The following is a 71,272-nucleotide window of genomic DNA, read 5'->3' on the forward strand; positions in this document are numbered from 1 at the left end:
TCTTCTGTCTTTCTCTCTGACGCTCTTCTGTCTTTCTCTGTCGCTCTTCTGTCTCTCTCTCTTTCTCTCTTCTGTCGCTCTTCTGTCTTTCTCTCTGTCACTCTTCTGTCTTTCTCTGTCGCTCTTCTGTCTCTCTCTCTGTCACTCTTCTGTCACTCTTCTGTCTTTCTCTCTGTCGCTCTTCTGTCTTTCTCTCTGTCGCTCTTCTGTCTTTCTCTGTCGCTCTTCTGTCTCTCTCTCTTTCTCTCTTCTGTCACTCTTCTGTTTCTCTCTGTCACTCTTCTGTCTTTCTCTGTCGCTCTTCTGTCTTTCTCTCTGACGCTCTTCTGTCTTTCTCTGTCGCTCTTCTGTCTCTCTCTCTTTCTCTCTTCTGTCGCTCTTCTGTCTTTCTCTCTGACGCTCTTCTGTCTTTCTCTCTGTCGCTCTTCTGTCTTTCTCTCTGACGCTCTTCTGTCTTTCTCTGTCGCTCTTCTGTCTCTCTCTCTTTCTCTCTTCTGTCGCTCTTCTGTCTTTCTCTCTGTCACTCTTCTGTCTTTCTCTGTCGCTCTTCTGTCTCTCTCTCTGTCACTCTTCTGTCTTTCTCTCTGTCGCTCTTCTGTCTTTCTCTCTGTCACTCTCTCTCTTTCTCACTGTCGCTCTTCTGTCTTTCTCTCTGTCGCTCTTCTGTCTTTCTCTCTGTCGCTCTTCTGTCTTTCTCTGTCGCTCTTCTGTCTCTCTCTCTTTCTCTCTTCTGTCACTCTTCTGTTTCTCTCTGTCACTCTTCTGTCTTTCTCTGTCACTCTTCTGTCTTTCTCTCTGACGCTCTTCTGTCTTTTTCTCTGTCGCTCTTCTGTCGCTCTTCTGTCTTTCTCTGTCGCTCTTCTGTCTTTCTCTCTGTCGCTCTTCTGTCTTTCTCTCTGTCGCTCTTCTGTCTTTCTCTCTGTCACTCTTCTGTCGCTCTTCTGTCTTTCTCTGTCGCTCTTCTGTCTTTCTCTGTCGCTCTTCTGTCTTTCTCTCTGTCGCTCTTCTGTCTTTCTCTCTGTCGCTCTTATGTCTTTTTCTCTGTCACTCTTCTGTCGCTCTTCTGTCTTTCTCTCTGTCGCTCTTCTGTCTTTCTCTCTGTCGCTCTTCTGTCTTTCTCTCTGTCACTCTTCTGTCTTTCTCTCTTTCTCTCTTCTGTCACTCTTCTGTCTTTCTCTCTGTCTCTCTTCTGTCTTTCTCTGTCTCTCTTCTGTCTTTCTCTCTGTCACTCTTCTGTCTTTCTCTCTGTCACTCTTCTGTCTTTCTCTCTGTCACTCTTCTGTCTTTCTCTCTTTCTCTCTTCTGTCACTCTTCTGTCTTTCTCTCTGTCACTCTTCTGTCTTTCTCTCTTTCTCTCTTCTGTCACTCTTCTGTCTTTCTCTCTGTCTCTCTTCTGTCTTTCTCTGTCTCTCTTCTGTCTTTCTCTCTGTCGCTCTTCTGTCTTTCTCTCTGTCGCTCTTCTGTCTTTCTCTGTCGCTCTTCTGTCTTTCTCTGTCGCTCTTCTGTCTTTTTCTCTGTCGCTCTTCTGTCTTTCTCTCTGTCACTCTTCTGTCTTTCTCTCTGTCGCTCTTCTGTCTTTCTCTCTTTCTCTCTTCTGTCACTCTTCTGTCTTTCTCTCTGTCGCTCTTCTGTCTTTCTCTGTCGCTCTTCTGTCTTTCTCTCTGTCACTCTTCTGTCTTTCTCTCTGTCGCTCTTCTGTCTTTCTCTGTCGCTCTTCTGTCTTTCTCTGTCGCTCTTCTGTCTTTCTCTCTGTCGCTCTTCTGTCTTTCTCTGTCGCTCTTCTGTCTTTCTCTCTGTCGCTCTTCTGTCTTTCTCTGTCGCTCTTCTGTCTTTCTCTCTTCTGTCGCTCTTCTGTCTTTCTCTCTTTCTCTCTTCTGTCGCTCTTCTGTCTTTCTCTCTGTCACTCTTCTGTCGCTCTTCTGTCTTTTTCTCTGTCGCTCTTCTGTCTTTCTCTCTGTCACTCTTCTGTCGCTCTTCTGTCTTTCTCTCTGTCGCTCTTCTGTCTTTCTCTCTGTAAAAAATCGTACTTTTTCTTCTCAGAGAAAGTTATCTTCAGTGCCATTTCCGGCATTGTTCACAGCCAATCAGATCCTTTCTTCCACACTTAGGCTCCGCCTCCTCACACAGGTATATAACTCCCCTAAACGCACGCGTGTAGTGTGTTTTGTAAAACCATGTATGATTCTCTCGCGCTGCTGCTGCACAGGCTCGTGCTCTTCTCCCACCTGAGCGCGCTCAAAAGCGCGTGGCCGTGGCGGAGGGAGCGAGAGTGCGCGGCCCCGACACCACCACCACCGCCTGCTCCTCTTGCGGCCGCGCTCGCGCTCTCGTTGTGCCGCGGGGACGTGCTTGAGGTGCCGCGCACGCTTTTCGTGCACTTCGGTATCTATCTCGGGGATGACCGCGTGGCGCACCTCGTGCCGGACATCCTGCCGGCGCTCACCGGAGAGCGCGCGCTCACCGCGGTCACCAACGCGCGCCTCGTGCTCGGCTGCATGTACCGGAGCGCGAGCGTGCGTGTGGATTCGGTGGCAGACTTCGCGTACGGCGCCCCGGTGCGCGTGAACGCCATGGACCGCAGGATCTCCGACGCGCGCGCCATGGAGGGAGAGGAGGTCGCGCGCAGGGCCGAGAGGTGCGTAGGTCACGTGACCTACAGCCTGCTATGGAATAACTGCGAACACTTCGTCACCTCCTGTCGGTACGGTACACCTGTGAGCCTGCAGACTGACCAGGTGAGGAGATGTCACGAGAACATGAGTGTTCTAGCTCACAGGTTCCCATCCCTGGCCCTGGAGAACCCTCTGTTCTATCTAACACACCTCGAGCACGCCTCGAGCACGCCTCTAACACGCCTCGAGCACGCCTCTAACACGCCTCGAGCACGCCTCTAACACGCCTCTAACACGCCTCTAACTCGCCTCTAACACGCCTCTAACTCGCCTCTAACTCGCCTCTAACACGCCTCGAGCACGTCTCTAACACGCCTCTAACTCGCCTCTAACACGCCTCGAGCGCGCCTCTAACTCGCCTCTAACACGCCTCGAGCACGCCTCTAACTCGCCTCTAACACGCCTCGAGCACGCCTCTAACACGCCTCTAACACGCCTCTAACTCGCCTCTAACACACCTCGAGCGCGCCTCTAACTCGCCTCGAGCACGCCTCTAACACGCCTCTAACTCGCCTCGAGCACACCTCTAACTCGCCTCGAGCACGCCTCTAACACGCCTCGAGCACACCTCTAACTCGCCTCGAGCACGCCTCGAGCACGCCTCTAACTCGCCTCGAGCACACCTCTAACTCGCCTCGAGCACGCCTCTAACACGCCTCGAGCACGCCTCTAACACGCCTCTAACTCGCCTCGAGCACGCCTCTAACTCGCCTCGAGCACGCCTCTAACACGCCTCTAACTCGCCTCGAGCACGCCTCTAACTCGCCTCGAGCACGCCTCTAACACGCCTCTAACTCGCCTCGAGCACGCCTCTAACACGCCTCGAGCACACCTCTAACACGCCTCGAGCACGCCTCTAACACGCCTCTAACTCGCCTCGAGCACGCCTCTAACTCGCCTCGAGCACACCTCTAACACGCCTCTAACTCGCCTCGAGCACGCCTCTAACACGCCTCGAGCACGCCTCTAACACGCCTCTAACTCGCCTCGAGCACGCCTCGAGCACGCCTCTAACTCGCCTCGAGCACGCCTCTAACACGCCTCTAACTCGCCTCGAGCACGCCTCTAACTCGCCTCGAGCACGCCTCTAACACGCCTCTAACTCGCCTCGAGCACGCCTCGAGCACGCCTCGAACACGCCTCGAGCACGCCTCGAGCACGCCTCGAGCACGCCTCGAGCACGCCTCTAACTCGCCTCGAGCACGCCTCTAACACGCCTCTAACACGCCTCTAACTCGCCTCGAGCACGCCTCTAACTCGCCTCGAGCACGCCTCTAACACGCCTCGAGCACGCCTCTAACACGCCTCTAACTCGCCTCGAGCACGCCTCTAACACGCCTCGAGCACGCCTCGAGCACGCCTCGAGCACGCCTCGAGCACGCCTCTAACACGCCTCGAGCACGCCTCGAACACGCCTCTAACTCGCCTCGAGCACGCCTCGAGCACGCCTCTAACACGCCTCTAACTCGCCTCGAGCACGCCTCTAACACGCCTCTAACTCGCCTCGAGCACGCCTCTAACACGCCTCTAACTCGCCTCGAGCACGCCTCTAACACGCCTCTAACTCGCCTCGAGCACGCCTCTAACTCGCCTCGAGCACGCCTCGAGCACGCCTCGAGCACGCCTCTAACTCGCCTCGAGCACGCCTCTAACACGCCTCGAGCACGCCTCTAACACGCCTCTAACACGCCTCGAGCACGCCTCTAACACGCCTCGAGCACGCCTCTAACACGCCTCTAACTCGCCTCGAGCACGCCTCTAACACGCCTCGAGCACGCCTCGAACACGCCTCTAACTCGCCTCGAGCACGCCTCGAGCACGCCTCTAACACGCCTCTAACTCGCCTCGAGCACGCCTCTAACACGCCTCTAACTCGCCTCGAGCACGCCTCTAACTCGCCTCGAGCACGCCTCTAACACGCCTCTAACTCGCCTCGAGCACGCCTCTAACTCGCCTCGAGCACGCCTCGAGCACGCCTCGAGCACGCCTCGAGCACGCCTCGAACACGCCTCTAACTCGCCTCGAGCACGCCTCGAGCACGCCTCTAACACGCCTCGAGCACGCCTCTAACACGCCTCTAACTCGCCTCGAGCACGCCTCTAACACGCCTCTAACTCGCCTCGAGCACGCCTCTAACACGCCTCTAACTCGCCTCGAGCACGCCTCTAACTCGCCTCGAGCACGCCTCGAGCACGCCTCGAGCACGCCTCTAACTCGCCTCGAGCACGCCTCTAACACGCCTCGAGCACGCCTCTAACACGCCTCTAACACGCCTCGAGCACGCCTCTAACACGCCTCGAGCACGCCTCTAACACGCCTCTAACTCGCCTCGAGCACGCCTCTAACACGCCTCGAGCACGCCTCGAACACGCCTCTAACTCGCCTCGAGCACGCCTCGAGCACGCCTCTAACACGCCTCGAGCACGCCTCTAACACGCCTCTAACTCGCCTCGAGCACGCCTCTAACTCGCCTCGAGCACGCCTCTAACACGCCTCTAACTCGCCTCGAGCACGCCTCTAACTCGCCTCGAGCACGCCTCGAACACGCCTCGAGCACGCCTCGAGCACGCCTCGAACACGCCTCTAACTCGCCTCGAGCACGCCTCGAGCACGCCTCGAGCACGCCTCTAACACGCCTCTAACTCGCCTCGAGCACGCCTCTAACTCGCCTCGAGCACGCCTCTAACACGCCTCGAGCACGCCTCTAACACGCCTCTAACTCGCCTCGAGCACGCCTCTAACACGCCTCGAGCACGCCTCGAGCACGCCTCGAGCACGCCTCGAGCACGCCTCTAACACGCCTCGAGCACGCCTCGAACACGCCTCTAACTCGCCTCGAGCACGCCTCGAGCACGCCTCTAACACGCCTCTAACTCGCCTCGAGCACGCCTCTAACACGCCTCTAACTCGCCTCGAGCACGCCTCTAACACGCCTCTAACTCGCCTCGAGCACGCCTCTAACACGCCTCTAACTCGCCTCGAGCACGCCTCTAACTCGCCTCGAGCACGCCTCGAGCACGCCTCGAGCACGCCTCGAGCACGCCTCTAACTCGCCTCGAGCACGCCTCTAACACGCCTCGAGCACGCCTCGAGCACGCCTCTAACACGCCTCGAGCACGCCTCTAACTCGCCTCGAGCACGCCTCTAACACGCCTCTAACACGCCTCGAGCACGCCTCGAGCACGCCTCTAACACGCCTCGAGCACGCCTCTAACACGCCTCGAGCACGCCTCTAACTCGCCTCGAGCACGCCTCTAACTCGCCTCTAACTCGCCTCGAGCACACCTCTAACTCGCCTCGAGCACACCTCTAACTCGCCTCTAACTCACCTCGAGCACACCTCTAACTCGCCTCTAACTCACCTCGAGCACACCTCTAACTCGCCTCTAACTCGCATCTCTAGCACACGTGCTTCAGCTAATTAATCATTAACACCGCGTGCTGAGCTGCAGCAAGTGTGCTAGAGACGTGCAGAACAGAGGGTTCTCCAGGACCAGGGTTAAGAAGCCATGTTTTAGAGGTAGTTAATGAAGGCCACAGAACCAATGCGTGTGTGTCTGACCTGCAGCAGAGTGCAAAAGTTTGTACACCCTCAAATAAAATGTGGGCTTTAATTCAATTCAATTCAATTTTATTTGTAAAGCGCTTTTAACAATGAACATTGTCACAAAGCAGCTTTACAGAAATAAATGAATTCACAAAAAATATATTGTAAATATGTGAATTTATCCCTAATGAGCGAGCCACAGGCTTTACAAGTTTCTGATGTAACAATCTCCTCTGGACTTTCTCATGCAAAAGTGAACATGTGACCAGTTTAACATCATTAAACACCTCAGTGAGGAACAAATTCAGTAAATTAACTAAAGCTTATCAGTGGGATTACAAACTTTTTATCCTATTAATAAGAGCAGGAACTCTGCTACTGTTGTTACTACTACTGGTGTTAGAACGATAGGCTCCAACATCACGGTTTAGTCACATGCCAGACACAGATGTGCTGAGAGTTAATCCTCCGTTAATGGTGTGTGGAGATGGAGTGCTCAGAACTAGGTGAGGCTGGACACTCTCTCACACACACACACACACACACACACACCCTGCAGATGAGTGTGTATTGTTGGTTAATGAATGTTTTTGTGGTTTCAGTTCTGTAGTGGTGTGAAGGCGGTTGTTCGGGATCAGAGGACCGTCCTGCTCTCCCTCCTCCTGGGCCTCATCTCCATTATTTACTTTGGTCTGGCACCAGCGACGACGTTACCCACAATCCTCATCTCCTTCACGTTATGGATGGCTGGCTGACGTGAAACGGATAGTGGTAGACGTTCTGCACCCTCGCGTCACACTTCCAGTCTTATCCTGTGTTCCAGTACTGTTTATCATCACTTCCCCTAAACACTTTAGTGCACAGACTCCAGCCAGCACACAGGAAACACACGATGAAGGGCTTTTCACTGTGAGTGCACTTCCCTTTAACACTGGCAGGTTTCACTGCAGGTGACTAGTTTACCTAACAGCAGTGCTGACTAACTGAACAAAGTGTGTTTAAAATGATTATTTTTCTCAGAACTGATTAATCTGCTATTTTTGCTGTTTTGAAAAGACTGCATTGCATTCTGGGTAAATCACACACACACACACACACACACACACACACACACACACACACACACACACACACACAGACACTGACTTTCTCATGCTCTATAACATAGAGGGAAGTGAGCAAGTGCACATACAGATATAACAGTATTAGAATACGGCTGAAATTTGAATAATATACAAATAAGTCCAGTCTTTACTGAACTGTTTAGTTATATAATGATGACCTTCACAGTGTGTGTGTGTGTGTGTGTGTGTGTGTGTGTGTGTGTGTGTGTGCGTGTGTGTAAAATGATGTATAGAATTATTGGTAAGTTTTTAAGCACTGTCACAGATCTGTATTCTAGTCTATAAGTAGAATTTTTTGTGTACAATAAAAAAATTTTGAATCTATTTCGCTTTGAGAATATTTAAATGTTTTGAACTGCACACCATCATTACTGAAAGTTTTACTGAAAATATTTCAATACATTAAAAAGTGTAACGTTTGTATATCTAAGATGGAAATCTTGTTTGTTTTGTTAATTCATTATTTTATGGGGAAAAAAACATGGCTGCTTTATGCAGCAAAAGTTTAAAACCAAAATTTAATTCAAAATCAACATGTATAATATAGAAACTAAATATTAAAAAAAAAATGCACTATATTACATTACTATAAAAGATGTTCAAGTACAGCACACACAATAACCAATCAGAGTGTTTAAAGCTAAGGACTGTCCATCAACCAATAAAATTGCAGCAGTGCATCATGAAGCTTCTCCTCTCCTCCAATCAGCTTACAGACAAAAGTACAGACTCAAAAAGGCAGTTTAATGAAAAAGTGATATTTAGTTTATATAAACATCTTCATGGGTGAAAGTCTGCATTAAAACATAAACAGATTCCTTTTACTTTTACATAATTAACTATAATTGTATAATTAAATAAAAATATAAGTATATAATTAAACCATATTTTATAATTTTCTGTAAAAAAAGTCATGAATTCAAAACAGACATTTAATCACATTTCATCAAAATATCAGAATTATGAAACTCATAAATAAACTATAAAGTTCATTAATAAACCTCTCAGCAGGCCTTATGTAGTCTTATGTAGAGTAAAGTGTTATTTTAGTTGTTTTTTTTTTTAAATATCTGTGAATGAACACAACGCACATGGCTGTAAATACATCACTGTGTTTATTCCTGATAAAGTTCATATTAAATATTTAACACAGCTCACAGTTAAAGAACCTGAGTAATGTGGTTTTGTAAATAAAGTGAATTTAAACCAGTCAGTAATTTACAGTGAGAGACAGCGCCATCTAGTGTACAGACATACAGAGATAATAATAATAATAATAATAATAATATAGATACTATATATACATATTGTATTGTGTGTGTGTGTGTGTGTGTGTGTGTGTATATATATATATATATATATATATTTTGAGTTTTGTTATCATACTGTGTTTTTCACCTTTATCTCCCAGCTGAGGATGTGATAAATGTGATAAATGTGATAAATTGGTTGTGACTGTGAGAAAAGAAGAAGATATGAAACAGGAACTCTCTCTGCAGGTCCGATTAAAACTGACATAATATTTTATCAGATCAGACTTGGCCTGAAAATACACTTAAACATCTCAACTTGGTTTTATTTTTCAATAAAGTGCATAAATGATTCATGTCTTTCACTGATGCAGGTCTTTATCTCTGTTCGATATGACACGTGACGTTTCTGAGCCATTAGACAAAATAAAGGTCAAATTATCAGCACCAGGTTCAGTCCAGAAACACACACAAATACAAATGTAATATTTACATGTAAAACACAGACATAAACATGATAGTTATATAAGCAGTATAAACCTTGGACATTTCCTGTTCAGATGAATGAGATTCCCACACTGGAGAACATAAAATAAATAAATCAGTTAAATTAAATTAAATGTTTTACTATTACATTAATTACCTGACTTTCCTACCTTCTAATAGTTTTTATTGTTTTATTATTATTTTTAAAAATTTTTTATCTGTAATATTTTATCTTTACAGCCAGTTCCCTCATGTTCTTCATGATCTCTGTGTGAGAGAACGCCTCAGCGATGATACGAGCTCTGTGCATGAAACATCTCTGAGACGCCACAACGTTCACGTCCAATTTTAATGGAACGATCTCATGTTGTTATGGCAACAAAATGACCCCTGACCCTATGATGTCACCAGTTCTTGGTGCTAAGACGTACCTCTGCTGTGTTGGAGATATCAGAACGGTTCCAGACCCAGCAGTGACACCACATCAGTGTAAAACACACACACACACACACACACACACACACACCATGAGTCACTGACAAACAAAAAGCCCAAAATAACAATGAGGTAATGCACTTCACTGTACAAACATATATTAGATTAAATCTAGATTAGATCTGATTTATTGATCTTTAATTTAATTTGAATTCAGTTTTATTTTAAAAATCTCTTCAATTCAGTGATTAAAATTTATTAGAATCTGAGATTAATTTATTTTGTTCCTTACGTGATGGATCCGGTTTAATAAATAGCAGCAGTGTAACTCTACACATCAAACATTATCTCTACTTTAATTCTTCTTTTTTCAGTGAAAACCATAAATACTTTATTTAATGTTTTCATTTTCTGTACTCCTGGATTAAATAACAGATTAAATTCTGGTTATGTTTAAACAGTTGAATGTTTGGTTCACAGATTTTAAAAAATTTTATTTGATTCTGGTTAAAGTTTAAAGTTTATTGTTGTGACAGAGACGTGGCGTGAGTTTAGAGGAAAAACGTGTGAACCCCCGTGTTCACCAGCGTCATCTACAAACATGTGATTAACACAAACACACAAACCCGCCATCTTTAAACTCAGGCTAATCTACAGATGTGATTTGTGTATCAGCCATTCCTGTGTCAGCACACACACACACACACACACCCCCAGGCTGGTTCGGCCGCAGTGGGTCGGTCCGTCAGAGCCGTAATGGGGTTTAATGATGATGTAGCGTAGTGGAGACAGCTCTCCGGGCAGACAGCACGACTCATTAGCCGGCAGCATGGAGAAGCCTGCGTCCTGTAATAGCGAGGTAAATGGATTGCTGGGAAGAGGGCCGTGTGGATGAACCCAGTTAATCATGTTTAACAGAGCACCGATAATCTGCAGTTATTCCTGTTTAACACAGCGGTCTGAGAGAGAACACACTCCAACACGTGAACACAGCACACTTCACCTTTACTGTCTTGAAAACCCCGCGGTCAGGTCAATACGCCACATCAGGAGAAAAATATCGGTCCTGAACAGAACCTTCCAAACCCCTGCTGAGGAAAACAACACAGGTTCCACACCGGGTCACGCTTTTCCTGTTTACTGCTGCTGTTTTTAACAGGAACAGGAAGTGGACAGATCGAGACATCTGTGTGATTTTTAATACAGTGATCATTTGTCTTAAAGGTCAAGAAGTGCTTTTAGAGCTTCACTTTAGACTTTAGTTCCAGCTTATTTAACAGTAGAATATAAAATTAGATCTAAATTCTAGTATTTAGTAGAGTATTTCAGATGATGTAGAATAAACTCAGATGATTTAAACATTTTCTTCATTTAGCTCCAGTGCTGAACTCTGATAGAAATGTAAGCACTATTCACTTATATTAACTCATGTAAACTAATATTATCTTAAATTAACTTATCTCATATTATCTCATATCATCTCATATTAACTCATGTTATCTCATATTATCTATGCCAAGGTTCCTGTGACGTATTTCCTGGTTTCGAGTTGTTTGCCGGGAGTTTCTTGCCAGTGTCTGCATTCAAACTATAAAAATTTTTTATAGTTTGCAAGATAGAGTCTCCTATAATCAATAATTTTGCACTATTGTTTTCATTTTTTGTATTTTTCACTTTCCCCTTCTGTCGCATTTTCATTTTCTCAAAGAACGCTTTTGTTTTTTTGTCTAAACTTCACGTGTCTAACTCACGTGCTCTCCTCAGTGAAGCACCCGCTGAGAAACCTGAAAGAGCTCTGGTTATAGGTGACTCTATCTTGCGGCACGTGAAATTAGCTAGGCCTTTAGGGGAACCAGCAGCTTTAGTTAGGTGTATACCGGGAGCCAGGGCGCCGGACATAGCAGGTAATCTTAGGGTCTTAGGCAAGCACAGGTTCTCAAAGATAGTTATTCATGTAGGAGCTAATGATATACACCTTCGTCAGTCTGAGGTTACTAAGAGTAACATTGTAGAGGTGTGTAAATTAGCGAAGGCGATGTCCGATGCTGTAGTATGCTCTGGCCCCATCCCAATGCGGCGTGGCGATGTAGCTTACAGCAGGTTATGGTTGCTGAACTGCTGGATGTCCAGGTGGTGCTCTGAAATCAATGTGGGCTTTATAAATAATTGGACTAACATTGAGGGCAAGGCTGGCCTGTTAGTGCGGGACGATGTCCATCCCACTCGGGAAGGTGCTGCTCTCATTTCTTGCAGCATAGCTGATAGTCTCAGAACAGGCCTAGTCAATCGGTGACAATCCAGGGCCAAGGCCAGGGAGCAGACAAGCAGGCTAAACTGACCGTCTGCTAGCTGCACTGAGTCGTCACTTAGGTTCCACCGTATTGAGACTGTGTCTGTTCCCCGAGCCAAACAAAATTTATAGACATACTCAGACAGTTTGTTTTAGTAACCTAATTAACATAAAATTAAACCATACCGAATGCATAGCCAGCACCGTTGATCTGAAGCTAGGACTGTTTAATATTAGATCTCTTACGTCTAAAGCGCTTATTGTTAATGAAACCATTACTGATCAGGAGTTTGATGTACTGTGTTTAACAGAAACGTGGATTAAACCAAACGAGTTTGTAGCATTAAATGAAGCTAGTCCTCCCGAGTACAGTTACATACATCAGCCCCGTCTAACTGGCAGAGGAGGAGGCGTCGCAGTCATTTATAATGATAATCTAGCCGTCACACAAAAACCTAGTCATAAATTCAACGCATTTGAAGTTCTTTATTCTAACATAACATACGTAGCCACTAAAAATAAGTCTACCCAGGTGATTCCAGTAATTATTATTTACAGACCCCCAGGGCCATATTCTGAATTTGCGGATTTCATCTCTAACCTGGTTGTTTCTTTAGACAAGGCATTAATTGTTGGTGACTTTAATATTCATTTTGATAATCCAGAAGACCCTCTGAGAACAACAGTTGTGTCCATTCTAGATTCTGTAGGGGTTAATCAGAATGTAATAGGACCCACCCATAGTGGTGCTCACACTCTTGATTTAATACTAACATTAAAACACACTCGAAAATTCGAATGTAAATGGTGTCAAACTAAATCGGTAGTATTTCAAATAGCATGGAAGGAGAGCTATAGAGAGCTATATCTTGAACTATAGAAAAGCTCTTAGTGCTGCTAGATCAGTGTATCTCTCCACTCTAATTGAAGATAACAGAAATAATCCTAGATTCTTATTAAATATCGTAGCAAAATTAACTAGGATTAAGAGCACAATACAAACGCACACCATCAATATGTAGTAGCAATGACTTCATGATTTTTTTCAATGGCAAAATTAAAATATCAGGCAAAAAATTCATGATCTCTGTCTAAATTTCAAACAGACAATTTGATAACTAACCCTGTGGAAAATAATATAATCATAACGGATCAGTGATTAGAATGCTTTACTCCCCTTCGAGAGACTGAACTAATTTCACAATCATCAAAATCATCAACCTGTATACTAGATCCTTTACTTATGTATTTCTTCGAACAGATAATTCCTGAAACAATCAAACCTCTTTTAAACATAATCATTTCTTCCCTTAGCATTGGCTATGTACCTAAATCTTTTAAATTAGCAGTTATCAAAATATCAGTGATTAAAAAACCTGACCTTGATCCCTGTCAGCTGTCTAACTATAGACCAATATCAAACCTCCCCTTTATCTCCAAGGTCCTAGAAAAGGTTGTAGCACAGCAGCTATGCTCATTCTTACATAGGAATAACATTCATGAAATGTATCAGTCAGGATTTAGGCCTCATCATAGCACAGAGACAGCGCTGGTTAAAGTGGTAAATGACCTACTACTGTAACGGCTCACCTCTAAGAGGCCCTGGTTACAAAAACAAATCCGGAACTTGCCTGTGGTAAAAGTCACAGAAAATAAAGCTGACACTAGAATACATGCAAAACAAGGAAGTTAACCAAGAATATATACACAGGAACAAACACACTATATACACACCCTCAATTCCCTGCAGTCCCTTGAGCTGTTAATAAACAGTAGTCGGTATAAGTCTACGTTCACGTTCAGAGCTTGTTTAGGGTAGGCCTCACCTGATACTCAGTCCCTGGAGAGCGTATCCCTCCGCTTTTGCCGAAAGCCTCAGCATCAGGTGAATCCTCCCTCCAACAGAAGCTACCAAAGGAAAGGTACCCACCTTTAATCTGTGGTCGTGTTGTCTTTAGCCAAGCAGAAAAATAATCCACAATCGTTTTTTTGTTTTGTCCCTCTGTATCATGCTCTCTCCTCATAGTGTCAATTCTTGGTTTAAGTTCATTTCTGCTTACATCTACAGCCTAATGTGATGACATACATGCACGTAAGTCTCTTCTTGTCTTACAAAATGTCTGAATGCTGAGCCCGCCATGACATAATATGGTAGCAACAAAGCCAGATGACAGACACCAGCTTAATAAAGTTGAGGAATGTGTAAAGGACATTAGAAACTGGATGCTTATTAACTTTCTCTTACTTAATTCTGACAAGACAGAAGTACTTGTACTAGGACCACATGCAGCTAGAAGTAAGCTTTCTGATTACAGAATAACTCTGGATGGCCTTTCTGTTTCATCATGTGCAGCAGTAAAAGACCTTGGTGTGATTATCGACTCTAGTCTTTCATTTGAAGATCATGTAGATAATATTACTCGGATTGCTTTCTTTCATCTCAGAAATATTGCTAAGATGAAATATAAGAAATATAATGTCACTACACGATGCAGAAAAACAGTTCATGCTTTTGGTACCTCTAGGTTGGATTATTGTAATGCCTTACTGTCTGGATGTTCCAGTAGGAGCATAAACAAGCTCCAGTTAGTCCAGAATGCAGCAGCGAGAGTCCTTACTAGAACCAGAAGATATGACCACATCACCCCTATCTTATCCACACTGCATTGGCTCCCAATCACATTTCGTATTGATTATAAAATACTACTATTGACCTATAAAGCACTAAATGGTCTCGCGCCACAGTACCTGAGTGAACCTTTGGTCTTTTATGATCCTCCACACCTACTCAGATCAAAAGGTGCAGGCTATTTGTTGGTACCTCGAATAATGCGGGCTACAGCTGGGGGTAGAGCTTTCTCTTACAAACCCCATAGTTATGGAACAGCCTTCCACTTAGTGTTCGGGGCTCAGACACAGTCTCAGTGTTTAAGTCTCGGCTGAAAACATATTTGTTTAGTCAAGCCTTTTGTGAATAGTTTTTTCTTAGGTACAGGGGCAGGTCTGGAGGGTTTCACAGGCATAGAGTGTTGTGGTGAACTGGGATGTTTGGATGCTGTCGCCCCCCCACTCTCACGTGTTCACTCAGGTGTGTCGACGGTGGAGTGGCTGCTGCTTTATGTCCCAGGAGCCCTCATGTCTGTGTTAGCTTCTGTCTCTCCCTTTCAGTTATGCTGTCACAGCTAGTCTTGCTGGAGTCCCTGTTTGCAGTCTGCATGCAAAGAACATCGTCCTTAACCATTAGAGGACAAAAGCTCACCTAACAATCTCTCTCTCTCTCTCTCTCTCTCTGTGTCAAGCTACTCCTGAGATGCCAGTGATCCTGACCCCTTCTGCTCTCCAGACCTGCCTGATCCATCCTGATGCCCTACTTCTCCTTGGAGTTCTTGTCACTTGGAAATCACTTGCTGTTGCTGAGGCTGGCCCACAGGGACAGCCTGAAGATACATCAGCATTAATGAGGTGTTTATACATGTACAGACATCTACAGTTTATTTTATTTTATTTTAATACTCAGAAACTATTTATTTACATATTTTTAATATTTAGAAACAAGAGAAGCAACAGATTATGTATTGTCTCATATTATCTCATACTAACTCATATTAACTCACATTATCTCATATTAATTCATATTAACTAATGCCATCTCATTATCTCATTATTTCATATTAACTCATTTTCTCATATTAACTCACATTATCTCATATTAACCCTTATTATCTCATATTAACTCATATTTCAGCTCCATTTATTTTGCAGCTTAAAAAAAGAAAAATAATTCCATGAGTGATGTCACCATGAAGCTGATGAAGTGTTTATACATGTATGGATATCTACAGTTTATTTTATTTTAATACTCAGAAACTATTTATTTATATTTATTTTAATACTTAGAAACAGAAAGTGAAGCAAGAGATTAGAAACAGGAAGTGAAGAACTCTTGTGGTGAAGTTTACACTCATTAGCCACTTTATTACACTGACCTTTTTCTGTCTCTGATAATTACTCTTAGGAGTTACAGACACCAGAAGAAGAGAGACAGATAGACAGACAGGGAGGGAGGACAGTCGTTACACAGCTCAGATTTGAGGTGTCTACAGTAGAAAGAGAGAGAGAGAGAGAGAGAGAGAGGAGAACACAGAGAAAAATAAAACCATCCATCACCATCGTTCATCCCTTTAATCTATTCTGCTGCTGAACGCGTCACATATTTTACTCATGATGAATGTGAAGAGAAAAAAAGCAGAATGTGCAGCAGAGAAACTTCAGCAGAGCAGCACCAGCTCTAAAATATATAAAATATATAAAATCCATCAAATACACATCAGCTACAGCTGAGAGGACGCCGAGTTTCTGCATCACTGTGAGAGAATACTGATACTTGTCATGGTTACGTGGAAATCGGCGCATGACTACATTTCCCATCAGCCACTGCACCTCACCAGCTCATGTCACATGACTGTTTGCACCTGTGTCACGTTTTGGTTAATCAGCACGAATATTTAAGTCATGTCTTGAACCTCACTCGTTGTCTAGCTTTTGTCTTTCGTTGTCCTTTAGTGGTCATGTTATGTTCTCTAGTTCATGTTTGTCTTTCTGCCTCAAAATCTTAGTTCATCTATTTTATGTCTAAATTTAAGTTTTCTGAATTGTTCATGTTTCATTAAAATACAAATCTGCACTTGCATCTGCCTCCTCTACAATTCCCTGACAGTGCTAAGCAGCTACAAATGTCTGATTTTAAACTGAAAAAGTTTTCCAAAACAAATCATTTAACCATTATACACCATTTAATATCATATAATCATGTACTGTAATTATTTAATTATTTAATATTGTATAATCACATACATTAATGATTTAATACCATCCTCTGTAAAGTGTTAAACAGAAACAGTGCTTTACTGAACACAGTGTTAGTGTTACTGATGTTGTACACACCATCATTTCTTTACTCTGTATCATTACTCTTTAATATATAAATTCATAATCGCACACTACACACAGGTGTAGTATACACTCTCTATAACCAACAAATATAACATACAGTATGTATAAATTATTCACACATTAATATAATCTAATATATACTGTACATCCATGTGATTTGTTCAGAAGCTCCTGCTGAAGTGTTTTTAATTGAAGTTACTATAGAATGAGTGTGAAGTTGTGTTTGTGTGTTACTGACGTGACTCAGGTATCTATAGTGAGATCCGGTGTTTATCACTCACTCACATCGCGTCACATAAAGAACACACTGTTTGTAAAATTTGCACTGAAGCTCAGCTCAGTAAAGTCAGCTGCTGACGTTCACAGCGTTAAAGCCGAGTGAAATCCTCAGTGTGAGACCAGGAGAGGGATCAGTGAGGGCTTTGGAGATGTTTTAGTGAAGATCATGAATTCTGTTAAACACTGGGAGACCTCAGTCTGAACCCCGGTCACAGCGTCAGGAACACTGTGTGCTCATAAACACACCTGATTCACTGAAGTGTGTGAAAAATAAGAGATCATCATGTTATCCCTGTCCATCCAAGCGTTCTCACACACACACACACACACACACCTTGCCATGCAGCAGTGCTCCTCCTGAAGGACTCCATTAATCTGTCTAATGCCATATTGGACACTCAGCAACATCATATTTTTTATTTTTCTTTGTCTGTGTTTTACACGTGTGCTTTAGTCAGTGTTACGTGTTAACAGTGTAAATATTGCAGCAGGAGTGTTATGGATGAGCGAAGTGATGATCAGAGACGCCTCCACAGGGACTGGGTTATTTCAGTCCTCCACTTCCTCTTAATGTTCCTCTCACACTTAATTCTGTCAATTAGCTCCAGTGTACATGAGTTTAAGTCCAGTGTAAATGAAATCCATATCACTGAGTCTGATTATCCAGCACTCAGGTGACTGATACAGCCGGAGAAATGTAATTACAGACAGGTGAGAGTGAGACTGATGACTGCTGGAGCTAAAATATCACACTGTGCTATGCTGGAGAACGTCCAAATACATTTACAGCATATTGAAATAATATAGAAATTTAATTTCAGTTAATTTCAGTGGCAGTTGCTCAGGGTCTGAGAACACATGGCTCAGAACTTACACAACTCGAGAGAACGGCACTTTGAAATGATAGAAAAAAACAGTACGTAAACAAGATGTTGATATGGAGGAGAAACTGTCCTGAGCTACAAACAGGAAACAGAACACGTGATGCTGAAACACTTCATCTGCCTCGATACACCCAGAGCTGCTGTCTGACTGACTTGACGTTATGCTGAAGACTGAGGCAAGATGAGAGTCCAGTTAAAGTGGGGGCGTGGCCTTGAGTGTACAGGGACATAGCCACGCCCTCAACACAAACCAGCGCTAAGGAAGTGTGGGAAAATAATAAACACTTTGTAGAGTCTGGAATTAAAACAAAAAGTTTGCGTGTCTGTAAACCTGGCCTGAATAAGGCCAGTAAACCGCATCACTTCCTCTTTCACAGTCACTGCACGGTATTTATTCTTCCACTAGCTGCTCTTAAATATTACTGCGTCTGAATGTGAGATCTGATCTACACAGCTGTCTGATTTTTATAAATGTTTCAGTCAGACATGTGATAAATGGTTTAAACAGATGCACTGGGACTTTGTGGTTTTTTTGGTCCATTAGTGCTGAAACACACAGCCGGGTTTTAATTAAATGTCCAGTCGAGGACAGAATCAATATCAGATTGAGATGCTGGCGCTATCGTTTGTGTCTGAGAGAAAGAGAGTGTCTGTCGTCCAGACAGAATGGAGAGACGAGCCAGTTCCTCTCCTGGCCTCCTGTCAAATGCATCTATTAAAAAAAATACAATTTAAAAATGGCTTTTATTACAGACCGACCTGTACCAAGGGCAAAGATAGATTGAGTCAGTGGGAAAGTTAAACTGACTTCTTTAAGTTAAAACACGACTTCATCAGTCATTCTGTAGTAAAATCCTTTTTCTCCAGCTACTGGCTTGGAAATAAAGGTGATACAAAAGAGTTATGTGACGTTAAAATGAAGAGGACATTTTTCTTATGCTGTATATGATCACGCTGGAGTATTATTCCACCCTGACTGCAGGGCCGGGATAACTGTCCATTTTTCCTGTGTCTTCCTGCTAAAGCGTCTTCCTCTTTACGGGAAAATCCATTTCTGTGAACATGTAAGTGCTAAGTGAAAGTTCATGTTATTTTTTGGACTAAAGTCGTGTAGACTGTCAGCTCTTTCATACGGTCCCTAATTTCCAATCACTAACTCTCACTGTAACCGTCACATCTGTCTGTCCTTCTCCTTACTCTCTCTCTCTCTCTCTCTCTCTCTCTCTCTCTCTCTCTCTGGTGCATGCTGGGAGCGAGTGGGAAGAGTGGGAGAGGGAGTGGTGGTCATTTGCGGCTGGTAGGAGTGCTCTTTTTTTTTTTTACTTTTGTGTGTCTTTGTGTATGTTTTTTGTGTAATTTCAGAAAGTTACTTTGGTCTGATTAGTGTTTGGAGGAAATATAAGAAATTTGTTTCTGGTGTTTCCGCTAGAAATGTGACTGGTCCGTGTGCAATGAGTTGTGAAAACTTAACTTGGCATCATGGAATAAAATTTTTGTCTAAAGTCAGTGTTGAGGAGTGTAGTCTAGCAGGTGGGACATAACAGCAAGGTTTCGGCTTCCAGGATGAACAACTCGATTGTTCTCTTCTTAAAGACGATTGAAAAGGCCAATGAGGTTGTACAAACAGGAGTCATAATTAATGACTCCTTGGTCCCCAGGCTTGCTCTTAGGAGCCCTTCCAAAAAAAGTCATTTTATTGAACATCCTTCCGTTTGTAACAGATGAAAGTCTTGAAAAAGTATTGTCTTTCTTTGGCAAGTTAGTCTCTCCCATTAGGAAAATTGCTCATGGGAACAAATCACCTTTGTTGAAACATATCGTGTCCTGTAGGAGACAAGTTTTCACGGTTTTCACACGCTTAATTTGTCCTTTAATATCAGAATTGACAGTTTTGATTATACGGTTTATGCAACATCTGAAACTAGTATGAAAGGCTTTGGTTGTGGAAGAGTGGGTCCTCTTGAGCGTGCTTGCCCTGAGAAAATAGATGAAAATGCTACTGATATGGTGAATTCCCGAGCAGACTAAGCCTGCTGAGGCTGGGCCTGTCATGGCAATCGCTGTTGCTCCCACTGCAGATGAGTTGGCTACTGTCGTGCTGGTCGGAGCTGAGACCGTGTCAGATGAACCCACTGTGGCCGAGACTGTAGCTGACCTCGCGACAGTCAAACCCACTAACACAGTTAGTGACACGTCTGTATATGTTTTGCTGATGAGTACTGACAAATTAGAGAAAAGACTGACTTTGAAATGGAACCAGAAGCAGTCTTCAAAGTCCCCAACAAAAGAAAGCAAATCTGTTACAGCAAGTTAAATAAGCGAATGAAAAAAGAGAGGCAGGAAATAGACAGTTTCAGATAATGATGGTGATTCTACGGATTCAAATGCATCTGATTGCTCTTATTTATTCTCACAAAGTGAAAATGAACATCTGACTGTAAAATATAAAGCGGAGGAGATTAGCAAATTCCTTCAAGAGGCTAAAGGGCTACCAGGAGTACAGGTTGAGTACTATTTCCCTGATCGTACAAACTTTATTAATGATGTGAGATTTTTAAATAAAGAAGGTGCTTTCACAGATAAAGAGGTTTACCGTCTTAGGAAAATTGTGAATAAACTCAAAAAACTAATTCTGAAGGATGTAAAACAGCCCATGGTGTAATTTTCTTTTTCTGGTAGAAATTGTTGTATCTTCAGCTGTTTTAGATATATTTTATATATTTTTTTAAATATTTTGCCATTTAATATGAAAGATTTTAAAATGGGAACTCTTAATCTAAATGGTGCTAGAGAAAGTCAGAAAAGAATGTGTTTGAGTTTATAAAACAACAGTATATTGATGTAACGTTTATTCAAGAATCAATTTAAGTGATATTAGAAATTAAGTAGACTGGTAGTAGTCAAATTTGTTTAAGCCACATGTCTTCTAGTAGTGGGGGTGTGGCTGTTTTATTTTCTAAAAACTCACTACCAATTTCTTATGAAAAAGAAGAAATAGTTAAACAGTGTTTTTTTTTTTTAAAGTAAAAGCCAAGTTTATGAAAATGTCGTAATGATGTTTTTAAATATTTATGTGCCTACAAAGGGAGCTGAAAGAATACATGTTCTAAACACAATCAGTACTGCTCTGAAAGACTTAAGTTCAGAAGTGTTTTTGCTTTTAGGTGGAGATTTTAATTGTACAGAAAATAATACATTTTTAGACAGGAATCACTTAGAGCCACATATTACCACTCAAAGAGCTCTCACACAATTAATAGGAACTTTTGATTTGTGTGATGTTTGGAGAAATATGCACAGTAAGATCACACAGTATACCTGGGCCCATAGTAGAGATAATTATATTTCTATGGCAAGACTTGATAGATTTTATGTTTTTAAGTTTCAAGTAAATCTTTTTAAAGCTTGTACAATTATTCCAGTAGGATTTTGTGATCAGAGCTCAGTTATTTGTAACATTTTTGTGAATTCTGTGAAATCAGAAAGTGCCTATTGTCATTTTAATACGTCACTGTTAAATGATAATAGTTTTGTTGAAATTTTTATTTTGTTTTGGAATAATTTTAAGGAACAAAAATACTTTTACAATTCCTTACAACAATGTTGGGATTGTGGTAAAGCACATATTAAACAATTGTGCCAGGAGTACACTCTCAGTGTTACTAGGGAAATGGCCTGGTTAATGAAAAAATTAGAAAACCAAATAGTGGATTTGTTAAGTAGAACAACGTCAACAGGAGATGAAGAACATTTTGATACTTGCAGTACTTGCAGACCTGTTGGGAGTTAAAGCACAAGGGGCACTAATTTGCTCGTGCTTTCAAAACAAAATGGATGCTCCATCTAAGTTCTTTTTTAATTTAGAATGAAAAAATGGTCAAAGCAGTTTCATTCACTCTTTGCGTTCAGCTACAGGTCGAGAGCTTACTGAGCCTAATCAAATACACAAGCAGGCTGTTGAATTTTACTCAGATCTATATAAATGTGAACTGGTAGATTGAGAGACTGATGACAGTGGATGGGTATGGACAATATGCTGATGATGTAATAGTTTTTATTTCTGGATCTGATGATGTGAATAAATTAGAGCATATTGTCAATGAATTTAAGATAATTTCAGGAGACCTAGTATGGAAAAGGGTGGCCTAAAGTACCTTGGAGTGTTTTTATGTAATGATGATTTTATTCAGAGGAATTGAGATGGAATGTTTCCATTTGGTCTTGGGGACCCATATTCGACACAGATGTTTCTATACACTATCCCAGCCACCTGATTGTGCATCTCTGTGTATGCTGTCCCAGCTTGCATCTTACACCCTGCTACTATGTTATACTGTTTTCGGGGCATCTTTGCACAGTCTGCATCCTGGGTCCTGTCGGCTTTGAGACCCCTGCCTCTATGGATTTGGTGCTTAGGGCCTGTTCTTGTGCTGCCATGATCAGAGCCCCTGTGCTGTCCATCAGGCTGGCCCTTTCTAGCCACTGGTAGGATTTCTTGGTGTCAGCCACTTCCTCTATCTGCCGATGATACAACCCATGGGGGGACTTGGGCTTCCACAATATATATTCTCTTCCTCCTCATCACCCTCTGTCTTCTGCTTCCTGAGGCACTCTCTTAGCAGTTCATCCCAAGGGGCCATCTTCCTGATGTATTCATGGATGCTCCTTTTTCATTCTGGATAGTGGCTCTGACACTCACTAATCCTCACCCTTTTTGCTACTCGTAGAGTCTCAGGGTCCTGGACTTTGGGTGGAACCATCTACGCATTGTGAGGAGTTTTCGTGTCTTGACATCAGTGGCATCTATCTCCTCCTGTGGCCAGCTTACTTTTCCAGCTGGGGATTTGATGGCTGGTAGGGAGTACATATTGATGGCCTGGACCTTATTTCTACCATTGAGCTGGCTTCTCAGCACCTGTCTTACCCTCTGGAGGTATTTGGCTGTAGCTAATCTCCTTGCATCCTCATCATGGCTCCCACTGGCCAGTGGGCTACCAAGGTACTTGTAGCTGCCCTGTATGTCTTACCTTCTGGTAACTCCACCCCTTCAGTCTTAATCACCTTCCGTCTCTTTGCCACCATGCAGCCACACTTATCCAGTCCGAATGACATCCTGATGTCCTCACCGTAGATCCTGGTGGGGTGGATCAGTGAGTTGATGCCTTGTTCGCTCCTGGTATACAGCTTGATGTCATCCATATATAGGAGGTGACTGATGGTCACTAAACTTCTGAATCTGTATCCATATCCAATCTTTGCAATGATCTGACTCAGGCCTATGCAGAACAGCAGTGGGGGCAGTGCATCACCTTGGTATATGCCGCACTTGATGGTGACTTATGTGATGGCCTTAGAGTTGGCTTCCAGTGTTGTTTTCCACAGCTGCATCAAGTTCCTGATGAAGGTTATCAGTGCCCTATTAGCTTGTATAGTGCCAGGCACTCTGGTATCCATGTGTGGTGCAGTGAGTCATAGGCTTTCTTGTAGTCAATCCAGGTGGTGCTCAGGTTGGTCTGCCTAGGCTTAGAGTCTTGGGTGACTGCTCTATCGACCAGTAGCTGATGCTTTGACCCCCTGGTGTTGTTTCCAATGCTCATGTGCCTGCTTAACTTAGCTGCTGTGATGCCTGAGAGGAGCTTCCATGTTGTGGAGAGGCAGGTTATTGGACGGTATTTTGAAGGTGTACCCTTGTGGGGATCCTTCATGATCAGGATTGTCCTGCCAGTATTAGCAGCTCGCTCATTTGTGCTGCCAGGTGACCATGGATCATGTCAGGGCCTGCTGCTGTCCAGCTCTTCATACCTGAGACCTCCTTGCTGTGGTCCACTCTTAGATCCACCAGCCACTTGGCATTGGTGTTGTGTGATGCCTCATTCTCTTATATGTCCTTCCAGTATTGCTCACTCTCAGCTCTGGGTGGGTCTGTCCTTGTGCAGTTGTTCCCTTGCAGCTGGGAGTACTCCCTAGATGGGTCTTTGGAGAACAGGCCTTTTATTGTCTTGGCCTCTGCTTCTCTGGTGTATCTCTTCTGCCTACCAGCCAGAGCTGTGAGTCTTTGTTTGGCAGTCTCTAGAGCCTCACTTATGTACTTCTTATCCATCCAGGACCTGTCTCTCATGACACCCTTCTGCACCTCTGTTAGCTGCCTGACATCCCTCTGGGCTTTCTTGAGCTTGGCTTCCAAGCTTCTTCTCCATGGATGGCACTCTCTGCTTGTTGCATTTTTGATCTTATACCCAAGTATCTCCAGGATTGCAGTGGCATATACAAGTTCACTGTTTTCTGTGATGGTGGTAGTAGGGATAGTGAATAGAGCTGTGCTAAAAGATCTCTTCTGATGGAATTTTGTCAGTGAGATTGCCGAGTCGTATCTGGAGGTTGACTGTGCTTAGTCTGGCCACAACTATGACTGGTTGTGGGGTATCATCTGCTTAACACTGCTGTCCTCTATCAGGGTCCACTTATTATCTCCATGCTGCTCATGCGTGTTCCCATTCTGTTGGACCTGCTCAGTCTCCAGCTGTGACAGTAACTTCCTTCTATTGATGGAGCACTAGGCTACCAGCTGCTTCTTAGTCAGTGTGGATGTTGGTCTTCTGCTCATCCATAACTCCCCCATACATTGCCTGTATTCTCACTGGTTGGGCCTGCTGTCATAATAGTATTCCATCAGTTCAGTATTCTCTGTCCTTGTCCGTGTACATCTTAAACCCGAAACATATATATGGATGGTGTGTTTGTGTGTGTGTGTATACAATATCTATGAATGTATGTATTTGAAATCAGTAAATCTTCACTACAGAACACTGCACATACTGTAGAATATAAGGTTCTTTTTAGAGCAACATCACTATTCATTGCTCAGATGAATGTGTTTGAGTTTTTTGAAGTCTGCTGAACAATAACTTAATTCTACATGTCCCATACGCCTCACTTCTCATTTCCATCCACTGAGTCTCTGGTTTTTGTGTAACGGGTCCCCAGACCTCGCACTAATCACATTTCCCGACATGTCAGCCCTCACTGTGAACAGCTGGACCATCAGTAACCACTGCATCAGAGAGAGGGAGGGAGAGAGAGGGAGAGAGAGAGAGAGAGAGGAATCGCACTGACCCAAACACAGCTAACGTCAATGAAACTCAGTCCTAATCACGTTACACTTTAATGATGGGCTTTTTATTTAAGTGTCATATAAGAGCTACGAACAGCGTGAGTATCTAACTGACCTCATGTTCTCTTTCATTCATTCATTTATTACATTTACTTTCACCTGAAACCACGCCTCCGTCACCTGATTGGTCAGTGCACAGCTGAAGGAGTTTTAAAGAGCAGAACATTTTTTATCTGTATTTGTATCAAATGAGCTAACAAGCATTGCACACCCTCATACACACACACACACACACACAATCCTCTCCATGAGGACCAAACTGACTGATTTGACATTACAGCACACATTTCGTTTCTCACTATTGCAGCTCTGTATTTCTGCAGCTGCAAATATGACACGATATGATATATATAGGGTTAGGGATATATATGAGTGTTTGGTAAATACTATCATACACTATTTCAAAGCCAAAAAAGCCATTAATGGATGAGAAATTGGAATAAAATCTTTATAAGGATCTTTAATAAACAATGTTCTTGCATAATAATGAGTAAGAATTTCAACTCCAAAGTTTTGGTTTTTGCTTTATTGAAGAAAACAGAGAACTCACTCTCCTTCATGGATATAACTTTTTACCTGAACATCTGAGACACAGATTAAAAAAGAACAAACTTCAATATCTTATTTTATTACTTAATGCAAAATATGGCCTATTAACTATAAGACCATTATAGACAGTTAGCTTAATTGCTAGCTAGCTTGGTGGATAAAAAAAAGTAATGTGTACTGACAGCATGTTAAATAATATTGTGGTAGGGGGGCGTGGCCAAGAGTCAGCTGCTGACAGAGAGGAGGCGGGGAAACCAGCAGGTCGGTGTGATTATTCTCACCTGTGTCTCATTACCGCCAAGACACTTATGTGTGTTTCTTTGTGCTTTCAGAAACTGCCATAACGAGAGAGAGAGAGAGAGAGAGAGAGAGAGAGAGGCTCTTTTCTGTTGGTCTTCTTTGTTTGAGTTTTTGAAAGAGGTGTAAAAAAAAATAAAAGAGGCATACATAAAAGAGAGGCTGGAGTTCTGCTAAAATTCTGCCTTCCTCCCAAGTCTTCCTCCTCACCCTCACACACTGGGTTCTACTATATAATAATAATAATAATAATAATAATAATAATAATAATTTTGTGTTGAGATTCTGTACTAAAGTTCTGAGTTGATCCACAGATACAGCGCTGAGGTGATTACAGCAGGTGTTTTAAACAAATATTTCTGTACTGATGTGTACTTTATCCAGGATCAGTTTAACTCTGATATAAATAAAGGAAAATAAAAAGGCTTTTTGGGGTGCGGTAACTGGACTTAAAATTTCAGACATGTAGCTTCTGCTATTACCAGAATGACCAATCAGAGCAGAGCAGATTGTGAGAGGGGGCGTGGTTTCGAACAAAGGCTGTCGTAAAGAAAGAAGCGCGGCTGATTCCAGCCACACGCGCGCTCCCGACGCCATGTGAAGTGATGTGAGGAGCAGTGTGTGTGTGTTTACTGAAATAAAAGCCCTAGCAGTGTGACACACACACACACACACACACACACACAGCGGCTCTGTGCTGAAGTGCGGATTGGAACTGAGCGCTTTTATTCTGCGGCATGATTCAGAAAAACTGCTTCATTACTCATCTGAACTTCTCGGAGCTTCTACTCTATAAAGGTGAGATGATGATGATGAGGAGGAGGAGCAGGAGGATGATGATGAGGATGATGATGATGATGATGAGGATGATGATGAGGATGATTTTACTTGCAGGCTAAATTATGGTTTTATTTCTTATATTGTGTTAAACTGAACTTGGGCTGTGAAGAGCTTTTCTACTTTTCTATTAATCCACATATATAAATATCACTTATTTATTTATTTATTTATTCATTTATTTAATTATTTATTGTGTTTTATCCTCTGGTGATGTTCTCTAAATTGGTTGAGATGTGATTAATTAGTTGTAATTAAAAGATGCTCACAGCAGAATGAGTGCTATTTCATGATAATTGTGTAATGACAGCTTCATCCTCCAGCTTCTTCTGTGAAGATACACACACACACACACAAACACACACACACACTCCTCTAATGTACTGTATTAATGTGAAATATTGAAACTCTTAAACTTTAACAGATTTAATCGTCTGCATGTGAGAAAATGAGAAGACTTTATTCACTGAAAGGGTTCTGAGCTTCCTAAAGAGGTTCTCCCTGGAGAACTCACTGAAAGGAAAACAAACCCTCTAACATAACGGCTTTTAGGGAAATCTTTCCCACACAGTTTAAACATTTTAGTGCATATATAAACTCTGTAATCTGTGGTTGGAATTAAAACCCATACAAGCTACAGTCTCAGAGGGAAAATGGGTTCCTTAAGGGTTCTAGATGGTTAACGGTTTTTAACAAGGGTCTACTTGGAACCTTTCTTCAGAAAGGTAAATATATGTTGTAGAATTCAAACCATAGGAACCAATCAAGAACCATTTAAAATGAGTGTGTATCATCAATATTAATAAAAACAAAATAAAATTATAAATTGACTAATTGTAAATCGAGTCCTGTTCCAGCATACCTGATGACACCAGTGAGCTAATTAACATCACTTGCTGAGCTGAATCAGGTGTGTTAGAGCAGGAGAACCCTAAAGTGTGCAGGACAGAGGGTTCTCCAGCGTTGGGAACCTGTGCTTTGAGGTGACGCTTGAAGGTGCTATATAGAACTGTACAGTAAAAATCCATTAACTATCTCAAGACACCCTAAAGAATTGTTTTGTCTAAGAGTGAAGAGCTTTAGAAAGTGTGTATTTGCAGTGTGTTATCTCTTTAATTAGCTAGCTTGTTTTAAACGATTCGCTAGTCACTACCGCAGTGTTGTGTTCTTACACAGTTCTAGCGCAAACATGGCTGTGATGAATGAAGAGAACATGACCCGAGACGACATCACTGCCTTCTCTAACTGCTGCACATTGCAGGACATCCAGGATGAAGGAGCTTTATTAGAAGGTCTGGAGGACAGCACGCAGCTTGTGGGGGTTCAGGTGGTTCTCATCTTAGCCTACAGCACCATCATTCTGTTCGGCGTGAGTGGAAACTCTCTGGTTATTTATGTCGTGTATAAGTTCCGCAACCTGCACACGGTCACTAACTTCTTCATCGCTAACCTGGCTGTAGCAGACCTGCTGGTGAACGCGCTGTGCCTGCCCTTCACCCTGATGGCCACGCTCTCAGGCGAGTGGAAGTTTGGTCAGGTGATGTGCTACCTGTTACCGTACGCTCAGGGCCTCGCCGTTCACGTGTCCACCATTACGCTCAGCGTGATCTCGCTGGACCGCTACCGCAGCATCGTCCACCACACTGAGACAAAAATGTCTAAAGACGTGTGTGTGGTGGTCATCATCATCACATGGATGGCCAGTGCTGTGCTTGCCAGCCCCTTAGCCATCTTCCGTGAGTATGTGACCTTTGACCTGACACCCGAGCACAGCATTCAGGGTTGTGTGGAGAAGTGGCCGGGCAGCAGTGCGGACGGAACCGTGTACAGTGTGGCCACGTTCCTGCTGCAGTACGGCCTGCCCCTGTCCGTCATTTCCTACGCCTACGCCTGTATCTGGAGCAAACTCAGGAAGCACGTGAGCCCCGGAGGAGGACACAGCGAGCGGCACCGGCGCCGACGGAAAACCACGAAGATGCTAGCGGCCGTGGTGGCCGTGTTCGCCGTCAGCTGGCTACCGTTCCACGCCTTCCAGCTGGCTGTGGATATCGACAGCAGCGTGTTGGACATGAAGGATTTTAAGCTGCTCTATACGGTGTTCCACATCATCGCCATGTGCTCCACATTTGCAAACCCCATCCTCTATGGCTGGATGAACCGGAACTACCGGGCGGCCTTCGCCGCGGCGTTTAAGTGCGCTCCGGCCGAGGGCGTGCTGAGGAGAGTGCACAGCAGGGACACGCTGAGAGACAAAGCTCTCAGACACAAATGTACCATCACCACACTGACTCAGGATAACACACACCTGTGACAGCATGGCGCAGCAGGGAAAATAACACAACAAGAAATAAAGTCACCAAAGATGACATCAAGAAAATATTTGCAGACTCAGACCTCGTATAAAAACATTTTTCGGTAAACACGTTCTCAGTGTTATTCCTGTGTAAGGTGTAATGTTAGAACAGCTTCAGATCAAATCCGTGTGTGAACACTTATGTTGTCGTTGTGTGTTTTATCCTATAAGATGTGTATGTCAGAAGTATACTGTGTTTGGTGTCTGTTGTTAATATAAAGAGGAGAATATCATTTATGTTGACAGTGATTCAGGAGACGAAAACATTTCTTCTTGTTTCAATTTCTCAAGTAACAAACCTGATAAAGTTGGGACATGACAGACGGCAGCTTGTCACGCTGGTGCACCTGCACTGCATCTCACTGTCAATAAAGCCAGCCTCCAGCTCGATTCATTTTACAGCCGCTGACGTATACGACCGGCTCCTTTAGAAAGACGGACAACAGTGAAAAGTTAACAGCTGCACAAAATAAATACTGGCTCTAATGTATAGACTGAATTTTTTTTAATTTGTAAGATAATTGTGAGTGTTTTTGTGTCTCATACACATCAAAGTTACAGAATCAGAGCTGATCTAGTGAAGTTAATAACAGCGTCAGAGCCGTTGTCCAGGGTGGGACGCTGTACGCCAGCTGTACACTGAACTCTGATTTACTCAGCGTGTGTTTTACACCAGAGAGCTGTAGTCGTACACTCGCCGTTACACACACTCTCACACACAATTTATGTCCTGGATCTATACATGGAGGCGGTCGGGGTGCGAGGCGGCGTGATGGTATGTGGTTTCTTTGTTTGGTTTAGTCCCAAAATTGGCATCAGTGCAGGCAGCGAGGCGTAAAAACAGCACGGCAATCTGGAGTTAAGTCAAAACAAAGACGAACAGCAGAAATTATTACAACAATCATGTGAAGGTTTCGAGTTTAAACCAGCTTTAGACATTGTTCGGTGTTTATAACCAGCATACATTCACAATGCTTTCTGAAAAACACACACACACACACACAGTCTGGTCAAAAACTTGTATTATTAACGACCTTTTACACTGTTTGCACATCGATGTCTCTTGTGTGTGAGGATTATAACATAGTTACACCTTGGCTCTGTTGAATTCTGGATTGTGATTGGTCAGAAGCTGTTGATTAATTTTCTAGAACAGCAGCTCTGACAGTAGTGCAGCTGCAAATCACAGGTTTATATTAATGCACTCATTCTAATACTTTATCATTTCTATAGTAATAACTAATCACTGGTAAGTTGCTGTGTATAAGAGGAATAAAACACTTAGAGATGTGCTGTTATAAGAAAATAATCAACTTCAGGGTGTTAACAGTAACTTATGATGTTTTATTCCTAAATTATCAACAGTGGTGTTAATGCAGTAAGTCATTTATAACTGATTTAAATCTGATCATGGTTTAGTCAGATGTTAAATCAGACAGTTTACACCTTTCACAGTTAACTCATCACAAAACAGGTGAAAAATAAAGAACACGCAGCAGGATGTTGGAGTTCAGGGTTATATACTGATTTCTACAGAACTCTCGATACGGAAATCAGACTTCAGTCCAGTTAACTGCAGGATCGTCGGACTACACGGAAAAAGGGAAGAGGAGAGGAAAAGAGAGAAGGGAAGGGAAGATGGCAGTGAGATCATCAGACAGACTGATTATTGAGGACTGGAGACACAATACTGTGCCTCATTAATGCACTCGTAATTATACACAGTGACAGAATCCTGATTTCTTTTTTTTTCTCTTTGAACAGATTAGCTTTACGCTGCAGCATCGTTTAACAGATTAATGACCGATTAATGATGGATTAATGACAGATTAATGATGGAATAATGATGGACATGCTGTTAATGGAACTGAAGGAACAGGGTGTGTCCCATCATATCTAAAGTAATACTAATGACAAAAACACTTAGTGTCTGCAGCTTCACTGTGCAAACGGACAATTTCAACAACAGATTAAGGTGTAATAAACTATATATAAAAACAGTTTACACTCAAGTCTCAGTCACTGAACAGTGGATAACTTCACATTCATACAATAATCAAGTTAAAACTCTAATGAAATCCGAAATGATCCTGATGCTCATACTGAAGTTCTGTTTAACACAACTGCACTATTTGTCCATGTAGCACACAGTTATAGAAGGGAATGATTTATATTCGCACTATCGGGTGTCACACAGATGAGGATGGATCCCTTTAGAGTCTGGTTCCTCTCAAGGTTTCTTCCTCATATCATCTCAGGGGGTTTTTCCTCACCACCGTCACCTCTGGCTCCCTCATTAGGGATAAATTCATAACTTTAAAATTTAAAATCTATATCCGGATTTCTGTAAAGCTGCTTTGCTTTTGCAGTGTCCATTGTCAAAAGTGCTATGAGCAAAACTGAACTGAATTGAATTAAGTATTTCAGAATCGTTCATTAAAAAGATTAATTTAAAATTCACCTAAACATCATCGGCCCCCAATTTAGTTTTATACAAAATTACTGAGAAAGTCTCTGTTTTAAAAATATGCTGCTCTGAGTGCAGTTTAACATAAACTGGATAAAATTCTTTCCTGACTCATGCGTGTGTAAAGTATCATCTACGCTTCATATTAGCGTTCTGATTAGCTACTAACTAATTAACATGCTAACTAACTGGTTTGCTAATTAGTTTGCAGATACAGAGAGAAAAGTTCATTAAATGTTATAGTTTATATTGTACTCCTGTTTAAGATATCATTTAACTGAAAATTAAATTTCACTGGGTCGCAATGCGTTCTGGGTAATCATCGCTCCTGAGGTGTGACAGGATCTCTCAAACCTACACTTTTTTTTTCAATTCAATTTTATGTGCATAGCACTTTTAACAATGGACATTGTCACAAAGCAGCTTTACAGAAATAAATGGATTCACAAAAAAAATTATATTGTAAATATGTGAATTTATCCCTGATGAGGAAGCCAGAGGTGACGGTGGCGAGGAAAAACTCCCTGAGATGATATGAGGAAGAAACCTTGAGAGGAACCAGACTCAAAAGGGAACCATCCTCATCTGGGTGCAACGGATAGTGCAATTATAAATCATTCCCTTCTATAACTGTGTACTACATGCACAAATAGTGCAGTTGTGTAACCAATAATTTCATCACAGTTTTTGCAAGAAGTCCGGCTGGTTAAAATCTATCCACTGTCCACTGATGGAGTCCTGAGTACGCAGGTAAGCTTTTGTCCTCTAATGGTTAAGGACAATGTACTTTGCATGCAGAGAGCAAGCAGGGACTCCAGCAAGACTAGCTGTGACAGTATAACTAAAAGGGAGAGCCAGAAGCTAACACAGACATGAGGGAGTCCTGGGACATAAAGCAGCAGCCACTCCACCATCAACACACCTGAGTGAACGTGTGAGAGTGGGGGGGCGACAGCATCCAAACATCCCAGTTCACCACAACACTCTATGCCTGTGAAACCCTCCAGACCTGCCCCTGTACCTAAGAACAAACTATTTACTAAAGGCTTGACTAAACAAATATGTTTTCAGCCGAGACTTAAACACTGAGACTGTGTCTGAGCCCCGAACACTAAGTGGAAGGCTGTTCCATAACTGTGGGGCTTTGTAAGAGAAAGCTCTACCCCCAGCTGTAGCCCGCATTATTCGAGATACCAACAAATAGCCTGCATCTTTTGATCTGAGTAGGCGTGACGGATCATAAAAGACCAAAAGTTCGATCAGGTACTGTGGCGCGAGACCATTTAGTGCTTTATAGGTCAATAGTAGTATTTTATAATCAATACGAAATGTGATTGGGAGCCAATGCAGTGTGGATAAGATAGGGGTGATGTGGTCATATCTTCTGGTTCTAGTAAGGACTCTCGCTGCTGCATTCTGGACTAACTGGAGCTTGTTTATGCTCCTACTGGAACATCCAGACAGTAAGGCATTACAATAATCCAACCTAGAGGTAACAAAAGCATGAACTAGTTTTTCTGCATCGTGTAGTGACAATATATTTCTTATTTTAGCAATATTTCTGAGATGAAAGAAAGCAATCCGAGTAATATTATCTACATGAGCTTCAAATGAAAGACTAGAGTCGATAATCACACCAAGGTCTTTTACTGCTGCACATGATGAAACAGAAAGGTCATCCAGAGTTATTATGTAATCAGAAAGCTTACTTCTAGCTGCATGTGGTCCTAGTACAAGTACTTCTGTCTTGTCAGAATTCAGTAAGAGAAAGTTAATAAGCATCCAGTTTCTAATGTCTTTTACACATTCCTCAACTTTATTAAGCTGGTGTCTGTCATCTGGCTTTGCTGAAACATACAACTGTGTGTCATCAGCGTAACAGTGGAAGCTAATACCATGCTTACGGATAATTTTGCCCAGAGGTAGCATATATAGAGAAAAGAGCAGTGGGCCTAAAACAGAGCCTTGCGGGACACCAAACTTTACCTTAGCATGAGAAGAGAAGTCACCATTTACGTTTACAAACTGATAACGATCAGTCAAATAAGACCTGAGCCAGGAAAGGGCTGTTCCCTTAATGCCTACTACATTTTCCAGTCTACTGAGGAGAATAGCATGATCAATGGTATCAAAAGCTGCACTAAGGTCAAGCAGCACCAGCAAGGAGACACAACCCTGATCAGAGGCCAGTAGTAAGTCATTTACAACTTTTACCAGTGCTGTCTCTGTGCTATGATGAGGCCTAAATCCTGACTGATACATTTCATGAATGTTATTCCTATGTAAGTATGAGCATAGCTGCTGTGCTACAACCTTTTCAAGGACCTTGGAAATAAAGGGGAGGTTTGATATTGGCCTGTAGTTGGACAGTTGACAGGGGTCAAGGTCAGGTTTTTTAATCAGGGGCTTGATAACTGCTAATTTAAAAGATTTAGGTACATAGCCAATGCTAAGGGAAGAACTGATTATCTTTAGAAGAGGTTTAATTGTTTCAGGAATTATCTGTTTGAGGAAACATGTAAGTAAAGGATCTAGCATACAGGTTATTGTTTTTGATGATGAAATTAGTGAAATTAGTTCAGTCTCTTCAAGGGGAGTAAAACATTGTAATTGTTGATATGATATTAATATATTATCATCTACAGGGTTAGTTATAGAACTGTCTGGTTTTAAATTAATAGTCTCAATTTCTTGCCTGATATTTTCAATTTTACCATTAAAAAAATTTATGAAATCATTGTTAGAGCTTGTGTACACGAGCTCTAACAATCTCACAAACTTCAGCAATGTAAATAAAACCTGTAAAACGTAATAATATAGCAGAACAGGATTAACATGGAGATATGGATTATCACAGGAAACAGGAAGTGGAGTTAAAACAGGAAGTGGATTAAACGAAAGTGTATTAAAAGTATGAGATTTATTGTTGTTGTTTCAGCACTTTAATCTCATCATTGGATGCTCAGGTTTTAATTTCAGGCTAAACACTTTTATGAGAGAACACATCTGTAAACATCTGCAGCAGCTTTTCTCTCACTTTAATGACTTCCTGTAAATTCATGTAAACGAGCTGTATTTTGATGGTGTGTTAAATTCAGATGCTGGTGTGGGACTGATTAATTAATTTTATAAAATTAGATATAAAGAGAATCACTTCAGGATTAATAAATAAAGTATTGTGTTTATTGTGTAGCAGGACCATGACGCACACAAAATAACATAGAAATAAAGTGAAATTAAACATATAAACAACTTCAGGATTTAAATTCAACAATAATATCACAAAAGAGACATTTGGAAACTTTTTTTATGAATGTTGCTTTAAAGATCAATAATAGATCATATTTTCCGCTGAAGATTTCAGTTAATGTTCTTCCGCTAAAGTGCTTATCAGACTCACACTAATGCAACAAAATTAATCAGATTTATAATTAGATCAGACATGGAGCAGCGCACGCTCCTGTTATTACTGTCAGATTCACCATCACGCCGATCCATCAGTGCTCCTGCAGAGAGATTCTCACCGGCCACTTTATAAGGAACACCTACACACCTGCAATTATCCAACCAGCCAGTCACGTGGTAGAGCACAGTGTATAAAACGATACAGATAGAGGTCATGAGCTTCAGTTACTGCTCACATCAAACATCACAACGGGGGAAAATCATCCTAAACTGGACATCTGAAGATTGGATAAAGACCAGCTGATGTTTTTCTTCAGCTGTCCAGTGTGGGTGAGAGCCTCAGACTCCTGTTCTTAGCTGACAGGAGAGGAACCTGATGTGGTCTTCTGCTGTTGTAGTTCATCCACCTCAGGGTTCAAAGTTTTGTGCATGCTGAGATTCTTTTCTGCTCACCATGGTTATAAAGAGTGGCTATTTGTGTTACTACAGACTTCCTGTCAGCTCAGACCAGTCTGGCTATACAGATCAGCGGTTTTTCAGATACTCAAACCAGTCCATCTGGCACCAACACGCACTGACCTGTACCTGCATCAGTCTGTGCAGCGCAATGCATAATGAATGAGCAGATGTCAAGGTGTTCCTAATAAAGTGGCCGGTGAGCGTATATCCAGAGATACAGTGAGGATTATTTGCCAAACGGCACGGTTCTGTTCGGGGGGCTCCACGGGGGCGGCGGCTCCTCCACTACAGTCGCCTTCATCTTTTTTTCTCTTTGCTCTTGTTTCTGCTGAAACTCTTTCCTTCTCTGTAAAGACAGAAACACACTTGTGTGAAAAAAGATCTAAAAATCCGATTCTGCCCATGGATCTGATCTAATCTGTGTCCTGCAGAATTCTGTGCTCGGGTTGCATCCGTGGTTTAAAGCCTGACTCCGTCTCTGTCGCTACTGAGATAAAAAGATTAATGACTCTGTAAATAACGCTTTATTGTGCTGTGGTGTTTCTCTCAGATCATTAATATTCTTTAATGCATTCCAGCGTTGAAAAATCAATATTTTCAGTAAGAACGCAGAACACGGCATGTTTCTGTTTCTGCACATGAAACTGCACAGCTACAAACGACCAAGCTCTAAATCTTCTGCTTTCTGTGTGAAAATGAAACACACCAGAGCTTTTACTTGAACACTCTGTGAAGTGAATATAAACGTGTAAAAGTGAAACACGTAAAGGTTTACTCCACACACCAGCCATTTTTCATACATGTCCAGCGCCGTCTTTTCTCTTTCTTCCTTCTCATATTTCTCCTCAATCTCTTTTATTTCCTTCTTCCTGCGTTCAGACTTCAGCTTCTCCTCAATCACCTCCTTCTTCCTGTCACTCCTGAGAGATGAAACAAACATCACGGCATTTACTGACATTCTGCACCATCACACACACACTTATATACACAAAACCCACAACTACAGCTACATAAAACTACAAATATCAACATCTGTAAAACCACAAAATCAGTCAGAATGTGAAGATGCTCAAATGATATTAAACACACAGGACATGTAGATTAGCTCTGAGCATCAGGAGATATTATAATGAATTTTATTTCAGAAACAGGACAGAATTCCTTCATCATCTGTGTATTTATGAATATAGATAAATATTCTGCACTCTGATTGGTCAGAAGGTGTTGATTAGTTTTCTATAACAGCAGCTCTAACAGTAGCGCAGGTTTATATTAATGCACTCGTTCTAATACGTTATCGTTTCTATAGCAACAGCTCATTCGCGGGGACGTGTACTGCGAACGCTCCACATAAACTGCTTAAAAAAGAGTGTAATCATTGATCTGATGAAGTTTTCTGTAAAGAGATGTTTATCTATCATGTATGGAAGGAGTCTCCAGTGTCAGCGCTTTGTAACAGTCAGAGGTAAAGCTGGAACTTTAGGTTTTCTGACATCTTCAGGACAGAGGAGTTTACGCTTCTTTGCAGTTTCTCAGTAACATGCGGAACAAGCTGTGTTTTTTTGTCTTATTAACCTGAAGAGAGAGAATAAAGAGACGCTGGTGAGGGAACGAGTGTTTATAGCTGCTATAACGTAAGTGACAACAGGAACTACCTCGAATGAGGACATTATATTTAACTATAAATGGAGAAACATTACGACGTGTTCCTTAAAAATCAACTTAATAGTAACTTTTATTACTCCTTATGTTGACACACACTCTCTCTCTCTCTCTCTCTCTCTCTCACACACACACACACAGAATGTACTGACATCTCTGAATATTCAGTAGTTTGTAGCACCCACATGTTTCTAACACACTGAGATACAGATACACACGCGTTATTAGAGCTGTCTTTCAGTGTCTACTCTTTTCATCACTTTTCAATGTCTCCGATTTTTATATTTGAGCAGAAGACCCGCTTCTCATTCCACTGCAGGTTATATTCTGTATAGAACTATGTATGTGACAAATAAAAATGTTGAATATTGAATCTTGAATTTGATGTTGATTGAGTTTCACTGTACTGTTTTACATCATGTGATAAACTCCAGTTTAGAGTAAATCAGAGGAAATCTCCTCACCACTGAGCAAATGAAGAACTGCTGTCTCTTTTCCTCTGGTCTTTCTCCTTCTCTTTTTTCTCTTTCAGCCTGTTTGCAGTCCGCACCTCTTTTTCGAGCTGCTCACGAAGTAGGTCATCGTGTTCTCGCTTCCATTTCTCAAAAACCTGCTCAAGAGAAATGTCACAGTGACGCCAGTGGAGGTTCAGTACCACTCACACTGCAGCTAATCGAGTAACGCCCTCCGTCTCTAACCCGAGTAACGCCCTCCGTCTCTAACCCGAGTAACGCCCTCCGTCTCTAACACGAGTAACGTCCTCCGTCTCTAACCCGAGTAACGCCCTCCGTCTCTAACACGAGTAACGCCCTCCGTCTCTAACACGAGTAACGCCCTCCGTCTGCATTCATTGTTAATTTTACCCATTTTGCTGTTTCTTTCCTTTCCTCTTTATCATTCATCTCTTTCTGCAGTTTCCTCATCGCCTCCTGTTTTTCTCGGATCTTCTCTCTCAAAGCTTCACGTTTCTTTTCTTTCCAGGCTTCATAAGAGGCTTTGGCTTCGGCTTTCTTACTCGTCTCCTCCTGTAACACAGAGACACTTTAATCCCCGTGTTGAGTTTTATGCAGTATGATCGAGAGAACAGCAAAGAATAAATGAATATTATTTTACTGTAATATATACTACTATAATAATGTCACTATAACAAATCTATAAGAAATTGTTTGCTCTGATGGTTCTACAAAAACATTTATTATCAGGAAACCCAGATTCTGTGAATATGCAAATGGGAGGTGCCCATAACCCTTCAGGCCCCTCCCCTTCACCCCGTGGTAAACCAGTGATACATGGCCTTGATTTGCACATTTATCCTGATTGGCTCATGGATTTGATGATGCAGTAACATTGTCACATTTTCAAATGAAAAACTCAGATTTTCCAAAGTGTTACACTTTAACCTGAAAACAGTTAATCATAAACACACGTTTAGGACAAACTTTAGAACAAGTCAGTACAAGATTTAAATGTTTTTTAGATAAAGAATTGCAGTTAATTTATACACTTTTATATTACCAGCAGAAAATAACAGCAAAATAAACACAATGATTTCACCTCTGTTTTTTTCTCCTCTTTCAGTTTTTCTTCTTGTTTTTTAACTCTAAAAGTCGCCTGCAGATTCTCTTCTTTCTTCTTTAACCAGTCCTGTGGACAAAAAAGTCTTATATTAATTAATTTTTTTTGGGAAGGGGTGCAGTTCCCACCCATCAGCCATCATACGTCTGCCACCAGCCAGGGAGGGTGAAGGCTAACACATGCTCCCTGAAGCCAACCCACTGCTCACGTATCACACGGCAACACGCTTGGGGGAAAGCACTTTCTGCCCTCTTCCACATACATGAGCTCACAGGCTGTGATTGACAGGAGAGAAGGTTTGCCCCTCCCACCCAAAGGCTTTCCTTGACTCTCAGCCATGGATAGCTGTGGCACGGTTGGCATCTGAACTCGTGATCTCCGGACGACAGGATGAACGCTTTTCTGCTGCACCACTCCAGAGCCCACAGGGTGATATTTTTAAGTAAAGTTTGAAGAGTTTGAGAGAAAGGTGACTTTAGCACAGCACAGTTTAACCCCCTAAATGTGTAGCTGCTCAGTACAGCCTTATTATTATCATTATTATTATTATTATTATAGTTATGTAAATATTGTAGTTATTACTAATTATTATCACTTGAAACCTAATTGACTGCTCAGTTGAATTTAAAACCTGTTCTATACAATAAAGCTGAAGGCAAGTGTAACTGGTCTCTTGGTTCCAGGTTTGTGGTGCTGGAACAGACCCAGTGTTTGAGATTAGTTCTGGTTCCAGGCCTGATGAGTGGAGACGAAGCGGTTTTAGACCTCGGGGTAAATGTTGTGTTTAAATCAGACCTGATAAACGGCGGCTCTTAGGGAATCTGCAGTGTCCGGTGCCGTCTCCTGTAAACACGACTTCTGCTCCAGAACCTTTAATGTTCCCAGATATCGGGACTCCGCGCTGTAGGATGGGGTGCTCCTGGACTTTCTGGAGCTTCCTGGTCGAGAAGCTGAAGATCTGCAATCCAACAGATGAAGATGTGGAAGACGGCACTGAGCATTTCATTACATTTTAATAAGAACAGAAGTATGAACTGACCTGGCTCGCCATGTGGAGGAAATTTCACTGTCTGTTACAGGAGAGACTTCGGAACCGAGCTACATGAAAATAATTAACAATAAACTAACATTCACTAACATTTATTTTTATAATCATTTTATAGAAGTATTATTATGACATACCTGATAATCTTCCTGTTTTCTTTGTTCTGCTGCTGAAACATCTGCATTAATAAAGAAAATTAATTTCTATAAACGACATGCCATCATACAGAACGTGTTCATCTGTAACGGCAAAAATTACACACCTAAATATAACTTCAAATTTCAACAGATCAAAAGAAAGGAGAGAGTATTACCTGTGCTCTCAGCGCCCTCTAGTGGCCTGGAGTGTGTGTTCGCCTTCACAGACACACCGTCCTGCAATCAACAGCAACATGTAAAATAACTGAACCTTCAGGATTAATGACACACTTCAGGTGTGTAGAAATTCAGCATTTACCTGAACACATGTACTGTGATAACACTTCTACTGCGATTTTATAACACATTATCATGGACACTTCAGTCACTACACTAAGTCCCCTTCAGGAGGAGGCCACTGGGAATCTAGGGAACATTTTTGGGATACAGTTGCACAGTTGTCCTTATGGCTGAGGTAGAACCTTCAAGAGTACACCTTTAGTACCTTTAGTGTGTATATTTTACCTGGAAGTGTGTGTGTGTGTCTATTTTCACATTCAGAGGCGAGAGATTCGTACAAAAGGTACAGAAGATAAGGCTATCACCTCAATGACAAGGACAGGTACAGTGGTCCTTATCGCTGGGTGTGAGCTGTACCTGTACTTCCTGTACTCACCTGTCTGGCATCACTCCCAGAATTCCCTGCAGTCTGAGAGGATGTGGAGGTGGAGGTGTTGGTGTTGGTGTTGGACACAGGCGAGGTAGCAGCTCTGCTGCATGGAGTTTGTGTTCGTCCGTCCTCTTCATCGCGTCCACTGATAGCTGAGTGAGGAGCTCGCTGACGGGGGGCAGGTTTTGGGGGCATGGCCTCTAACACACCTGTACACAGGTAAATCACATCAACACCTCTCTCTGTATATGTATGTGTGTGTGTGTCTGTGTAGTGAGGAGGTGATGAGTGTCTGTGTAGTGAGGAGGTGATGAGTGTGTGTGTAGTGAGGAGGTGATGAGTGTGTGTGTGGTGAGGAGGTGATGAGTGTGTGTGCGGTGAGGAGGTGATGAGTGTGTGTGTTGAGGAGGTGATGAGTGTGTGTGTGTTGAGGAGGTGATGAGTGTGTGTGTAGTGAGGAGGTGATGAGTGTGTGTGGTGAGGAGGTGATGAGTGTGTGTGTGGTGAGGAGGTGATGAGTGTGTGTGGTGAGGAGGTGATGAGTGTGTGTGCGGTGAGGAGGTGATGATTGTGTGTGGTGAGGAGGTGATGAGTGTGTGTGGTGAGGAGGTGATGAGTGTGTGTGTGGTGAGGAGGTGATGAGTGTGTGTGTAGTGAGGAGGTGATGAGTGTGTGTGGTGAGGAGGTGATGAGTGTGTGTAGTGAGGAGGTGATGAGTGTGTGTGTTGAGGAGGTGATGAGTGTGTGTGGTGAGGAGGTGATGAGTGTGTGTGGTGAGGAGGTGATGAGTGTGTGTGCGGTGAGGAGGTGATGAGTGTGTGTGGTGAGGAGGTGATGAGTGTGTGTGGTGAGGAGGTGATGAGTGTGTGTGTGGTGAGGAGGTGATGACTGTGTGTGGTGAGGAGGTGATGAGTGTGTGTGGTGAGGAGGTGATGAGTGTGTGTGTAGTGAGGAGGTGATGAGTGTGTGTGTGGTGAGGAGGTGATGAGTGTGTGTGGTGAGGAGGTGATGAGTGTGTGTGTGGTGAGGAGGTGATGACTGTGTGTGGTGAGGAGGTGATGAGTGTGTGTGTGGTGAGGAGGTGATGAGTGTGTGTGGTGAGGAGGTGATGAGTGTGTGTGCGGTGAGGAGGTGATGAGTGTGTGTGGTGAGGAGGTGATGAGTGTGTGTGCGGTGAGGAGGTGATGAGTGTGTGTTTTGAGGAGGTGATGAGTGTGTGTGGTGAGGAGGTGATGAGTGTGTGTGTGGTGAGGAGGTGATGAGTGTGTGTGGTGAGGAGGTGATGAGTGTGTGTGCGGTGAGGAGGTGATGAGTGTGTGTGGTGAGGAGGTGATGAGTGTGTGTGGTGAGGAGGTGATGAGTGTGTGTGTGGTGAGGAGGTGATGAGTGTGTGTGTAGTGAGGAGGTGATGAGTGTGTGTGGTGAGGAGGTGATGAGTGTGTGTAGTGAGGAGGTGATGAGTGTGTGTGTTGAGGAGGTGATGAGTGTGTGTGGTGAGGAGGTGATGAGTGTGTGTGGTGAGGAGGTGATGAGTGTGTGTGCGGTGAGGAGGTGATGAGTGTGTGTGGTGAGGAGGTGATGAGTGTGTGTGGTGAGGAGGTGATGAGTGTGTGTGTGGTGAGGAGGTGATGACTGTGTGTGGTGAGGAGGTGATGAGTGTGTGTGGTGAGGAGGTGATGAGTGTGTGTGTAGTGAGGAGGTGATGAGTGTGTGTGTGGTGAGGAGGTGATGAGTGTGTGTGGTGAGGAGGTGATGAGTGTGTGTGTGGTGAGGAGGTGATGAGTGTGTGTGCGGTGAGGAGGTGATGAGTGTGTGTGGTGAGGAGGTGATGAGTGTGTGTGTGGTGAGGAGGTGATGAGTGTGTGTTTTGAGGAGGTGATGAGTGTGTGTGGTGAGGAGGTGATGAGTGTGTGTGTGGTGAGGAGGTGATGAGTGTGTGTGGTGAGGAGGTGATGAGTGTGTGTGGTGAGGAGGTGATGAGTGTGTGTGTGGTGAGGAGGTGATGACTGTGTGTGGTGAGGAGGTGATGAGTGTGTGTGGTGAGGAGGTGATGAGTGTGTGTGTAGTGAGGAGGTGATGAGTGTGTGTGTGGTGAGGAGGTGATGAGTGTGTGTGGTGAGGAGGTGATGACTGTGTGTGTGGTGAGGAGGTGATGACTGTGTGTGGTGAGGAGGTGATGAGTGTGTGTGTGGTGAGGAGGTGATGAGTGTGTGTGGTGAGGAGGTGATGAGTGTGTGTGCGGTGAGGAGGTGATGAGTGTGTGTGGTGAGGAGGTGATGAGTGTGTGTGCGGTGAGGAGGTGATGAGTGTGTGTTTTGAGGAGGTGATGAGTGTGTGTGGTGAGGAGGTGATGAGTGTGTGTGGTGAGGAGGTGATGAGTGTGTGTGGTGAGGAGGTGATGAGTGTGTGTGTAGTGAGGAGGTGATGAGTGTGTGTGTAGTGAGGAGGTGATGAGTGTGTGTGGTGAGGAGGTGATGAGTGTGTGCGTTGAGGAGGTGATGAGTGTGTGTGGTGAGGAGGTGAGGAGTGTGTGTGTTGAGGAGGTGATGAGTGTGTGTGGTGAGGAGGTGATGAGTGTGTGTGTAGTGAGGAGGTGATGAGTGTGTGTAGTGAGGAGGTGATGAGTCTCTGCGGTGAGGAGGTGATGAGTGTGTGTAGTGAGGAGGTGATGAGTGTGTGTGGTGAGGAGGTGATGAGTGTGTGTGGTGAGGAGGTGATGAGTGTGTGTGCGGTGAGGAGGTGATGAGTGTGTGTGGTGAGGAGGTGATGAGTGTGTGTGGTGAGGAGGTGATGAGTGTGTGTGTGGTGAGGAGGTGATGACTGTGTGTGGTGAGGAGGTGATGAGTGTGTGTGGTGAGGAGGTGATGAGTGTGTGTGTAGTGAGGAGGTGATGAGTGTGTGTGTGGTGAGGAGGTGATGAGTGTGTGTGGTGAGGAGGTGATGAGTGTGTGTGTGGTGAGGAGGTGATGAGTGTGTGTGCGGTGAGGAGGTGATGAGTGTGTGTGGTGAGGAGGTGATGAGTGTGTGTGTGGTGAGGAGGTGATGAGTGTGTGTTTTGAGGAGGTGATGAGTGTGTGTGGTGAGGAGGTGATGAGTGTGTGTGTGGTGAGGAGGTGATGAGTGTGTGTGGTGAGGAGGTGATGAGTGTGTGTGGTGAGGAGGTGATGAGTGTGTGTGGTGAGGAGGTGATGAGTGTGTGTGGTGAGGAGGTGTTGAGTGTGTGTGTTGAGGAGGTGAAGAGTGTGTGTAGTGAGGAGGTGATGACTGTGTGTGTAGTGAGGAGGTGATGACTGTGTGTGGTGAGGAGGTGATGAGTGTGTGTGCAGTGAAGAGGTGATGAGTGTGTGTGGTGAGGAGGTGATGAGTGTGTGTGGTGAGGAGGTGATGAGTGTGTGTGCGGTGAGGAGGTGATGAGTGTGTGTGGTGAGGAGGTGATGAGTGTGTGTGGTGAGGAGGTGATGAGTGTGTGTGTGGTGAGGAGGTGATGACTGTGTGTGGTGAGGAGGTGATGAGTGTGTGTGGTGAGGAGGTGATGAGTGTGTGTGTAGTGAGGAGGTGATGAGTGTGTGTGTGGTGAGGAGGTGATGAGTGTGTGTGGTGAGGAGGTGATGAGTGTGTGTGTGGTGAGGAGGTGATGACTGTGTGTGGTGAGGAGGTGATGAGTGTGTGTGTGGTGAGGAGGTGATGAGTGTGTGTGGTGAGGAGGTGATGAGTGTGTGTGCGGTGAGGAGGTGATGAGTGTGTGTGGTGAGGAGGTGATGAGTGTGTGTGCGGTGAGGAGGTGATGAGTGTGTGTTTTGAGGAGGTGATGAGTGTGTGTGGTGAGGAGGTGATGAGTGTGTGTGGTGAGGAGGTGATGAGTGTGTGTGGTGAGGAGGTGATGAGTGTGTGTGTAGTGAGGAGGTGATGAGTGTGTGTGTAGTGAGGAGGTGATGAGTGTGTGTGGTGAGGAGGTGATGAGTGTGTGTGTGGTGAGGAGGTGATGAGTGTGTGTGGTGAGGAGGTGATGAGTGTGTGTGGTGAGGAGGTGATGAGTGTGTGTGGTGAGGAGGTGATGAGTGTGTGTGTAGTGAGGAGGTATTGAGTGTGTGTGGTGAGGAGGTGATGAGTGTGTGCGTTGAGGAGGTGATGAGTGTGTGTGGTGAGGAGGTGATGAGTGTGTGTGGTGAGGAGGTGATGAGTGTGTGTGTTGAGGAGGTGAAGAGTGTGTGTAGTGAGGAGGTGATGACTGTGTGTGTAGTGAGGAGGTGATGACTGTGTGTGGTGAGGAGGTGATGAGTGTGTGTGCAGTGAAGAGGTGATGAGTGTGTGTGCGGTGAGGAGGTGATGAGTGTGTGTAGTGAGGAGGTGATGAGTGTGTGTGTGGTGAGGAGGTGATGACTGTGTGTGGTGAGGAGGTGATGAGTGTGTGTGTGGTGAGGAGGTGATGAGTGTGTGTGGTGAGGAGGTGATGAGTGTGTGTGGTGAGGAGGTAATGAGTGTGTGTGTAGTGAGGAGGTGATGAGTGTGTGTGTAGTGAGGAGGTGATGAGTGTGTGTGCGGTGAGGAGGTGATGAGTGTGTGTGCGGTGAGGAGGTGATGAGTGTGTGTGGTGAGGAGGTGATGAGTGTGTGTGTGGTGAGGAGGTGATGAGTGTGTGTGTTGAGGAGGTGATGAGTGTGTGTGTAGTGAGGAGGTGATGAGTGTGTGTAGTGAGGAGGTGATGAGTGTGTGTGGTGAGGAGGTGATGAGTGTGTGTGGTGAGGAGGTGATGAGTGTGTGTGGTGAGGAGGTGATGAGTGTGTGTGTGGTGAGGAGGTGATGAGTGTGTGTGGTGAGGAGGTGATGAGTGTGTGTGTAGTGAGGAGGTGATGAGTGTGTGTGTGGTGAGGAGGTGATGAGTGTGTGTGGTGAGGAGGTGATGACTGTGTGTGTGGTGAGGAGGTGATGAGTGTGTGTGGTGAGGAGGTGATGAGTGTGTGTGTAGTGAGGAGGTGATGAGTGTGTGTGTAGTGAGGAGGTGATGAGTGTGTGTGTAGTGAGGAGGTGATGAGTGTGTGTGTGGTGAGGAGGTGATGAGTGTGTGTGGTGAGGAGGTGATGACTGTGTGTGTGGTGAGGAGGTGATGAGTGTGTGTGGTGAGGAGGTGATGAGTGTGTGTAGTGAGGAGGTGATGAGTGTGTGTGGTGAGGAGGTGATGAGTGTGTGTGTAGTGAGGAGGTGATGAGTGTGTGTGTGGTGAGGAGGTGATGACTGTGTGTGGTGAGGAGGTGATGAGTGTGTGCGTTGAGGAGGTGATGAGTGTGTGTGGTGAGGAGGTGATGAGTGTGTGTGTTGAGGAGGTGATGAGTGTGTGTGGTGAGGAGGTGATGAGTGTGTGTGTAGTGAGGAGGTGATGAGTGTGTGTAGTGAGGAGGTGATGAGTCTCTGCGGTGAGGAGGTGATGAGTGTGTGTAGTGAGGAGGTGATGAGTGTGTGTGGTGAGGAGGTGATGAGTGTGTGTGGTGAGGAGGTGATGAGTGTGTGTGTGGTGAGGAGGTGATGAGTGTGTGTGTAGTGAGGAGGTGATGAGTGTGTGTGGTGAGGAGGTGATGAGTGTGTGTGTGGTGAGGAGGTGATGAGTGTGTGTGGTGAGGAGGTGATGAGTGTGTGTGGTGAGGAGGTGATGAGTGTGTGTGGTGAGGAGGTGATGAGTGTGTGTGTAGTGAGGAGGTATTGAGTGTGTGTGGTGAGGAGGTGATGAGTGTGTGCGTTGAGGAGGTGATGAGTGTGTGTGGTGAGGAGGTGATGAGTGTGTGTGGTGAGGAGGTGATGAGTGTGTGTGTTGAGGAGGTGAAGAGTGTGTGTAGTGAGGAGGTGATGACTGTGTGTGTAGTGAGGAGGTGATGACTGTGTGTGGTGAGGAGGTGATGAGTGTGTGTGCAGTGAAGAGGTGATGAGTGTGTGTGCGGTGAGGAGGTGATGAGTGTGTGTAGTGAGGAGGTGATGAGTGTGTGTGTGGTGAGGAGGTGATGACTGTGTGTGGTGAGGAGGTAATGAGTGTGTGTGTAGTGAGGAGGTGATGAGTGTGTGTGTAGTGAGGAGGTGATGAGTGTGTGTGCGGTGAGGAGGTGATGAGTGTGTGTGTAGTGAGGAGGTGATGAGTGTGTGTGCGGTGAGGAGGTGATGAGTGTGTGTGCGGTGAGGAGGTGATGAGTGTGTGTGGTGAGGAGGTGATGAGTGTGTGTGGTGAGGAGGTGATGAGTGTGTGTGTGGTGAGGAGGTGATGAGTGTGTGTGTTGAGGAGGTGATGAGTGTGTGTGTAGTGAGGAGGTGATGAGTGTGTGTAGTGAGGAGGTGATGAGTGTGTGTGGTGAGGAGGTGATGAGTGTGTGTGTAGTGAGGAGGTGATGAGTGTGTGTGCGGTGAGGAGGTGATGAGTGTGTGTGCGGTGAGGAGGTGATGAGTGTGTGTGGTGAGGAGGTGATGAGTGTGTGTGGTGAGGAGGTGATGAGTGTGTGTGTGGTGAGGAGGTGATGAGTGTGTGTGTTGAGGAGGTGATGAGTGTGTGTGTAGTGAGGAGGTGATGAGTGTGTGTAGTGAGGAGGTGATGAGTGTGTGTGGTGAGGAGGTGATGAGTGTGTGTAGTGAGGAGGTGATGAGTGTGTGCGGTGAGGAGGTGATGAGTGTGTGTGTAGTGACGAGGTGATGAGTGTGTGTGGTGAGGAGGTGATGAGTGTGTGTGGTGAGGAGGTGATGAGTGTGTGTGGTGAGGAGGTGATGACTGTGTGTGGTGAGGAGGTGATGAGTGTGTGTGGTGAGGAGGTGATGAGTGTGTGCGGTGAGGAGGTGATGAGTGTGTGCGGTGAGGAGGTGATGAGTGTGTGTGGTGAGGAGGTGATGAGTGTGTGTGTAGTGAGGAGGTGATGAGTGTGTGTGGTGAGGAGGTGATGAGTGTGTGTGTGGTGAGGAGGTGATGAGTGTGTGTGGTGAGGAGGTGATGAGTGTGTGTGGTGAGGAGGTGATGAGTGTGTGTGTAGTGAGGAGGTGATGAGTGTGTGTGGTGAGGAGGTGATGAGTGTGGTGAGGAGGTGATGAGTGTGTGTTGAGGAGGTGATGAGTGTGTGCGGTGAGGAGGTGATGAGTGTGTGTGTAGTGAGGAGGTGATGAGTGTGTGTGTGGTGAGGAGGTGATGAGTGTGTGTGGTGAGGAGGTGATGAGTGTGTGTGGTGAGGAGGTGATGAGTGTGTGTAGTGAGGAGGTGATGAGTGTGTGTAGTGAGGAGGTGATGAGTGTGTGTGTAGTGAGGAGGTGATGAGTGTGTGTGGTGAGGAGGTGATGAGTGTGTGCGGTGAGGAGGTGATGAGTGTGTGTGGTGAGGAGGTGATGAGTGTGTGTGTAGTGAGGAGGTGATGAGTGTGTGTGGTGAGGAGGTGATGAGTGTGTGTGGTGAGGAGGTGATGAGTGTGTGTGTAGTGAGGAGGTGATGAGTGTGTGTAGTGAGGAGGTGATGAGTGTGTGTGGTGAGGAGGTGATGAGTGTGTGTAGTGAGGAGGTGATGAGTGTGTGCGGTGAGGAGGTGATGAGTGTGTGTGTAGTGAGGAGGTGATGAGTGTGTGTGGTGAGGAGGTGATGAGTGTGTGTGGTGAGGAGGTGATGAGTGTGTGTAGTGAGGAGGTGATGAGTGTGTGTAGTGAGGAGGTGATGAGTGTGTGTGTAGTGAGGAGGTGATGAGTGTGTGTGGTGAGGAGGTGATGAGTGTGTGTGGTGAGGAGGTGATGAGTGTGTGCGGTGAGGAGGTGATGAGTGTGTGTGGTGAGGAGGTGATGAGTGTGTGTGTAGTGAGGAGGTGATGAGTGTGTGTGGTGAGGAGGTGATGAGTGTGTGTGTGGTGAGGAGGTGATGAGTGTGTGTGGTGAGGAGGTGATGAGTGTGTGTGGTGAGGAGGTGATGAGTGTGTGTGTAGTGAGGAGGTGATGAGTGTGTGTGGTGAGGAGGTGATGAGTGTGGTGAGGAGGTGATGAGTGTGTGTTGAGGAGGTGATGAGTGTGTGCGGTGAGGAGGTGATGAGTGTGTGTGTAGTGAGGAGGTGATGAGTGTGTGTGTGGTGAGGAGGTGATGAGTGTGTGTGGTGAGGAGGTGATGAGTGTGTGTGGTGAGGAGGTGATGAGTGTGTGTGTGGTGAGGAGGTGATGAGTGTGTGTGGTGAGGAGGTGATGAGTGTGTTTGTGGTGAGGAGGTGATGAGTGTGTGTGTGGTGAGGAGGTGATGAGTGTGTGTGGTGAGGAGGTGATGAGTGTGTGTAGTGAGGAGGTGATGAGTGTGTGTAGTGAGGAGGTGATGAGTGTGTGTGTAGTGAGGAGGTGATGAGTGTGTGTGGTGAGGAGGTGATGAGTGTGTGCGGTGAGGAGGTGATGAGTGTGTGTGGTGAGGAGGTGATGAGTGTGTGTGTAGTGAGGAGGTGATGAGTGTGTGTGGTGAGGAGGTGATGAGTGTGTGTGGTGAGGAGGTGATGAGTGTGTGTGTGGTGAGGAGGTGATGAGTGTGTGTGTAGTGAGGAGGTGATGAGTGTGTGTAGTGAGGAGGTGATGAGTGTGTGCGGTGAGGAGGTGATGAGTGTGTGTGTAGTGAGGAGGTGATGAGTGTGTGTGGTGAGGAGGTGATGAGTGTGTGTGTAGTGAGGAGGTGATGAGTGTGTGTGTAGTGAGGAGGTGATGAGTGTGTGTGGTGAGGAGGTGATGAGTGTGTGTGTAGTGAGGAGGTGATGAGTGTGTGTGGTGAGGAGGTGATGAGTGTGTGTGTGGTGAGGAGGTGATGAGTGTGGTGAGGAGGTGATGAGTGTGTGTGTTGAGGAGGTGAAGAGTGTGTGTGGTGAGGAGGTGATGAGTGTGTGTGGTGAGGAGGTGATGAGTGTGTGTGTGGTGAGGAGGTGATGAGTGTGTGTGGTGAGGAGGTGATGAGTGTGTGCGGTGAGGAGGTGATGAGTGTGTGTGGTGAGGAGGTGATGAGTGTGTGTGTGGTGAGGAGGTGATGAGTGTGTGTGTGGTGAGGAGGTGATGACTGTGTGTGGTGAGGAGGTGATGAGTGTGTGTGTGGTGAGGAGGTGATGAGTGTGTGTGGTGAGGAGGTGATGAGTGTGTTTGTGGTGAGGAGGTGATGAGTGTGTGTGTGGTGAGGAGGTGATGAGTGTATGTGTGGTGAGGAGGTGATGAGTGTGTGTGTGGTGAGGAGGTGATGAGTGTGTGTGTGGTGAGGAGGTGATGAGTGTGTGTGTAGTGAGGAGGTGATGAGTGTGTGTGGTGAGGAGGTGATGAGTGTGTGTGGTGAGGAGGTGATGAGTGTGTGTGGTGAGGAGGTGATGAGTGTGTGTGTGGTGAGGAGGTGATGAGTGTGTGTGTGGTGAGGAGGTGATGACTGTGTGTGGTGAGGAGGTGATGAGTGTGTGTGTGGTGAGGAGGTGATGAGTGTGTGTGGTGAGGAGGTGATGAGTGTGTGTGTGGTGAGGAGGTGATGAGTGTGTGTGTGGTGAGGAGGTGATGAGTGTGTGTGTGGTGAGGAGGTGATGAGTGTGTGTGTGGTGAGGAGGTGATGAGTGTGTGTGGTGAGGAGGTGATGAGTGTGTTTGTGGTGAGGAGGTGATGAGTGTGTGTGTGGTGAGGAGGTGATGAGTGTATGTGTGGTGAGGAGGTGATGAGTGTGTGTGGTGAGGAGGTGATGAGTGTGTGTGTGGTGAGGAGGTGATGAGTGTGTGTGTGGTGAGGAGGTGATGACTGTGTGTGGTGAGGAGGTGATGAGTGTGTGTGTGGTGAGGAGGTGATGAGTGTGTGTGGTGAGGAGGTGATGAGTGTGTGTGGTGAGGAGGTGATGAGTGTGTGTGTGGTGAGGAGGTGATGAGTGTGTGTGTGGTGAGGAGGTGATGAGTGTGTGTGTGGTGAGGAGGTGATGACTGTGTGTGGTGAGGAGGTGATGAGTGTGTGTGTGGTGAGGAGGTGATGAGTGTGTGTGGTGAGGAGGTGATGACTGTGTGTGGTGAGGAGGTGATGAGTGTGTGTGTGGTGAGGAGGTGATGAGTGTGTGTGGTGAGGAGGTGATGAGTGTGTTTGTGGTGAGGAGGTGATGAGTGTGTGTGTGGTGAGGAGGTGATGAGTGTATGTGTGGTGAGGAGGTGATGAGTGTGTGTGTAGTGAGGAGGTGATGAGTGTGTGTGTGGTGAGGAGGTGATGAGTGTGTGTGTAGTGAGGAGGTGATGAGTGTGTGTGGTGAGGAGGTGATGAGTGTGTGTGGTGAGGAGGTGATGAGTGTGTGTGGTGAGGAGGTGATGAGTGTGTGTGTGGTGAGGAGGTGATGAGTGTGTGTGTGGTGAGGAGGTGATGACTGTGTGTGGTGAGGAGGTGATGAGTGTGTGTGTGGTGAGGAGGTGATGAGTGTGTGTGGTGAGGAGGTGATGAGTGTGTGTGTGGTGAGGAGGTGATGAGTGTGTGTGTGGTGAGGAGGTGATGAGTGTGTTTGTGGTGAGGAGGTGATGAGTGTGTGTGTGTGGTGAGGAGGTGATGAGTGTGTGTGTGGTGAGGAGGTGATGAGTGTGTGTGTAGTGAGGAGGTGATGAGTGTGTGTGGTGAGGAGGTGATGAGTGTGTGTGGTGAGGAGGTGATGAGTGTGTGTGGTGAGGAGGTGATGAGTGTGTGTGTGGTGAGGAGGTGATGAGTGTGTGTGTGGTGAGGAGGTGATGACTGTGTGTGGTGAGGAGGTGATGAGTGTGTGTGTGGTGAGGAGGTGATGAGTGTGTGTGTGGTGAGGAGGTGATGACTGTGTGGTGAGGAGGTGATGAGTGTATGTGTGGTGAGGAGGTGATGAGTGTGTGTGGTGAGGAGGTGATGAGTGTGTGTGTGGTGAGGAGGTGATGAGTGTGTGTGGTGAGGAGGTGATGAGTGTGTGTGTAGTGAGGAGGTGATGAGTGTGTGTGGTGAGGAGGTGATGAGTGTGTGTGTGTGGTGAGGAGGTGATGAGTGTGTTTGTGGTGAGGAGGTGATGAGTGTGTGTGTGGTGAGGAGGTGATGAGTGTATGTGTGGTGAGGAGGTGATGAGTGTGTGTGTAGTGAGGAGGTGATGAGTGTGTGTGTGGTGAGGAGGTGATGAGTGTGTGTGTAGTGAGGAGGTGATGACTGTGTGTGGTGAGGAGGTGATGAGTGTGTGTGTGGTGAGGAGGTGATGAGTGTGTGTGGTGAGGAGGTGATGAGTGTGTTTGTGGTGAGGAGGTGATGAGTGTGTGTGTGGTGAGGAGGTGATGAGTGTATGTGTGGTGAGGAGGTGATGAGTGTGTGTGTAGTGAGGAGGTGATGAGTGTGTGTGTGGTGAGGAGGTGATGAGTGTGTGTGTAGTGAGGAGGTGATGAGTGTGTGTGGTGAGGAGGTGATGAGTGTGTGTGGTGAGGAGGTGATGAGTGTGTGTGGTGAGGAGGTGATGAGTGTGTGTGTGGTGAGGAGGTGATGAGTGTGTGTGTGGTGAGGAGGTGATGACTGTGTGTGGTGAGGAGGTGATGAGTGTGTGTGTGGTGAGGAGGTGATGAGTGTGTGTGGTGAGGAGGTGATGAGTGTGTGTGTGGTGAGGAGGTGATGAGTGTGTGTGTGGTGAGGAGGTGATGAGTGTGTTTGTGGTGAGGAGGTGATGAGTGTGTGTGTGGTGAGGAGGTGATGAGTGTGTGTGTGGTGAGGAGGTGATGAGTGTGTGTGTAGTGAGGAGGTGATGAGTGTGTGTGGTGAGGAGGTGATGAGTGTGTGTGGTGAGGAGGTGATGAGTGTGTGTGGTGAGGAGGTGATGAGTGTGTGTGTGGTGAGGAGGTGATGAGTGTGTGTGTGGTGAGGAGGTGATGACTGTGTGTGGTGAGGAGGTGATGAGTGTGTGTGTGGTGAGGAGGTGATGAGTGTGTGTGTGGTGAGGAGGTGATGACTGTGTGTGGTGAGGAGGTGATGAGTGTATGTGTGGTGAGGAGGTGATGAGTGTGTGTGGTGAGGAGGTGATGAGTGTGTTTGTGGTGAGGAGGTGATGAGTGTGTGTGTGGTGAGGAGGTGATGAGTGTGTGGTGAGGAGGTGATGAGTGTGTGTGGTGAGGAGGTGATGAGTGTGTGTGTAGTGAGGAGGTGATGAGTGTGTGTGTGGTGAGGAGGTGATGAGTGTGTGTGTAGTGAGGAGGTGATGAGTGTGTGTGGTGAGGAGGTGATGAGTGTGTGTGGTGAGGAGGTGATGAGTGTGTGTGGTGAGGAGGTGATGAGTGTGTGTGTGGTGAGGAGGTGATGAGTGTGTGTGTGGTGAGGAGGTGATGACTGTGTGTGGTGAGGAGGTGATGAGTGTGTGTGTGGTGAGGAGGTGATGAGTGTGTGTGGTGAGGAGGTGATGAGTGTGTGTGTGGTGAGGAGGTGATGAGTGTGTGTGTGGTGAGGAGGTGATGAGTGTATGTGTGGTGAGGAGGTGATGAGTGTGTGTGTAGTGAGGAGGTGATGAGTGTGTGTGTGGTGAGGAGGTGATGAGTGTGTGTGAGTCTCTCTTAGCTAAATGAAATCTGGTTCCTGCGCAGACTCACAAGCATCAGAAAGAGAAACGTGTTTTTCAGTGATGATGTCTGCACTCGGATTGTTAATGAATCATTATTAAAGTGAATCATTATTAAAGTGAATCATTATTAAAGTGAATCATTATTAAACTGAATCATTATTAAACTGAATCATTATTAAAGTGAATCATTATTAAACTGAATCATTATTAAAGTGAATCATTATTAAAGTGAATCATTACACTGTGACCTGTTGGAGATCTGAGTGTGTGGTGTGGAAAATAAGCTTCTACAAGAACCAACTTTAATCGAGAACTGAGGAGGTGGGATCTCACCCTCAGAGCTGGATTCCCATTGGCTGTTCTCTGAATACAGAGGCGATTCTGATAGGCTCCTCCTGCAGGCAGAGGATTCTGATTGGCTCTTTCTCACCACAGGAGATTCCGATTGGCTGTTGTGTTGTGCAGATGATTCAGAGTGTGAAGTAAACTCTGAGTCCTGGTGACTTCTGTCTCGACTCTGTACCTTGTTCACACTTTGGTGAGAAATTAAAGACCTGTCTGATCTGAGAGTGTCTGATCTTAGATTGTTTGATCTGAGAGTGTCCGATTTGGGAGTGTCTGATCTGAGATTGTCTGATATGAGAGCATCTGATCTGAAAGCATTTGTTCTGAAAGCGTCTGACCTGAGAGATTCTGACCAGAGAGCATCTGATCTGAGTGTGTCTGATCCGAGAGTATCTGATATGAGAGCGTTTGATCTGATACTGTCTGATCTGCCAGTTTCTGATCTGAGAGCATCTGATGTGAGAGTGTCAGAGTTTCTCTGGCTCTTCAGGAAGGAGACTTTTTTGGGTCTGATGTTCTCCTCCTCGTCATCTGACAGTTTAAAGTCACTGATTGAGGTTTTTGTTCTTGAGACTTTGAACATGTCGATCTTCTTCCTCCTCGTCTTCAGCAGCTCTTTGAGGACATCTGCAGAGAAACAACTGTCTGATTCACGATCATGAAAGAGTCTGATTCATCGTACAGCAAGTGTAATAAACAAACCAAGTCCAAGAATTAACCAGAAATGAAACAATTATACAGTAAGAGTTTCTTACACACTTTCACACTGTGACCATGAAAATCTCTCATCCCTTAAACAACATAAAATATAAACCATAAATTTATCACTAATCCATAAACTTTCCATAACTGAAAAAGTGTAAATCCATCATCCACACACACACACACACACACACACACACACTGATCTGATTTTCTTGTCTTGCTCAGTTTTGTTGTTGTTATTTTTTAGTTTAATCAGATTTTCACTTTCTCACACACTCCAGCAAAAAATATCTCAATGAAGAAAAAGAGTTCTTTAAAAAATCCCAGGAATAAAACCGTCGAATATCCAGATCACGCGTCCACACACTCCGCACAAAACTTTACCATGCGCCTTTGTTCAATCTGATAATAAGAGTGGAGAGGAATATTTCATATAATATTTTATATAACAGTAAATAAAACATACAAACAAAAAAATGTATAAAGCAGATTTATTTCATCAATTCTACTGAAAGTCTAAAATTTTCATTCAAAATTAGTGTAAATCTGAGAATTAAAAACGACAAAGCGACATTTTATTTCAGCAGTTCTGTTTATAAACTCACCATCATCATCATCATCTTCATCATCTTCATCATTAAAGGCATAAGAGTTAAAATGAGACACTCTGTTTCTGACAGCTCTCTCGTTAACTGCTGCTTCCAGCTCATCCTGTAATAATATAATAATAACAATAATAATAATAATAATAATAATACTAATGCTGCAGAAGATCAGAGAGTATACACAGACAGGTTTCTCACCTGGAAGGTGGTTCTTCTGGAGGTTTTTGGGCTTCTGGTGTGGGCCAGAGTGGTGCAGAAATCCTCAGCCATACTGCAGCTCTGAAGCTGCCTGAGACTTTAAACTCATAAACCTTTATAAAACACCAGGATGATAAAATGAGCCGCTCTGAGGATTATCAGAAATCTCTCTGTTTCCGAAACACTGACTTTAATTCATTCCTCTTCTGCTCAATAATTCACCAGATAAACATCATGTCGTTATTACAGAAGCGCCATCTGTTTACACGCGTTACCATGAGACAAGAGCGCGAGGCGGCGGAAGTGGTGACGCAAGATCCGGCCTCACGTCATCAAAACGAAAATTACTGCAGTTCCGAAAATAACCAGCAGGTGGCCCCAGGTAAAAACACAAACATCAGCTCCTGTATTCACCTACAAAACTAATAACTAATAACCTCTAATAACAGATAATAACGTGTAATAACCGAGTTTAACCAGCAAAACACCCTTAATAACATAATAACAACAATATTCTCTAATAACTTACAAAAAACTAGAATAATGTATATTAACCTGCAAAACACCTGTAATACAAAACACCTGTAATACAAAACACCTGTAATAGTGTCATACAAAACACCTGTAATACAAAACACCTGTAATACAAAACACCTGTAATACAAAACACCTGTAACAATCTACAAAATCTACAATCTGATCTATAATAATCTAAAAATTAAATTGTATGGCATCTTACATTAAAATTGAGTTGCAGTGATGTAAACAACTACAGGAGTATAGTTGCTAATACTGCTAACAACAACAACAACAACAACAACATGATTATCAGTCAGTGAAACGATGTGTTTAGTTTGAACAAAGCCGATGAGGTCGGAGTGACGGTTAGCTGTGAAGCAGCTGATGACTGAGGCTCGGTGACGTTTCACTGATTTACTGTTTGTGTAAAATCTCACTGTGGGAAAGAATGTTTGGGAAGCGACTGAGAAAACTTGCTCCACTGAGCTTATGTTAATGTTAGTGTCTAAAAGAAAGCAGAAACGTTCTAAATATATATATTGAAGATCTCATCACATGACCTTTACATGACTCATCATTTACACAGACTGCAGAAAGAGCGAGGTTTTATTTATTATGTTAGGATTTCACAGCATTCCTCTCTTCAGACGTAATAACATTATTCAGTGTTTATTCACACATTAATACACATTAATAACAGATCCAAATCAGTTCATCATCAGACTTACAGCTCTTCTTATGCATATTAATATCTGTGGTGAATAAGAGAGTAATGAATCTGTTTAATTATTCACACACACACACACACACACACACATACACCAGCCTCTGGCCATGTTCCCCTAAATAAATAAATGAAAAAGTGTACCCAGACCTCCCCGACTTTCAGCTCATTTCATCATTACGCAGTCTCTAACCTCCCCAGCGCCTGACACCAGCAGGAAGCCCAGAGGGGGTATTGTGGGGTTTCAGGGGGTATTGTGGAGTATTGTGGGGTTTCGGGGGGTATTGTGGGGTTTCAGGGGGAATTGTGGGGTATTGTGGGGTTTCAGGGGGTATTGTGGGGTTTCAGGGGGTATTGTGGGGTATTGTGGGGTTTCAGGGGGTATTGTGGGGTATTGTGGGGTTTCAGGGGGTATTGTGGGGTTTCAGGGGGTATTGTGGGGTATTGTGGGGTATTGTGGGGTTTCAGGGGGTATTGTGGGGTATTGTGGGGTTTCAGGGGGTATTGTGGGGTATTGTGGGGTATTGTGGGGTTTCAGGGGGTATTGTGGGGTATTGTGGGGTTTCAGGGGGTATTGTGGAGTATTGTGGGGTTTCGGGGGGTATTGTGGGGTTTCAGGGGGTATTGTGAGGTATTGTGGGGTTTCGGGGGGTATTGTGGGGTTTCAGGGGGTATTGTGGAGTATTGGGGGTTTTCAGGGGGTATTGTGGTGTTTCAGGGGGTATTGTGGAGTATTGTGGGGTTTCGGGGGGTATTGTGGGGTTTCGGGAAGTGGAGCAGGGGTATCAGAGAAGCAGATAGGGGTGTTTGGGGGTGTTGTGAGATATCATGTCAGGTAGGTGGAGATAAATTTGAAGAGCTTTTTAAAGGCCCTGGTGTCAGTGTGATCGATGTGGTTTATGCAGAATGTTCCTGTGAGCTGCTGATAATTTCAGAGAACCCAAAACACTCCCGCTGTCCAGCGGCAGGACGAGGCTCTTTAATGCCGGGGGTTTTGTTTGAGTTATGAGCTGAGAGAAGTTTGACGTTTGTCTCTGCTTTATATCACACAGGGGAAGTGGGGGGGGGGGGGGGGCGCAACAAACCTCAGGAATGGTCTTCATCATAGAAATATAAAACCTCTGATAATTATAATATTGTCCTGTAGATGAAGTGAGAGCAGAAGAAAAATAACAGACACATGCAGCGATTACAGGGAGCCAAGCACCAAAACACACAGTCTGGGAAACCTGATGATAAATCATCAATAAATCATCAATAAATCATCAATCTCATGATAAATGACATCACAATGCATTTTCTGAGAAATCTCAGATATTGTCAGTATTTTTATTACAATTGCAAAGCTGGTAAAAATCTCACACTAAATCTTTAAAAGTATGAAATGTTAAATTTTGTAAATTAATAGTAATTTTAAAAGTTTTTTTTCTCTTTTCAGTAAAATTTTAACACAATTTTATTATCTACACTTAATAAAAGCAACGTTACGTTCAACCTTCAGCAAAACCTCTAAAATCCTCCGTTCTGATGAAGTTCTCAGAAAATATGAGTGTGTTGGTCATCTCCCTGAAGAGCAGCGAGAACATCAGCATTCATTAGCACTGAGCTCTGATATTTACACATCACGACTCCTGAACCCCGTGTGTGTGTGTGTGTGTGTGTGTGTGTGAGTGAGAGGGTGTGTGAGTGTGTGTGTGAGTGAGAGAGAGTTTGTGTGTGTGTGTGTGAGTGAGAGAGAGTTTGTGTGTGTGTGTGTGTGTGTGTGAGTGAGAGAGAGTTTGTGTGTGTGTGTGTGTGTGTGAGTGTGTGTGTGAGAGAGAGTTTGTGTGTGTGTGTGTGTGTGTGTGTGTGTGAGTGTGTGTGTGTGAGAGAGAGTTTGTGTGTGTGTGTGTGTGTGTGTGTGAGTGTGTGTGTGTGAGAGAGAGTTTGTGTGTGTGTGTGTGTGTGTGTGTGTGTGTGTGTGTGTGTGAGTGTGTGTGTGTGAGAGAGAGTTTGTGTGTGTGTGTGTGTGTGAGTGTGTGTGTGTGAGAGAGAGTTTGTGTGTGTGTGTGTGTGTGTATTGATTACTTCATCCTGATAATAACAGTACTCAGGTGTGTGTAATGGCAGGTGAAGTGCATGCTGGGTAATGTCTGTGTTTCTGAGGAACACTGATTGTGTGCCGTGACTCGTGGTTCTCACTGAAGTCACTGAAGTCACTGATGTCACGTGTCGACGTCTCGCTGTTCCTGCGGCGTGATTAATGGCGGTTCTCAGCGTGGGGGCGGTTCGGTGACATCACGTGATGAAATCAGCGCTAACAGTGAAGACAAACTTAATTCTTCAACATAAAAATGAAACCTTTTTCCAAAGTGCTGGTCAAAACCACATGGTGCGTCTGACTCGCACACAGCTGAGGCCACATGCCGTCACACCGCTGTCCTGAATCCCAGGGTTCTGTTTGGGTTCCGAGGTGCTGATGGGAAGCTCCGCCCACATCGCCATGTAAACACCGCTCTGAGGATCGAGACTATAAAAGGCCTGCCGTGGGAAACCTGCTCACTGTTTACCTTTTAAGAGCCGAGCCTGGGCATGGACCATCCTCCTCCTGTAAACACGCGTGTGTGTGTGTGTGTGTGTGTGTGTGCGTGCCAGGTTTAACACCATGAGATGATTAATACTACATGGCATGGCGTTCTCACTGATACACAGCCCTGAAGTTTAAAGTGTGTGAAGTGGCGTTGAGCTGCGGGTCGTTTCTCCTCGTTTATGGCGTCATTTTGACTTCAACCCAATTTAAGACAATAATACATATATTCCTTAAAATAAACGTACAGGTTATGTGTTTATTCCGCAGCACAGTAACGTAAACACAGCGGCGTGATTAGCTTCAGTATGATCAGTGACTGTAGCAGAATATTGTTTAATTTAAAACCTGAATTTAAATCTCTATATCTCACATATTTGAAATTAAACAATAACACTGAGAGTGGAACGTGTGTATAAAGTGTTCTGATAAATCATAAAAACAGTTCTTCATTTCTTACCAAATATTAACAAAAAAAACTTTAAATAAAAACTGAATGAATTGAATACTTGTCTTAAAAAAAGAAGTAAGATTGGACTAATTTATTTATTTTTAAAATAAATATTATAATTTATGTTATTATTTTTACAATAAAAGTGGCATGTGTATACACACACACACACACACACACATATATATATATATATACATAGTGGTCCAGTGAGTGTCTCTTAATTAATACAGAAATGTGGATTTTTTTCTGCTCTCACGCATTCTTTATTTCTTTCTAAACATTTGATGACCTTTTCACTACTGCTGGCTGAGCCGAGATGATCAGAAGTGATCTTATGTGATTTAAAGTGATCTGAGGTGATCTTATGTGATCAGAAGTGATCTGAGGTGATTTAAAGTGATCTGAGGTGATCTGAGGTGATCTTATGTGATTTAAAGTGATCTGAGGTGCTCTAGGATTATTGGCATGATAGTTCTCTAGCATAAATACTTTGAAGCTAATAAAAAAGCTCTACAGTTAGAAGAGAGAATCTGTAAAAGGCCTTTAACTGCAGCAAATGAAAATAAAAAAGCAATGAAAATTCCTTGAATGTTCAGTGATGATGTGTTTGTGGACGTTTGGGAGATAATGGAGCTTTTAAGAGGAGCAGAAGAGCAGCACTGATTTGGTTTCTGGCTCGAGGTGTATTAAAGGTCAGAGGACACGCTGCTCGGTTATTTACACTTTCAGATGTGTTTGGAATGGAATGGAGCTGTACATGAAGGTCTTCTAGCTGGGTATCAATAAGAGCCTCACACACACACACACACAAACACACTCTGAGTGATACGTGTGTTCAACATTTAGTGATTTTCTGCAGTGATGCTCTGAGCTACACACTCAGATCAGCTGCTGGTTTCACCCTCCTGCGCCGGTTAGCTGAATGAAAGGTTCAGAGCGTCGTTATTCAGTGTGGATTGAATTGTACAGGTTCAAATCCAGAAGGTTGTGAGTTCAAATCTCAGCAGTGCCAAGGAGCAAAACCCCAAACCCTCATCTGCTCAGCTCTGAGCTTCAGCTGCTTTCTGCCTCATTTATAAATCTGATAAATAAATAACTGTAATCAGACACGATAGTTTTTAGCCCTGTTTTTGAAAATATCTCCATCCACATGAAAACACGAAAACTCTATAAAAACACTCCGTGATCATGCCAGTAGGCGACTGTAGGAGATAGTACGTCATAAACTGTTACATCAAACGCCTGAAGAATAATCTTAAGAGCTGTGTACTGAGCCTAGAGAAGGAGAAAAGACAAACATTTCTGACCACAAATCTTTTGGGTTTTATCCAAAATCTGTAGCGCCGGAGCGGTGGATTCAGGAGCAGTACAGCGCCGATCATATTCTGCCTCCTGCTTAAACACAAGGGTCAATAAAACAACACAAAGTGAAATCCAACTGCAAACACCTGGTCAAGTACGAAATTACTGAGCGCAAAGTGACAACCGGCTCAGCAGCCGTGATAGACCCAGTCCTACATTCATAACACACGCTAAACACACGCTAATCACATGCTAATCACACGTTTAATCACACGCTAATCACACGCTAAACACACGCTAAACACACGCTAATCACACGCTAAACACACGCTAAACACACGCTAATCACACGTTAATCACACGCTAAACACACGCTAATCACACGCTAAACACAGGCTAATTACACGCTAAACACACGCTAAACACAGGCTAATTACACGCTAAACACACGCTAATCACACGCTAAACACACGTTAATCACACGCTAAACACACGCTAATCACACGCTAAACACAGGCTAATTACACGCTAAACACACGCTAATCACACGCTAAACACACGTTAATCACACGCTAAACACACACAACAGACACTCACACACACAAATCCTCACATACACACACACACACACACACACAAATCCTCACATACACACACACACACAAATCCTCACACACACACACACACATCCTCACATACACACACACACACAAATCCTCACATACACACACACATCCTCACATACACACACACACATCCTCACATACACACACACACACAAATCCTCACATACACACACACACAAATCCTCACATACACACACACACACACACACATCCTCACATACACACACACACACAAATCCTCACATACACACACACACAAATCCTCACATACACACACACACACACACAAATCCTCACATACACACACACACACATCCTCACATACACACACACACAAATCCTCACATACACACACACACATCCTCACATACACACACACACACAAATCCTCACATACACACACACACATCCTCACATACACACACACACACACATCCTCACATACACACACACACAAATCCTCACATACACACACACACACACACACATCCTCACATACACACACACACACAAATCCTCACATACACACACACACACACACATCCTCATATACACACACACACACGTATCAGAGAAATGAATAAGGAATGAGTGTGAATGAATCTCCATAACTGTACTGCAAGTTTCTCAGTGTATTTTTTCACACTCCAGACCATAATAATCTCCTCGACACACTCATGAATCGCGCTGGTGTTTGTGGAGAAGTGCGTTCTGGTGTACGTCTGCCTGCGAGACCACCGTCACTGTGTGAGTGTAGATGGAGTGTCTCCTGCCCTAGAAGCGGTAAGTGACGGAGATCTGCATGGATGTGTGTGTGGATGCCGGAGGAGTCTGATGTGCAGGAGACACTCGGCTGTGTGAATCAGAGGAATTCAGAAAGCTCTCTACTGGAAAAACTGAATTATCTGCGATGTGTAAACCAGTAGCGTTCTCCTGCTGACTCTCAACGAAAACATCACAAATGTCTTAAACATCGCACAAACAAACGCAGCAGCTCGACCGCTTTACGTCTCAAGGCTAAGAATTACTTCAGTAATGTTACGAGAACATTCTTGCATCTGTGGAATACATGTACAGATTACTGTAGCACACTTCTATCTGGAGGCTCCGCCCACATATTTACATAATGGACATCAAATTTAAGGGGCGTGTCACTCTGTGTAATCACCTGACACGACTGTCTCTGATTGGCTGCGTGAATCTACAGTCTGTGCGAGACAGAAATCAGCTCCAGCTTCACTTCTCACTTCTTCACACCTTTCTGTGTTTTTATTCCGACCTGCTGGTGGTGCTGTTGCGCTCACTTCCACAAAATTTACACCGACTGCTCCTCATGACGTGTCCACACCCTGAACCTGAACCTGACCCAGCTTGTGTGTGTGTGTGTGTGTGTGTGAGTGTGTGTGTGAGTGTGAAGAGCAGAGCAGAGCAGTGAGAAGGTATTTTAGACGTCTGACCTCTCAGCAGTAATTATGAAGGGATTTGAGGAGACAGTGCTGCTGAGACCGGCCTTAATCCCGAGCTGTGAGGAGACAAATTAGACTGTGTGGCACATGTGTGTTGCTATGGCATTGAGCTGTCTCACACACACACAGACACACACACACAGCATTCAGAGGTGTGTTATATTATTATAATCACAGGTTAGGTGAATTTTATTCTTATTTTTCAGTTCTCATGTTGAAATTTTCACGCTGCGTCTCGGTATTCCTCCAGAGTCTGTTTAATGGATATTAATATAATAAAATGCAGTTTATAGTCCCTCTAATCTCCAGCGTGTGTGTGTGTGTGTGTGTGTGTGTGTGTCAGCGATGGAGCCACTTTTTCAGATTCTGTGTGTGTGTATGACTCAGATTTGGACCTACTTTTTTCAGAGTGCGTGTGTATGTGTGTGTCAATGATGGAGCTACTTTTTCAGAATGTGTGTGTGTGTGTATGTGTGTGTGTGGATGTGTCAGTGATGGAGCTACTTTTTCAGAATGTGTGTGTGTGCAAATTTGTGTGTGCGTGTGTGTGTATGTGTGTGTGGGTGTGTCAGCGATGGAGCTACTTTTTCTGTGTTTGTGTGGGTATTTGTGTGTGTATGTGTGTGTGTGTGTGTGTGTGCATGATTCGGATTCAGAGTTACTTTTTTCAGTGTGTGTGTGTGTGTGTGTGTGTGTGTGTGTGTGTGTGGCTCTGATGGTGTATGGATACCACAACACCTTCAGGAAAGTGTAAAGTAAGCAGAACTTTTCCTGTAATGCTGCAGTGTGAAATTTTAAGATAAAGTCCATGAGAGCAGCTTTGGGGAGATTTTCTCACCTCATCGTGTCTCGTCTGAACACCGGCGCTGTTCCTGTGGAGCAGCTGCACATCTACATTTCTGTTCTCTATCACAGAATGTGAACTTTTTATCCCCACATCAGTGCGGAGAGATTAGAGAGAAATAAAGCTGGAGTTTAACTTTAATACACTGCAGCTCTGTACAGAGTCACGTGATTTGTACTATAATATAGTGTTAATAAAGCGTCACTCTGGACCACTGTGTTTTCAGACACACTCAGTTTTTTCTCATAAGAACGAAGGAATGAACACAGTTTCAGGCCTCAGTGTGTTTTCTCTTTGTTGTGTTTTGTGCGTCTGTAGTTTCACACGGTGAAGGTCAGCGTCAGCGTCAGTGCAGCGTTTCTGCTCCAGTCTACAGCGTGTCAAATCATCATCATCATCATCATCATCATCCTAAAACCTGCACTGATTTCCCAGCATGCACTTCTCCATCCTGAGTGAACTTCTCACGCAGTGTGAATAAAAACAATGCTGTGAAAACCGTGTGACTGAAATGACCTTCATCAATGACGTCATCACGTTCCCCTGATCATTAACAGTAAAATCACGTTCTGTTCCTGATCACGGCAAACCGTCAACATTTACATCACTCATCACAAACTTCTTCACTGACACACAACATGATTGACAGGTGAGTAGCTCCACCTCCTCGTCCTGATTGGTCAGATGTTGGTGATGTTTTTGCTGGTTATAGTTTGAGCTGCTGAACACGATGAGAAACTTCAGCACATCTTACACACAGACTCAGGCATGAGATCAATACATCACATTTTAATATGTAAATGAGCTCATCAGTTAATTATGGTTAAACCAATTAAGGTACATTTCACAGTTTTCATTAGTTATTCCAGTCGTATTGCGTGTTTATCAGCGTATCTGTAATATGATATTAATGTCCATATTGTGGAACACACAGGAAAATAAAAGTGTTTAAAATGGCTGGTTTCTGTTCATATGGAGCCCAAAGGTGGTTTTAATTAATGTATCCATGACAACAGGAAATGACCTTTGAAAAACAATTACCATGTCCTGTGTTTTCATTACATTTAAACTCAGAAGAGATATGAAATCCTTCACTATACTGCACATTTACACTCTTAACACACACGTGAACAGCTGTGGCAAGAGCATGACGCTGTGCAGTTCCTGTCCCAGTGCATCGTGGGTATTAACTGGCTTTTGTGTGACACTAAATATTATTCAGAAATTACACGTTCACACTAAAGTTACTCTTCAGATAGAGATCATCGTAACTACTGAAAAGCATCTCGACACACATTCCTGTATAAATGATTTCATAACTGAAAAGCAGCGATCTGTGGGGTCCAAGCACTCTTCCTGCCACGGCAGATAGAACGCTAAAGACACCAGAGATGAACATGTTCAGCTTAACGCAAACCCAGTCTGATTGGTGGATGACAAACATTTTTTTAATTATATCATTCTCATTTTAACCTTGACCATGATCTATTTCAAGCATCTTTAGCAAAATAATGCAGAACTATGTGTTTTATATTGTTATTATAATAATACCAAAATAAAAATATTATAAATGGAGATATTTTCAGCTGCTAAGACAATTTTTTTACAGTAAAACACAACACTATTACACACATGTATAACAGTGAGAGAGTAATTACACAGTAAAAACCCAAACACTGGGTTACACACAGTGGGTCGTTTAGTTTGGTTATTTGTTTCACTATCTGGTTAATTTGGTAACAAGCCACTGTTTGTATTTTTCAATGACAATCATTTCACTCTGCACTGAAATGAAAGACTCAGTGAAACTCCCACACTGCACTTTGCACTTTGTGTTATTACTCGTAACATACCTGCATATTTTACAGCCATTTTTTTGCACACTCCTCTACGAATATTTCTTATGTCTTATCATTTCTTATTTTTTAAAATGATTTCTTATTTCTTTTTCATTTCTGGGTTTTAATTTAGTTAATTAAATGCACTTTTGTAAGAGGAGTAGGCCAGATTTTCATTTCACTGCAAGTTATAACTGTGTATATGACAAATAAAATCTTGAATGTTGAATTTTAAAAGTTAAAGTCGGGCTTGTAACGTAGAGAACCTGCTGATTTGAGATCCAGGCTGCTGGTTTTCCTAAAAGTAAAGTTAGCGATGTATATCCCTGTGGTCGACTGATTTCAGGTAAATAATCTCGTCCTCTCTTATAGTCATAAATAAATAAACTCACTTCAGTTGGTTGCATAAACTTAATGGACATTATTTTTGGTAGCTTACAGGACATTTGGAAATGTTAGTCTAGCTACACTCTGTGGAGAAAAACAGAAAAACAGCACGTATAACTCATCGTTCCGTTTATATACGTTTCATAGTTTACTCTCCTGCAGGGTTTTTCCTGTTCGAGCCTCTCACTTTGCTGTAAATAACACACACTTTCTGGACGCATCTGTGACCTGACGGTAGCTGAACAGTCGATCGTCACGTCTTTGATCCTCACAGACGTCAAATTGATTTCAGATGTGTGTAAATTATGCAGGAGACATGCTGAGGGTTTAACAGAGGAGCTGCGAGGCTTCAGCTGCGCTTTATTAATTATTCACAAACTCACCACCAGTAAACGCTTAATGAGCAATCACACACGTGCAGAGAGACGCCGATGATACAGTGAGGTTTATGTGTGCGCACGTGTGTGTGTGTGTGTGCGTGTGTGTGTGTGTGTGCGTGTGTGTGTGTATTTAATTTGTAACACTTCAGTGTTTAATTATCTGTAATTAATCAGATTAAAGTTGTCAGATATAACGCTATTTTTTAGTGAAACATCAGTAATGTGTGACATTTTCACTGCTGTAGAAGAGAAATTAAATCGTTCTGCTCCATTAATCATGCTGGTGAAACTATGAGCTCTACATGACTGTTAGAGTGGCTCAGAAGTTTTGGCCCCCCCGAGCTCTGTATGTCACTGTGCCATAGGTTAGAAATTCTTGAAAACTCTGAGATGAAACAAAAAAGGTACATGAAACTATACATCACTGTAAAAACACAGCAGGTTCAGTGTAGAGGTGAAAATAAAAAGTTCACACACACACACACACACACACACACTTTTCCTGCAGTCTCCTGGTGTAAATGAGGAATGGAGATCAGTGGAGCGATGATGTCACGCAGCAGACTAATTAATAAACTCTATAAAACACTGACACTGCGGCTGTGTCTCAGTTCCCTCCTGTTAATGTCCCACATTAAAACTGTTAATAGCTCTGAGTGCTGCAGATATCAGAACAGCGCTGGCAGAGTAACACACACACACACACACACACACACACAGAGGAAATAAGGCCCTGTTACACTCCACACTAAAGTCATTTATAAAATGCCCATTAAACACGTGCGGGGCGGGGCGGGGCGGGGCACTGGGGGGGGGGTGTTGTTGGGGGTTTGGGTTCAGTGGTGTTCACAGTGAGGAACTGTGAAAGAGCGGCTCCTAAACTAACTCCTCCTGTAAACCTAAACCAGTAATGCAGCTCAGCCAGCGCAGCGTGTCGGCTACAGACACACACTCCTCCATTTATAGGGTGCCATTACTTTTGTCCTCCATGATCGGCTAGTCTTATTTGATTTAATTTACGGATTTGGAACTGCTTTCTTTCAGGTGATTAATATGAAGTTTTCACTGGGTTTAAACTGGACAGTCTAATCTGTACATCAGATCACAGAAAAGGGAAAACTGCACGTGCTTACTGCCATCTGATCACAGCTTAACCCTAAAATACCACAGAGTTCTGATTAACACCACGTGACCTCATATAATCTGATAACTGCAGAAATCAGATAATCATCGGATTATTAGTGTGAATGTGAAGGCGCTCAGTTTAGGTCTCTTTCAGGTCCTTGTATATGTGTGTGTGTGTGTGCGCGCGCGCGCGTGTGTGTGTGATGTATGTATGTGTGTGTATGATGTGCGTGAGTGTGTGTGTGTGTGTGTATGATGTGTGTGTGTGTGCGCGTGTGTGTGCGTGAGTGTGTGTGATGTGCGTGTGTGTGTGTGTATGATGTGTGTGTGTGTGCGCGTGTGTGTGTATGATGTGTGTGTGTGCGTGTGTGTGTGCGTGAGTGTGTGTGTGTATAATGTGTTTGTGTGTGTGATGTGTGTGTGTATGATGTGTGTGTGCGTGTGTGTGTGTATGATGTGTGTGTGTGTGAGTGTGTGTGTGTATGATGTGTGTGTGTGTGAGTGTGTGTGTGTGTATAATGTGTGTGTGTGTGATGTATGTGTGTGTGTATGATGTGTGTGTGTGTGTGTGTGCGTGTGTGTGTGTGTGTGTGAGCGCGCTCAGTGCGTAACGGCGGATCCACACGGTCCACCGCGCTTCACACTCATGCATATTTAACAGCCTGTCCTCATCCCTGCACCTCATTGGCCACTCCAGAGCTGCTCGGCTCCTGATTGGTTGCATGTGTAATGCCTTTGCTCTTTTTATTAGCATTTGAGATTTCCTCTGAATCCGGTCCGCGGTGTGCGGCGCGTTGCGCGTGAGTTTGCGGTTCTCCTGCTCTCGTTACTGAGCGCGCTGACCTGCAGCTCGGTTCTGAGGGGTTCTGCTGGGTTCTCCCTCAGTGTTCTGCAGTGGGAGTGTGTGTGTGTGTGTGTGTGTGTGTGGAGAGGGTCTGGGAATGAGCGTAGCGCGACTCGCGCCATGTAGACGCTCCGCTCTCGCTCCGTGTGCGCCGGATCTCCACACAGCATGTTCTGTGCCAAGCTGAAGGAGCTGAAAATCTCGGCCGAGTGTCCTTTCTCAGTGCTGGTCGGAAATGAAGAGGCAGAGGAGACAGGAGAGAGAGAGGAGAGAGAGGAGAGCCGAGCTCAGAGCTCAGAACACGTCGCAAACGTCGCGCCGAGACGCAAAACGAGTCGCAATAAAGTTAATCTGCATTCCCTGGGAGAGAGCGTCCGCAAGCTGGTGTGTCCTGAGGTACTGAGCATTCCTCCACTCACACCCACTCTCACATCCCTCTCTCTCAGGCCGGCTTTCCTCACTGATCTCATCATTAGCATGCGTTAGAATGTGTGTGGAATCTTTACTCAGTAACCTGAACGCTTTTGCTCTTCATGCATGTTGCAGCTCTGCCATTCCCTGCCATACTGGGGATTTCATCCAGAAAACCCTCAGTGCTGAATAAACACACAAATAAACACTAATTCATTACTGTATTCTTCCATCAGTGTTTTTAATGTCATCATTACTTCCTGTTATATTATCTGTAGTATTTCTCAGTACTGGCATGTTTTTCCCTTCTCATTTCTGTAGTTATGATTTCAAGCCTCTCAGCTAATGACATTTCTGTAGGAATGTCTCCTGAAGTCATTTCTCTAATCAGATTTCTGAGTAAACTCAGTTATTCACTCGTGATATATGAAGGAAATTATTATAGAATTGTTTCCCCAGGTCATGTCATTTATGTAATTGGTTTTCAAGGTCATATTATTTCTGTTGTTATATAAGGTTATATTAATAATGACTAACATTAATGGCACGGGGGTAATGATTCCTCACTCTGTATTTATAATCACTCACAGAGCTGGGCTGATGGTAATGCAGATTCTTCTTCTGCTTATGTTTTCTGCTTTTCTGTAGAGAATGTAATTTCATTATTCATGTTGGATAATTTCTGCACTACGTGTACAATGATATGACTCAGAGTAATTAAACCCCTCGCATGGATCCAGTTATTGAGGTGTTGAGTAATCAATGTGTTTTGACGTGTTTGTAGTTTGAGAAACTGCGAAACGCGATGTCCAGAGTGATGAAGCAGCAGTCACACGCCACGTGGTAAGAACTCACAGCTATAATCCTGCAGTTTCCATTAATTATAACATTAATCTCATCCTGAGACTCGACTTCATTCTGAATATTATATAAGAGTTTATTATAACATCTCACTTTGCTTAGCAGTGTAAAATCTGCATTGTGTGTATGTTAAAGAAATGATGTGTAATCAGATTCACTTTACGTCACTGGATTTGGACTCCTGTGTGTCAGAAACACAATGCGTCAGAAAATAACGTTTAGCTAATTTACTGAATCTGTTGCTGATCACATCATGAAACCGCTCCTGGGACACACTCTTCCACAGGGATAAAAAAAAACATTAATTAAAAAAATCTAATAAATGAAGTACTTATTTAAACAAAAGCTTATTTAAATGCCTTTAAACTTAGGGACGATATGGATGACATGCCGTTACATCACTCGCTGATTTTACTGAAGAGACGACTGTGTGTAGAATAAACTAGAACAGAATAAAACCGATCTCAGTCTTCTTATTAAAGTCTGTAATTAACCACAATCCTTATATTACTCGTATTATTATTATTATTATTATTATTATTATTATTATTATTATTTTGAAGTCTGACCTCATGTGGACTTGCTCTGAGTATTAATTTAAACCATGCAGTGAGCTTTATTACTGTATTATGGATGTGATATTATCATTCATTATTATCTTGTTGGATTAATGTGATTTATTTATAAATGATAAAGCTTTCACATTATCGACTATCAGCTCATTTACTCACACGAAGCACTGGCCACTAAATGCAGTTCATTAAAGCCGATTTTGTGTGTGTGTGTGTGTGTATTGTTGTGTATTTTCCTCTTCTTGTCCCCTCACTGTGCTGTAATACGTGTGTCCACAGTCCTGCTCAACACAGCACAGATGTTTATCAGCTTCCGGACAAACCTGAACTCTTGCTGGATGTCATGAAGAGTTACTCAGTGAAAACAGGTCACATTTCGGCTCTGATCATTAATATAGAAATATTTATGTCATGTTTCACATCTTTTACATGTCTATTTAATCTCAGTTTAATTTTAAAAGCACAACACTAGTATAAACACTGACTCACTTCCAGCAGCTGCACACATACGCTGTAATTATTTTCGAGCAACATCATCATTCATAATCTAATTAAATCTCGGAAAACACATTAACGACTCGGCTCCAGTCACAGTGATGGATAAGTGGGTGTGTGCAATATGTCACAAATCTCATCATGACACTTGAAGACATGTTTATGAGTCTGTAACATGATATTTAGATTTGCCAAAAAAAACAGTAAAAACACAAAATTGTACAATATGAAGTATTTAATAAGGAACAGATCCATCATTATTAAAGTACTGATGATACAAAACATGGAGAAAAGAGACGACATGATTCATGACTTGATCTATCACAATATAAATTTATATTATCCCTTTGTTTATCGCTTGTTTCTCTGGAAGAACTCTTAAAGATTTACGCAGAACCCTTCACCAGCGGGTTTTTCCCACAGACATGGTTCCAGGTAGAACCATTAACATGCACTTCGTCTGAGAGGAAGCTGATGCCAGCCACATGTTGTCGGACTGCTGCTCATGCTGCATCACAGGGTGGTGTAACACACCGGGAGAACAGCGCTACCTGCCCTCTTCCACACACACGAGCTCACAGACACACATGATTGGCTAGTGCTGCTGTGATTGACAGATGCCTATGGCATCATGGGATTTGAACTTCCGATCTCCCAAAGCTCATGCAGATGTTCTTCTCTTGTGCCACTCAGGAGCTCCCAGGTGGAAAACCAGTTTAAACAATAAAACTGCTTACTATCCAAAGAACTCCCAAGGAACCGTTTCCTGAGAGTGCAGCTCTCCGAGTTCAAGCTCTTTTAGTTTCCCCGACTGGGTTTCATCGCTGCCTGACTCATAGAACAGGTTTCCTTCTAGCACCTTAAAGACTTCTGCAGTTTGTCTCTTAAACCTTATGGGTTTTATGTAGGTACTGAAACAGAGGCTTTTAAGAAACGAAGAGCCTTTAACTG

At 44.0% G+C, this 71,272-nt stretch overlaps 4 protein-coding genes across 5 annotated transcripts in view; 3 read left to right on the forward strand and 1 right to left on the reverse strand.

The window, feature by feature from the left end:
• Window positions 1-1,984: 1,984 nt before the first annotated feature.
• lrata (lecithin retinol acyltransferase a) lies at window positions 1,985-7,667 on the forward strand. Its single transcript, XM_053230735.1, has 2 exons — window positions 1,985-2,735; window positions 6,822-7,667. Exons 1-2 carry the CDS (start codon window positions 2,175-2,177, stop codon window positions 6,972-6,974), a joined length of 714 nt encoding a protein of 237 aa, XP_053086710.1. The 5' UTR covers window positions 1,985-2,174; the 3' UTR covers window positions 6,975-7,667.
• A 20,296-nt stretch (window positions 7,668-27,963) lies between these two features.
• npy2r (neuropeptide Y receptor Y2) lies at window positions 27,964-29,792 on the forward strand. The gene has a single exon (XM_034302211.2). It carries the CDS (start codon window positions 27,964-27,966, stop codon window positions 29,083-29,085), a length of 1,122 nt encoding a protein of 373 aa, XP_034158102.1. The 3' UTR covers window positions 29,086-29,792.
• A 4,986-nt stretch (window positions 29,793-34,778) lies between these two features.
• map9 (microtubule-associated protein 9) lies at window positions 34,779-55,193 on the reverse strand. The gene is made up of 13 exons (XM_053230690.1): window positions 54,908-55,193; window positions 54,710-54,815; window positions 53,388-54,026; window positions 40,554-40,756; window positions 40,054-40,114; window positions 39,878-39,918; window positions 39,735-39,793; window positions 39,491-39,653; window positions 38,675-38,764; window positions 37,984-38,145; window positions 37,585-37,730; window positions 36,243-36,378; window positions 34,779-35,804 (listed from the first exon to the last, which is right to left on the reverse strand). Exons 1-13 carry the CDS (start codon window positions 54,977-54,979, stop codon window positions 35,685-35,687), a joined length of 1,998 nt encoding a protein of 665 aa, XP_053086665.1. The 5' UTR covers window positions 54,980-55,193; the 3' UTR covers window positions 34,779-35,684.
• A 12,697-nt stretch (window positions 55,194-67,890) lies between these two features.
• The window catches only part of gucy1a1 (guanylate cyclase 1 soluble subunit alpha 1), a 15,119-nt gene continuing 11,737 nt past the window's right edge, over window positions 67,891-71,272 (forward strand). Inside the window, exons 1-3 of one of the 2 annotated variants that reach the window (XM_053230993.1) lie at window positions 67,891-68,378; window positions 69,178-69,236; window positions 70,106-70,194. In XM_053230993.1, coding sequence (XP_053086968.1) covers window positions 68,151-68,378; window positions 69,178-69,236; window positions 70,106-70,194 — 376 coding nt within the window. In that variant the 5' untranslated portion in view covers window positions 67,891-68,150. The remainder of the gene's footprint in view (window positions 68,379-69,177; window positions 69,237-70,105; window positions 70,195-71,272) is intronic. The other variant, XM_026910796.3, reaches the window with a different exon arrangement.

The sequence above is a fragment of the Pangasianodon hypophthalmus genome, chromosome 28 (genome assembly GCF_027358585.1).
Source record: "Pangasianodon hypophthalmus isolate fPanHyp1 chromosome 28, fPanHyp1.pri, whole genome shotgun sequence".
NCBI classification, from domain to species: Eukaryota; Metazoa; Chordata; class Actinopteri; order Siluriformes; family Pangasiidae; genus Pangasianodon; species Pangasianodon hypophthalmus.

Bases quoted from the DNA above. Each gene is read 5' to 3' on its own strand.
- lrata (XM_053230735.1), top strand. From the start codon at position 2,175: ATGTATGATTCTCTCGCGCTGCTGCTGCACAGGCTCGTGCTCTTCTCC. The intron at 2,736-6,821 runs GTGAGGAGATGT...TTGTGGTTTCAG, and splicing joins TGAGCCTGCAGACTGACCAG to TTCTGTAGTGGTGTGAAGGC.
- npy2r (XM_034302211.2), top strand. From the start codon at position 27,964: ATGGCTGTGATGAATGAAGAGAACATGACCCGAGACGACATCACTGCC.
- map9 (XM_053230690.1), bottom strand. From the start codon at position 54,979: ATGGCTGAGGATTTCTGCACCACTCTGGCCCACACCAGAAGCCCAAAA. The intron at 54,027-54,709 runs GTGAGTTTATAA...GTTTCTCTGCAG, and splicing joins TGAAGATGATGATGATGATG to ATGTCCTCAAAGAGCTGCTG. The intron at 39,919-40,053 runs GTAATACTCTCT...TTATTAATGCAG, and splicing joins AGAGGGCGCTGAGAGCACAG to ATGTTTCAGCAGCAGAACAA.